Below are 60,948 nucleotides of genomic sequence, written 5' to 3' on the forward strand. Positions count from 1 at the left end.
GCTCGCTCTGACGTGACAGCCTTGGGTTAGAAAGCTTCCTGTGAACAAGCAGAACGTACTTGACTGGCCACAGCCTTGGGACTAAGCTCAGCCTTCCAGGGGTTAGTGCTTAACTTTCAAGGTATCAACTTTGCCATCTAACCGAGGGAGACAGAATTTAGGAATGTTGTCAATTCATCCATTTTCCTGACCAGAAGAAAACATTTGTGATTCATCGTGTATTTCGACATGAACCATTTTTTTTTAACTTTATGAACATAAATGACCCGAGCACTGGGGAAAAAGGCATGAAAATATAACCTACTTCATAGGAACATTACCAGTACATGTGCTAATGCCTATTTAACTTTGTCTTACAGAAATCAAGTTTAGATATCACTTTAAAAATGTTCTCTGAGCTCAAGTGCTGTATTTAGTGGTAGGGTTTGGTGGTATGTACTGATTCCATACTGCACCAGTGGGAATTACTGTCTGTCTTCAGCTTGCCAGGCAAGGAAGAGTGTTCCACCTTCTGCACTTCCCAGACACTCTGTCCACTCAAATTTCTTTTCCTTCCAACTAGGGAAGCTGCAGAGAGCCAATCCCTTCCCCTTAGATTTCATCTGTGGGTCAGCGAGCCAGGGTGGTGTGCAACCCTGTCATCTGAGACCCGTCAATGACTTACAACTTGCTAGTTAACCCAATGGTCCCTTCTTTGTGTGCTCCAGGTGCTCTGTGAGGATAAGAGAAGGGAATTCCCATCCTTCCCCCATACCTAAACATCCCTACAAAGCTTGAGATTAAGTTTCTCAGTGTCTGGTTGGTATCTCCAAGTCTCCTCTCTCAACTGATAACTGATAGTCCCCTAGTTGAGAATGTTCAGCCCCACCTTCAGGATGTGAGCAAACAATGGGAGCCCTGGGCAGGTGTCAAGGACAGGTGCTGGTCTCTGTCTCTCCTACCTCCCAGCCCAAGATAATCATCCCCTGAGGGAATGAAGCATCCCTGGGGGCATGGTTTCTGTTGAGGAAAAATTGGGTAGATGGGCTCTAACTCCAATTCCCTCTGCTTTCTTCTGATGATTCTAGGTCTGAGGAAGAAAGAACAGACCCCAAAGAGACTGAGACTCATTCTGGTGGGGAAAACAGGAAGTGGGAAAAGTGCAACAGGAAACAGCATCCTTGGCAAAAAAGTATTTGAGTCTAAACTCAGTACTAGATCAGTGACCAAGACCTTCCAGAGAGGCATCCGAGAGTGGGCCGGGAAGGAACTCGAGGTGATTGACACCCCTGACATCTTGTCCTCTCTGTTCCATCGGGATGTGGAAGCCTGGATCTGTCAAGCCATCACCTTCTCCTCGCCAGGGCCTCACGCTGTGCTCCTGGTGACACAGCTGGGCCGATTCACAGAGGAGGATAAGCAGGCAGTCAGGCGTCTCCAGGAGATCTTTGGAGTGGGGATCCTGGCACACACCATCCTAGTGTTCACCCGGAAGGAAGACCTCGCTGGCCGCTCCTTGGAAGAGTACCTGCACGAGACCGACAACCAGGACCTTGCCAAACTGGATGTGCTGTGCGAGCGGCGCCACTGTGGCTTCAGCAACAGAGGGGAGAGGGCTGAGCAGGAGGCCCAGCTGCAGGAGCTCATGGAGAAAGTGGAAGGAATCCTGTGGGAAACGGAAGGCCACCACTTTAGCAACAGGGCTTACCAATACTCCCAGCAGTGCCTTCTGCTCAAAGGAGAGCAGGAAACTGGAATGACCCAGGGGCAGGGCTCTGGGGAAGTGTTCGTCGAGGAGTCCTGCTTGGCAGGGCTGCCCCAAGTCCAAAAGGAGTCTGAGAAAACTCATAAATACCTCCTGGGGAGGGTGCCCTTTTGAACCCATGCTGGCTATGACGAAGGGCCTTCCCCAGCCCTGTATCCAGCCCCCATTTCGGGCTCTCTCCATCCCACACAGCACTGCTCAGTCCCCAGGTCAGAGTGTCTGGTATGGCCAGAGGGATGAGGACCTCTGTCTGGGTGCCCTGCTCATATCCCAGGCCCTAGGTTCCTGCTTCCAGAACACCTGGGCCCTTCCTCTGTACCCCAACAGCATGCTGTGCTCACGCAGGACCTTCCATCCTAATGGCATTACTTTTGTTGAGGGCTTGTCTGTACCTTGATAGAGCCAAAGCTTCTCGAGGTCAGACCCACGCCTCATCCTTCCACGTCACTCCCACAGCTGCCTGGCTAGAAGATGTGATCACTAAGTCAGTGTTATTGCAGCAACTGAGTGTGAGCTGTTGACCATATGACTGCACGTGTTCTGGGCTGTGGCCTCGCCTGGTAAGGCAGCAGGTGCAAGGGCTGTTAAGGTTCCTGACTTGTGATGGACAGAACACGGCAGAGGCTCTGAGATGTGAGCAGGGAGGGATACTTGAAACAGGGGAGAAGGTGGGAGGAGCAGCCCATTTTTCACTCTTGAATCTCAACAACCTGTTCTTTAGAAGCTGTCTACTGGGACCAGTGAGTGAAATCTGGAGTGAGATATCTAATAAGCCAGGCTCTGGTGAAGAAGGGAGATCCTAGCCCTGGCTACAGGACATGGAGTGTCCCTGAGGTGCACCCCTTCCCCAAAAGGAAGACTTAGATGAGAGCAGGTCTATATCTTGGATGCTCCCCCATTTTCCTTGGATGCCATGACCTTCTCATTAGATCTGCCTGAAGGTGTGGGAAAGCAAAGACTTTTCACCCTGTCTTGCCCTTTGCTGTAACGCCTGCCTTCATCCTTGATCATCTGGAGACTGTAGATGGGAAGAGTATCTGTGTGTGTAAATGGAATCCTCAGCAAGATGGTTGTGGAGGATTGAAGGGGGAGGGATTAGGGAGGAATGGGGACCTGCAAAGTGTCAGTTGTGTGACTTGAGCATCTTGTGGGGCAGCCTGCCTGGTTGAGTTGAGAACTCTGCACAGCGGGAGCGTCTTCTTGTAAGACCACTCCTACAGACAGGGTTTCTATGCAGTGACATGAGATAGGATGAGAAGGGGGCAGAAGGTTGGCCTGGCCTGGCCTCACGTGGGAAGCCATCTGACCATGTCAGCATGTCCCTCTGTTACACTTCCCCTTCTTTGGGGTTCAAGAATCTCCTGAGAAGTTTTGCTGGTGTATGGGAACAGACAGGGACTTCCAGAGAGAAGTCACAAGTGGAGATGGTGGTGACAGGGCTTGTGGACAGTCAGAAAACTGGAAGACACAGCTTGAGTTCTGCTGACCAGAGATTCTATATCATTAGACACCCCTACAATGTGTTTTTCATGCTGAAACTACGGCACCCACCTTCCCCAGACGTAGAAGGCTCCGAAGACAGCCTAAACATCTCTTCTGCTGAAAGATTCAGAAAATTGTCCTATACAAGAACAGTTTCCATCTATGGGCATTTTATATGTGTTGAAATATTAAAGTGCAGTCCTTAAACATAGACAATTATTGATAATTTACTTTTTTTTAAAAAAATGAAGGGAGACTTAAGTTGGTGTGTGCTTAACAGCCTTTGTGAAAGAACCATTTATTAAACTAATGATCCATTTCCCACAGTACTGAGAATGCAAGATTTATCACTTATTCAATTCTGATATTCCCTGCTGTTTATGTCAGAATTTTCATTTCTGCTCATGTCTTCTGTTTTTCTATTCTTATGTGAATAAAATATTGATTTGATTATAATGGTTTTCATTGTACCATGGTGAAACAAGTTCATGTTCAGTCTACATTTTTATGCTTTTCTTGTCATTTTCAGGCATTTAATCTACTATGTGAAAACTGAAATCACTTATCTAGTTCCCAAGAAAAAGCCTTTTTAATATTCTAGTTGGAATTGTCTTACATTTATGTACTGTTTGAGAGGGCTGTAAATGCTTCAAGTATAAATCAAATGCATGTTATTTCTAGATGAACACATTGGAAAATTCAGAAGTAAAGAGTAAAAATGAAATACATTTGTATTCTCATTAGGGTAAGAGATACATTTCTTTAATAGATGTCATTATTTTCATTCTGTTGATTTAATTGATTTCACAATAGAAAATAGAACGATTTGACTAAATGGCGTCCATTCAGTGACTAAATAACAAACCACCAAAAATTTATCATTTATTGAAAATTTGATGTTGATTACCTCAAATACAGTACTTCCTGTGTTTTATTACAGAACAGCAGGGAAGATGCCTCCCACAACATCGCAGGAAGTGAGGCAGGTTTGCCCTGATGCCATCCTCCCTCAGTCTCAGAAGAGAACTGGGAAGGTGTGTTTGTGTGTGTTCTGGAATCCCCACAGTCTTGGTGCCAGGAAGAGATGGGCTGTGGAGGGTGATGAGAAGGAGGCTGTCCTGACCAAGGCTGTGACAGCAGTGACCTTTAGAATTTGTTATTTTCTAAAAATGCATCTACAATGGAGTGAAGGATGAGAAACGAGTTTTGGAGAATATGAGGAGCCCAATCAGCACAGGGTTTCTTTAAAAATATTTTATTCTTGGCCCTAGTCTCAAATTGGCCAAATACAGGGTCCCTGGCCAGTGGACTGAAGGCTTTGTCTAGGATGACAAGGGTCAGCTCAGGGGATGGGGGGAGGGCGCTTTGATCTTCCCCGTTGTCATTTGAGGTTTTGATCTCCGGGTAAAGAGGCCGTTCATCTTTGTAAACACAAAACATTTTTTGCTTTCTCCAATTTTCTGTTAATGGTGAAAGAATGGAAGCGAATAAAGTTTTACTGATTTAAAAAAAATTTTATTCAAATATAGTATACATATCAAGAAAGGCACATAATGAGTTTCTTTCTCAACTGTTCACGCTAATAACCAACTCCCAAAGAGCCCTCACTATTCCCACACCTCCATTTCTTTTTTTAGTGTGAAATAGTATATTGTCATTTACAAGGTATGGCAGTGAAGCAATACTTATGACTACATACCAAATGATCTGACATCCACACAAGTTTTATCCTTTCTACTAACTACCATGAATAGGAGAATTTTTTCTTTTTTTTGTTCTGGCTTATTTTACTTAACATAATGATCTCCAGTTGTATCCATTTTGTTGCGAATGTCAGGATTTCATTTTTTATGGCTGAATAATATTCCACTGTATATATATATATATGTATAATATATATATACCACATTTAAAAAAAGATTTATTTATTTATTTGAAAGTCAGAGTTACACAGAGAGAGTAGAGGCAGAAAGAGGGCGAGAGAGAGGTCTTCCATCCGATGGTTCACTCCCAAATTGACTGCAAATTGAGCTGTGCCGATCTGAGCCAGCACCCAGGAGCTTCTTCTAGGCCTTCCACACGGGTGCAGGGGCCCAAGGACTTGAGCCATCCTCTACTGCTTTCCCAGGCCATAGCAGAGGGCTGGAAGGGAAGTGGAGCAGCCGGGTCTCGAACCGCCGTCCATATGGGATGCCAGCGCTTCAGGCCAGGGCATTAACCCACTGCGCCACAGCGCCAACCCCAACCACATTTTCTTTATCCAGTCATCAGTTAAAGTGCAGGTGTTTTTCTACCCTCTAAACAGCCATGAAAAGTCAGAAGGAAGGTTTCCAGTCTCCAAGTCCCCGTCAACAATGTTTATAAGCTACATGTAAACCATACACAACAATAACACTAAACGAAAGCTTTGTATGCATCAGGTGGTGACCAAATGTGAGCAGCTGCTCTCAGGGAACTTGACCCCAGATGGGAGTGTGGTGTGGTCCCAGGTCCACTCTGGTGTGGCTTGTCCTGAAGTTCTCCCGGTCTTGCTGATGCAGAGGAGACTCAAGCAGAAACTCACAGTCAGCTGAAGAGGGAGAGGATAGGGTGTGGGGCAACTGGAGCAGGTAGAAGTTGACGGAGACACTCCCAGGAGAAAAGAGACAGCAAGTGGGATCAGAGTGAGAGGGGAGGGCATTGTAAGTTCTGCCTTTGAGCTCTCTGCAAATCCTTCACTGGCTCTCACTGTACAAGCACAGGGCAATCTACAAAGGCCAGGGGAAATCTTACCTAAAAAAGCTGATCAGAGACATCAGCAGCTGTCCATAGCAGCAAAGGGAATTTCAAAATACAGCCCCCCAAGTTAGTGGGTCTTGATAAAGTTGGAGATTCACACTGAAATGCCCACAAGGGTATACTTCAGGAACAAGAACTGCATCTCAGGACGGAGTGACTTTTCCTAGAAGGAAGAGGAAAATTAAAGCAGACCCTTGCTAAAGGTCAAAGTGATGGGTCAGTAATTTCAGTGACTACTAGAGCAAACTTGATATTCTTCAGAAAAAGATAGCAACACCCTGGATCTCTACAATTTATTTTCTACAAAGCTCTGCATATGTTAAAATTTCTTCTTTTCTGACATAAGCATATAAAGGTATATAATTTCTTTCTGTGTGTTTTTATCTCTTTCTCACAATTAGTTGTATATCCTGTTTTCTTTATCATTCAGTTTAAAATATTTTCTCTGTGCTTTATGATATTGTCCCTCCCCCCTTTTTTATAGATTTATTTTATTTATTTGAAAGACAGAGCCACAGAAAGAAAGAGGTAGGGATGGAGGAAGGAAGGGAGAGAGAAATAGAGAGAGAGAGAGAGAGAGAGAGAGAGAGAAAGGTCTTCCATCCACTGGTTCACTCCTCAAATTGCCACAATGTCTGGATCTGAGCCAAATCCGGAGCCAGGACCTTGTTCTGGGTCTCCCTCTTGTGTCCCGGGGCCAATGACTTGGGCTATCCTCCACTGCTTTCCAAGGCACATTAACAGGGAGTGGTATTGGAAGTAGAGCAGTGGGGACTTGAACTGGTGCCCATATGGGATGCTGCTACTACAGACAAGGACTTTAACCATTATGCTACAGTGCCAGCCCCTGTAATTTTTTTTCACTCATGGATTATTTAGAAGTAAACACTGAAATTCCAAATGTTTAAATGATTTTTAGAAAGTACAGTTTTTTAATAGCCATTATTTATGTGAGGTTACTGAACATTTGATAACATACCTGGTATAGCCGAGAAACTGAATTTTTAATTTTGTTTAAATGGTATTCATTTAAATTTTAAAACTAAAGCAGTGTAAAATACTCCACTGTAACATCTGACCATATTGTTTGGGTGAAAAATATTTTCACTCTAATGGTTATATTTTCAAAGATGTTACTGAAGACACTCTTTTGGGGACTTGATCCCTTTTGTGAGGGGAATCACATGGTCCCATTCTAATGTGGCTCTGATATGGGTCGGTAGGTAGCCAGTGAAGATAAGGAGCCAAGGACTGTCAACACTGAAGCTGTGGATACTGCTCACACTCCATCACCATCAATGCTGATTCAACACGGCTGAAAGCTCTGCACACTCACTCCTCCTGATGTGGATAAACCACACTTTTCATCATGCACCAGACAATACCATGACACTTTCCTAGAGAATACCTGGTACACTACAGCCCACCCTAATCCTGCCTCCTTTGAACATTCAATCAGGTCCTACCCAGAGCACCACCCGTTATCCTGCGGAAAGGACAACTCCAGGCTGGGTGGAGGTTGACCTCCTCATGTCTGAATCTATACTATTCCTTTGCCATTCAACATATCCAGCTTTTTTGCTCACCTCTGTCTATGTCTTCTGGTTGTATCTTTATTCTGGGGAAGACAAGGGCCCGGACTAAGTCTATCTGGGGGGTCTCCCTGAGCCCAATGAATGTTCCTAATCGCTACAACAAAATTAGGGGTCCCAACCTCCACACAACAGCTTTTAATCTGAAAATACACTTCAAATGTATTGCCACGTGAATTATTTCCCGTACTCCATGCAAACACAGCATGGTACAAGCCAGTGTCGAAAGACTGATTCTTTTGGAGTACTCTTCACAAGTACTGGTGTAATATAATTTGAATAGTTTATATAGGCAGCCTGAGTTTCCCTTTTTTTTGTTTTCAATTTTTACCCTGTATGTTTTATTTTATAAAATACTTTATTATAGTTTACATATAATTTTATGTTCCACAGTCTCTCCTTTTGGTTTAAATAAAATTGCAATTTATTATCTCACATAGTAATAAACTTCTAGGCAAATGGCTCACTCTACAACTCCAGAGAGCACTCTCTTTCTCTCCTCTCTCACTCTGGTCTTCTAGTGGTTCCAGTCGTAGGAAGGTCTTTCCATGCGTAGGTAACCCTTAGATGTTCCAAGGTAGACACCCCCCCACCACAGGTAGAAAAACTTGCTTTTATTTCCTCATTGCAAATGGTCTTTCTAGATTTAATTACATTTAATAAAAGGTTGATAAATTTCAGTGAGTTTTTACTGGTGAAAGATTTGTGTGTGTGTGTGTGTGTGTGTGTGTTTTTCCCCAAAGAAATCTTATTTAAGGCATATAAACCTCACGCATTTCATAAGTACAACTTTAGGAATATAGTGATTCTTCCCACCATACCCACCTTCCCATTCCTCTTCCTCCTCCCTCTCCCATTCCCAGTCCCATTCTGCACTAAGATTTATTTTCAATTAACTTTATACACAGAAGACCAACTCTATACTAAAAAAAGATTTCAACAATTTGCACAAAAGAAACCAAAAAACCACACCCAAACAACAACAACAACAAAAAACCCATGTTCCTCAGCATTTAGAAAAGGGCTGTTCATATTTTCCACTTAATATACTAAAATGAAATAAATCTTTGAGAATAAGTTTTACCGTTAACTATCATAACACAACTTATTGAGGACAGAGGTCCTGCATGGGAAGTTAGTGCACAGTGACTCCTGTTGCTATGTTAACAATTAACACTCTTATGTATAATGTCAGTGATTACCTGAGGCTCTTGACATGAACTGCCTAGGCTATGGAAGTCTTGAATCCACACTTGTCAGCATTTAGACAAGGCCATAAGCAAAGTAAAAGTTCTCTACTGCCTTCAGAGAAAAGTCCATCCTTCTTTGATGTCCTCTTCTTTCCACTGGGGTCTCACCCACAGAGATCCTTCATGTAGGATGCTTTTTGCAACAGTATCTTGGCTTTCCATGCCTGAAATGTTCTTGTGGGCTTTTCATCCAGACCAGAATGCCTTATGGGTTGATTCTGAGGTCAGAGTGGCAAAATGAGTTTCAATTATACCTGTCTATTATTATGCTTGGTAACTAAAATTAAATACTGATTACTATTCTATATATGACAAATTAATATTAATTTGGGGGGTTCCAAAATGGCAGAATCATAACAGGATGACCTGACTTATGTGGGGGTGAAATTAATATTTAAAAAGAAAAATAAATACAGTCATAGGATAGAGCTCTGGGGGAACCCCAGCAGAAACCCAGTACAAGCCATAGAAATGCTATGGACCCCTACTGAGGAAGCAAATAAAGAGCAGAAAATAAGGGAAGCTTGGATCCTGGGAGAAAGAAGCCCTCCGAGGCAAACCAGGTGAGAGGGGAGTCTATGGGCCCATGACGCTGCTAATACTGCTTTTAAGTCCCACATGAACACCCTAAGAAAACAGCAGAAGCAAGAAAGAAGAAAAAAAGAGACTGCATGTGACCCCCACCACCACCACTCCCACTACAGCAGAGACCTGCAACCAGCAGGGGAAGGGCTCACAGGCTCACACCATTTTTAAAAGAGATTTATTTATTTATTTGAATGACAGAGCTACAGAGAGACAGAGACAGAGGCAGAAAGAGAAAGAGAGAGGTAGGGCTTCCTTGAGCTGTTCATTCCCCAAATGGCTGCAATGGCCAGAGCTGCACCAATCCAAAGCTAGGAGCCACGAGCTTCTTCCAGGTCTCCCATGTGGATACATGGATACAAGGGCCAAGGACTTAGACTATCTTCTAGTGCTTTCTCAGGCCATAGTAGGTAGCTGTATCAGAATTGGAGCATCTGGGACTCGAACTGGCACCCATATGGAATGCTGGTACTGCAGCCCAGGCCTTTAACCAGTGTGCCACAGAACCAGCGCATATAATTTTTTTTGGACACTGGCAGGTAGCTGCCACCCCACCTCCTGTGCATGCCTGACAATAAATAACAGGGGTTGCATCCCACCCAATCAATGAGGGCCACAGCAATTCAGAAGATTCCTTCCTCCTCTGTGCCAGTTGCACAGTGCCAGTTGCCTGGCAATGGTAAGGGAGAGGAAGTGCTAACTATAGGACTCTCCTACTGGCACAGCATCATTAAGAAGTGAGAGGGGCTTCAGTGGGCAGGCACTTTACAAGCCCACAAAGCACAGACCTAACCAGAGGAAACCCCACCCCCCTAGACACTGAAACTTGTTAGGAGGACGGCACACAGAAAATGGCTCTGGGAACAGCTGAGTTTCCTTATAGACAGGACTGACAAGTTGGCCAAAGTGGCCCAATTAACAGTCCATGACCCAGAGAGCCCTGGGAACTGAGTCTGAGAAAACAGTGACTGCAAACACTGGGGGTGGCTAGACTGCAAACACAGAGTGTGACTAGATCCTGGGCAACCACAGAGCACCTCTCTGCATTCTCTGAGCTCCTTGGTTACCTATAACAGCTCATAACAGAGGGAACCATGCTCACAGGAAAGACTCCACAGATCAAATGTGCAGTTCATTAAGCAGGGGAGATGAATGCTAAACACACTGGAGCTTAACACTGGGCATCCATTAACTCAGAGAAGAGCTACCACACCCAACTGGGGTCCTACCCTAAATACTTGCCCCACCCTGGAATGCTGAACAGAGTACCCTGGCCACATCCAGTAAACACTTCTTGGCATTCGCTGAAAGTGTAGACTTTCCGCTAAGCCACGGAGATGCAGAACAAAGACAAAAGCAATCAGAAGAAGTGCTGAAGAATAAAGGAAATTACCCAAGACATAAGAACAAGAAAGTCGCCATGAACCCCCCCAAAGAAAAACTACAACATTTTAATATTAGAAGCTGAAGATGAAGAGGTTGAGGAAATGCCAGAAATGGAATTCAAAAAATGAATCATCAGATTACTCAGAAACAATCAGAAGCAAATTCACAAACTAAAAAAGCTATACATGATATGAATGAATATGTTTTTTCATGAAATTCAGATTTTAAAGAGAAATCAAAATGAAATACTAGAAATGAAGAATTCAGTAGATCAAATAAAAAATACATGTAAAGCCTTAACAACAGAGTTTGTGAGGCAAAAGAGAGAATATCTGAGCTAGAAGACAAATCTTTGGAAATTTTACAGTCTGAAAATACAACAAGAATAAATCAGAAAACTAAAAAACACTGTTGGAGATCTACAGGATACCATCAACATACGGGTCCTAGCAATTCCTGAAGGCATGGAAAGACAGAAAAAATTAGAATGCTTTTTCAGTGAAATAATAACAGACAACTTCCCTAGTTTGGAGAAAGAAAGGGACATCCAAGTATAGGAAGCACATAGGACACCCAATAGACATGGCCAGAAAAGATCTTCACCAAGACACATTGTAGGAAAACTCTCCATAGTAAAACATAAAGTAAAGGTTCTAAAATGTGCAGGAGAGAAATAGCAAATTACTTTCAGAGAAACTCCAATTAGACTCACAGCAGACCTCTCATCAGAAACCCTATAGACTAGGAGAGAATGGTGAGATATAGTCAAAATATTAATTGAAAAAAACTGTCAACCCATAATATTATATCCTGCAGAACTCTCATTTGTAAATGAAGGTGAAATAAGGACCTTCCATAACAAACAGAAATTGAAAGAATTTACCACCCATCCAGTATTACAAAAGATGCTTAAAGATGCACTACACACAGAAATACAGAAACAGGAACATCATTATGAAAGAAAGTGAAGGTAGAGAAACTACCAGTAAAAGTACAAAGGAAATCCAAAGTAAAAAAATTGGAATACTAAAGGAAAAATGGTAGGGTCAAGTCATTACTTATCAATAATCATCTTGAATGTAAATGGCCACACACTCTCCAATTAAAAGACACAGACTGGCTAAATGGATTAAAAGGAAGAACTCATTTATTTGCTGCTTGCAAGAAACACATCTCAGCAACAATGATACAGTCTGAAAGTGAAAGGATAGATGAAGATAATCCATGCTAACAGAAACCACAAAAGAGCTGGTGTAGTGATCCTAATATCTGACAAAATAGACTTTAACAAAAAAAATTGTCAAAAGATAAAGAGAAGGGCACTATGTAACAATCAAGGGATCGATTCAACAAAAAGTGACCATTTTAAATATATAAGCACCTAATTACAGGGTGCTTAGAAGAAATGTTAATGGATTTAAAGGGAGATATAGACACAAATACAATAGTAATGAGGGATTTCAATACCCCACTTTCAGCAATGAATAGATCAACTAGTCAGAAAATCACTATGGAAACAGCAGGGTTAATCGAAATTATAGACCAAATGGACCTAACAAATATCTATATAGCTCTCCATCCCACAGCAGCAGAATACATATTCTTCTCGCCAGTGCTTGGAACCTTCTCTATAATTGACCACATGCTAGACCATAAAACAAGTCTCAGCAAATTAAAAAAAATCGAAATCATACCATGCACCTTTTCTGACCACAATGGAATGAAGTTGGTAATCAGCAATGCAGGAATCTCCAGAACATATGGAAACACATGGAGACTGAATGACATGCTCCTAAATGAACAGCAGGTCATTGAAGAAATCAAAAGAGAAATCAAAAAATTTCTGGAAGCAAATGAGGTTGATAATACAACATATCAAAACTTATGGGATTTGGCAAAGCAGTTTTAAAAGGAAAGTTTATAGGTATTGGTGCCTACAACAAGAAATTGGAATGACACAAAATAAATGAGCTATCAATGCATCTCAAGGACCTAGAAAACAAACAGCAAACCTAGTAGGAGGAAATAAATAATTAAAATAGGAGAAGAAATAAACAAAACTGAAACCAATAAAACAATACAAAAATCAGCAAAAGGAAGAGCTAGCATTCGAAAAAAATAAACAAATTGACACACCATTGGCCTAACTAACCAAAAAAAGGAGGGAGAAGACTCAAATGAACAAAATTAGAAAAAGGAAACATAACAACAGACACCACAGAAATATAAACAATAATCAGAAATTACTACAAAGAGCTGTACGTCAACAAAATAGGAAACCTAGAAAAATGGATAGATTCCTGGACACGTAGGAACTACCCAAATGAGCAATGAAGACAAAAAACCTAGGCAGACCAATAGCCAAGACAGAATCAAATCAGTAATAAAGACCCTCCCAACAAAGAAAAGCCCAGGATCAGATGGATCAACCATTGAATTATACCAGATATTTAAAGAAGAACTAACTCCAATTCTTCTCAAGCTATTCAACAAAATTGAAAGGGAGGGAATCCTTCCAAATTCTTTCTATAAATCCAGTATTACCTTAATTCCTAAACCTGAAAAATATGTAACAGAGAAAGAAAACCACAGACCAATTTCCTTGGTGAACACAGACACAAAAATCCTTAACAAAATACTCACCAATCGAATCCAACAACATATCAGAATGATTATTCACCTGGACTAAGTTAGATTTATCCCTGGTATGCAAGATGGTTCAACATTCGTAAATCAATCAGTATGATACATCACATAAACAAACTGAAGAACAAATCAATATAATTATCTCAATAGATGCAGCAAAAGGATTTACAAAATACAACACCCTTTCATGATGAAAAATCTAAGCAAATTGGGTATAAAAAGAACATTGCTCAACACAATTAAGACAATTGAAGACAAACCCACTTTCAGTGTCCTATTGAAGAGGGAAACATTGGAAGCATTCCCACTGAGATCTGGAACCAGACAGGATGCTCACTCTCACCATTGCCATTGAATAAAGTCTTGGAAGTTTTAGCTAAAGTCATTATGCACAAAAAATAAATCAAAGGAATACAAATTATACAAATTGGGAAGGTGGAAGTCAAACTATTTGCAGATGACATATCCCGAAGACTACTCCATTAAGAGATTATTGGAACTCATAGAAGAGTTTGGAAAAGTAGCAGGATATAGAATAGGAAGACAAAAGTCAACAGCCTTTGTATACACAGACATGGCTGAGAAAGAACTTCTAAGATCAATCCCATTCACAATAGCTACAAAAAATCAAATACCTGGGAATACATTTAACCAAGGATATTTGAGATCTATACAATGAGAATTACAAAACATTACATAAAGAAATAGAGGAAGATACAAAAAAATGGAAAACTCTTCCATGTTCATGGATTGGCAATATCATCAAAATGCATACTTCCAAAAGCAAATTAAAGATTCAGTGCAATACAAATTGAAATACCAAAGATCTTCTTCCCAGATATAGAAAAAGCAACAGTGAGATTCATATGGAAACACAGGAGATCCTGAATAGCTAAAACAATCTTATACAACAAAACCAAAGCTGGAGGCATCACAATAGCAAATTTTAAGACATACTACAAGGCAGTTATAATCAAAGCAGCATGATACTGGTACAAAACCAGATGGATAGACCAATGGAGCAGAATAGAAACAGAAGAAATCAATCCAAGCATCTACAATCAACTTATCTTTGACAAAGCAGGTAAAATCAATCCTTGGAACAAGGCTCTCTTCAACAAATGTTGAAGGACATGCAGAAGCATGAAACAAGACTGCTACTTTACACCTTTCACTAAAACCCACTCAAAATGGACTAAAGACCTAAATCTATGACCTGAATCATCAAATTATTGGGGAAACCCTACACAACATCGCCATAGACAAAACATTTTTGGAAAAGACCCCAGAGGCACAGGCAGTCAAAGCCAAAAATCAACAAATGAGATTACATCAAATTGAGAAGCATTGCAAAAAAAAAAAAAAATCAACAAAGTGAAGAGACAACTGACAGAATGGGAGAAAATATTTGCAAACTATACAACTGATAAAGGATTAATAACCTGAATATACAAAGAGATAAAGAAACTAGACAACAACAAAACAAACAACCCAGTTAAGAAATGAACAAATCAGCATATGAAAGAGCTATCTCTACCTCCGTGTTTATTGAAGCTCAATTCACAATAACAAAGACATGAGGCCGGTGCTGCGGCTCACTAGGCTAATCCTCTGCCTTGTGGCGCCGGCACACCGAGTTCTAGTCCTGGTCGGGGCGTTGGATTGTGTCCCGGTTGCCCCTCTTCCAGGCCAGCTCTCTGCTGTGGCCAGGGAGTGCAGTGGAGGATGGCCCAAGTGCTTGGGCCCTGCACCCCATGGGAGACCAGGATAAGTACCTGGCTCCTGCCATCGGATCAGCGTGGTGCGCTGGCCGTGGTGCGCCGGCTGCAGCCCGCTGGCTGCGGCAGCCATTGGAGGGTGAACCGACGGCACAGGAAGACCTTTCTCTCTGTTTCTCTCTCTCTCACTGTCCACTCTGCCTGTCAAAAAAAAAAAAAAAAAAAAAACAAACAACAACAAAAAAAAAACAAAGACATGAAATCAACCCAAATGTTTGTCAACTGAAGACTGGACAAAGAAATTATGGGATATGTACACCATGGAGCGCTATACAGCAGTAAACAAAACCCAAAATATGATCATTTGCAACACAATGGATGAAGCTGATAACATCATACTTAGTGAAACAAGCCAGTCCCAAGGGGACAAATACTATATGTTCTCCCTGACGTGTGATAAATAATAGAGCACTTAAAAGGCAACACGTAGAAGTAGAATTGACATTTTGAGAAGTAATAACATTGAACACCCATATATGTGTAAAGTTAATTAAAATAGATCTTAGTTAAAAATAAGTTCGAGAATAAGAGAGGGAAGAGGAAGGTGGGTGGGAATGTGGGCAGGAGAGTGGGCATGGAGGGAAGAATCACTATGACCCTAAAGTTGTAATTATGAAGTGTATGAAGTTTGTTAACATAAAGCTGTATAGTTTCACATACATTCCTATGGCCTTACTTCTCAGGGTTCAACTTAAAAGTTTGTCATGGGAGCCCCAAACCCCCTTACGCTGGGTGGTAAACATAACATTCTAAGTGTTATAGAGATCCTATGGGTAGGATTAAGCGTTAAAGTGATCATATAGATAGGATCAAGTGTTAAAATGATCATATAAGTAGGATTAAGTATCTGGTAATAATAATAGAATTAAAAAAAAAGTGAATGCTCCAACATGGGAAACAGTCCACACAGCAGACTCAGAATGACAATTGATTTAAACAGCACTCTGACCTCAGATTCAGCCCTTAAGGCATTCTGGTCTGGATGAAAAGCCCACAAGAACATTTCAGGTATGGAAAATCAAGACACTGTCACAAAAAATGTCTTACATGAAGGACCTCAGTGTGTGAGACCCCAGCTGAAAGAAGTGGTCATTGAAGAAGGATGTACTTTTCTCTGAAGGCAGTAGAGAACTTTTACTTTGCTTATGGCCTTGTCTAAATACTGACACAATCTATGGATTCAAAAGACTTCCATAGCCTAGGCAGTTCATGTCAAGAGCCTCAAGTGGTCACTGACATTATACATAAGAGTGTTAATTGTTAACATAACAACAGGAGTCACTGTGCACTAACTTCCCACTCAAGACCTCTGTCCTCAAAGAGTTGTATTATGTGGCTTAATAGTAGAACTTGTTCTCAAAAAATTTACTTCATTTTAGTGTATTAAGTGGAAGATATTATGTCACACAAGTTATATTCATGTCTAAATTCATGCAAAAGATGTATGATTCTTGGGTTACTCTTTAAAGATAATTAAGTTTCCAAAAAATGCAGTGATTTGATGTTTTTTGGTTTTAGGATATTTTTTGGTTTCTTTATGTTTTGATTTTTTTCTTTCTCTTTTTCTCTTTCTCTCTCATACAATGTTTTGAACTCTTGACCAAGAATAGAGTTAGTCTTCAGTGTATAAAGTTAAATGAAAATATATCTTAGTAAAAAACAAGGTTGGGAACAGGAGAGGGAAGAGGAGGAGGGGTAGGAGTGCGGATGAGAGGGTGGGTACTGTGGGAAGAATTACTATCATCCTAAAGTTGTATTTATGAAATGTAGGCAAATAAAAAAAACAAAAAAATTAATTTAAAAATAATTGAGGCAAAATTTTAATCTTTTTAAAAAACATTTATGTATTTATTTGAAAGTTAGAATTACAGAGAGAAAGGGAGAGACACAGAGAATTTTCCATACATTGACTCACTCCCCAGATGTTCACAGTGGCCAAGGCTGGACCAGGCTGGATCCAGGTTCCAGGATCCTGAAGCTTATTCTAGGTTCTCCACATGGGTGGGCAGGGCCCAAGCACTTGAGCATGCTTTTACTGTTTTTCCCATGGCATTAGCAGAGATCTGGATAGAAAATGGAACAGCCACCCTCGAACTAATGCTCATATTGGATGCTAGCATAATAGCTGGAGGCTTTACCCCTTATGCCACAATGCCAGTGCCCCCAAATTTTATTCTTAAAACAAAAGCATAATGTTAACGAAGAATTTAATGGAGGTGACTAAGCTTGGACTTTTTTTAGTTGAAGAGAAGATAAAATTATTATATCAATTATATAAAGTTTTTTTGGAAAATGTAGAGAAAAGAATAAAAAAAGTTTGATGCTATGAAACATGACATCTGACAAATTGCCCCTAGAGGCAAAAAGTTTTTAATAATGTCAAGAATTAATTGATTTTCAACTTGTAAAATTTGTATGTATTTTTGTTTAGTGCTAGATGAGAAGTGCAATTCAAGAGAATACTGAAGCAAATATGTTGGGCATATTTTATCTTGAAGTATTTCCAAGTTTATGAGTGATGCTATGAATTCAAGGCAAACTACAAATTACTGGTACAGAGGTTTTTAAATATATCAAACTTGTCCAGTAGGAGTTTTAGCTTAACATGCATACATACATACTTTACATACATCTCTTGTGATATAAGCATTCTCACACTCATGTTCCATGACCCAGGGTGATGGGAACAGCTCTACTCCACCTCTGAATCTTGCTGTTATTTTGCCTCCCTTGTTTCTAAAGAGCATTTCATCTGATTAAGGATGCTGCAGCCTACATAGGTGTTAAAAGTAGGATGTACTTTCAAGGCTGGCCTGCCTCTCAGATGGTTGGGAATGCAGAGGTCTGGGGAGCTCACTGGCATCCTGGACACGGTGGATTACAGGGGGTCCCCTGCTGTGATGGACTGCTGGGGATGGTGAGGTCTGTGCATTGTCTCTGCCAGAGAATGGTCATCCTTCTAGTCCTGTCCAAACCTCTTCTGAGTGCCTTTGTTTGACTAACTCCCATCTGGCCCCTGGAGTCTGGAGTTATGGAAAGTTCATTCTAGGCTTCTTCTCTGTGACTCAGAGAATTTAGGAGAACCAGAGACATCATGCTTAAAATAGTTGATTTGATACTGCTGAAGAATTCAATGTCAGCATTTGCTTTGTTAGAGCAAAATTAAGTGGGTATGAGGTCTAAATAATCTCAGGGCAAACAAAACCAAAGAAGCCTTAAAAATAGCCTTAACCCTGCTTAAACTGAAAGCATAACAGAAAGTTAACTTGACTTATTTCTGTTATTTCTTGTAAATGCTTATGTTATAAAGAAACTAACATACGACTATGTTACTTGGTACTTCCTGAGAAGCTAACCTCAAAAGGGAACTGTTGTAACTGAAACTAACCAGTTTCCTTATCTCGCTTCCATGTGGATACTGTAAACACCTGTCCCTGAGATTTTGACACTGGATTGCTTACCATCCTTCAGTTTGGTGTTTCCCAGTTCGTGAATTGTTTCTTATTTAAATATACTTTTAACAAGAATTTATTGTGCATTGATTTCCCACACTTGACAACCTTCTATCTGACTTTCTGAAACATTTCCTATTCTATCCAAGACAGTTACAGTCTTTGATGCTGAGTATAGCCAGGAGAAAGTAGTATTTTTCTTGTATTTTATGTCTTCTTGTCTCTACCTCAGTGGCAGCTGGCAGCCAACTCTTCACTGCTCATCAAGGGTTCCAAGTTCCCAGATCACAGGGACCACTCTCCAAATGCTGTTCACCCTTTGGGCAGCTGCACATCACCTTGAACCTTGTAGATGCAGTGATCCATGGCTCAAGCTGCATTGCCATAGCATATGAGTGTCCAAAACCCCTCTTGCTTTTGTGGAGATTTTTGGGGACTTATGCTTCTATGTACATCCTCCATCATATACCACTGTCCTCTGTGTATTTTACCCCCTTTCATGTACTTGAAGTTCAGTTCCCTAAGCTTGCTTCCACCACCATGATGTATGCTGGACATTTTCTGAGCTTAGCAAATTTACTGGAGATTTTCAGTAACAAATAATGTTCCTGGAAATTTCCATACTGAAGCACACTCTCTTCTCCCTGGCTTGCAAAGAGTAATTAGTGAATAAGCCAGTCCCAATGGAAAAATACCATATGTTCCCCTGATCTGTGAGAACTAATAGAACACCTAAAATAAAATCTGCAGAAGTGAAATTGACACTTTGAGAAGGGATGACTTGAGCTCCCCTTGTCTTAACTGTCAAGGAACAGTTTCCTTTTCTTTGTTTTATCATTGTTTTCCTTCATATTGAGAGCATTTCAGGCATGGAAAGCCAATACATTGTGGCAAAAATGTACTACATGAAGAATCTCTGTGAGTGAGACCCTAGTATAAAGAAGGGGCCATCAAAGAAGGATGTACTTTTCTCTAAAGGGAGAACTCCCACTTTGCTTATGGCCTTGTCTAAATACTGATGAAGTTTGTGGACTCAAAAGGCTCATAAGCAGCTCATTTTAAGAGCCCAGGGTGATCACTGACATCATACATAAGAGTGTTAATTGTTAAGTTAACAACAAAAGTCACTTTGCTAGTGCAGGTAGTACTCCCTATGCAGGACCTCTGTCCTCAATGAGTTGTATTGAGAGTTAACTGTTAAACCAGTTCTCAAACAGTTTTTTTTTGTGGGTGTGCAAATTTTGAAATATTTACTTACTGTAGAGTAGTGTAGAGTTGGTCTTCTGTGTAAAAAGTTAATTGAAAATAAATCTTAATGGAGAATGGAACTGGCAAGGGGAGAGGGAGGAGAAGGGTTGGGAGGGCTGTTATACTGAGAATAATAACTATATTCTGAAAGTTGTACTTAAGAAATTGTATTCCTCAAAAAAATTAAAAGATTAAAAAATAAAAATAAAAAATATCTAAAAAGAACCTTGAGTGTAGATTCAAACATATAGAGACTGAACAAGATTCTCCTGAATGATCAGTGGGTCATAGAAGACATCAGAAGAGAAATCAAAAATTTTCTGGAAATGAATGAAGATGACAACACATCATATCAAAACTTATGGGATACAAGAAAAGCAGTATTAATATAAAAATTCATAGCAATTGGTGCCTACATCAAGGAATTGGAAAGGTACCAAATAAATGAGTTTTTCAGTGTTTCTCAACAACTTAAAAAAAGATCAATAAACCAATTCTGAAATTAGTAGGAGGAAAGAAATAATTAAAATTAGAGAAGAAATAAAAATGTTAAAAGAAAGAACAGCACAAAATAGCAGTGAAATGAAGAGCTGATTTTTTGAAAAAAAAAATTGATACAAAAGTGGCATAACTAATAAGAAAGAAAGGGAAAAACCCAAATCCATAAAATCAGAGATGAGAAAGGATTTGTAACAGATACCACAGAAATAAAAAGAATCATCAAGAATTACTACAAAAGTTGCATGCCAACAAATTGGGGAACCAGGAAGAAATGGACAGATTCCTAGACATACAATCTACAAAAATTGATTCATGAAGACATAGAAAACCTGAGCAGACCAATAAACAAGGTGGAGAATGAATCAGTAATAAAAACCCTCCCAACAAAGAAAAGTGCAATTGTGGACTGCTTCGCTCCTGGATCCTACCAGTCATTTAAAGAAGAACTAATTAAAATTCTTCTCAAGCTATTCAAAGTAATTCAAAGAGAGCAAATCCTCCCAAACTCATTCTATGAAGCCTGCATTACCTTAATCCCTAAACCAGAAAAAGATACAACAGAGAAAGTCCAATATCCCTGATGAACATAGATGCAAAAATCCTTAACAAATACTAGCTAATGGACTCCAACATCACATCAGAAAGATCACTTACCTAGACCAAGTGGGATTTATACCTGGTATGTAGGGATGGTTCCACATTCACAAATCAATAAATGGGATACATCACATTAACAAACTGAACAAAAGCCATATGATTATCTCAACAGATGCAGAGACAGAATTTGATAAAATACAAAATACTTTCATGATGAAAACTTTAAGCAAATTGGATGTAGAAGAACACCCCTAAACACAATCAACACAGTTTATGACAAACCCATGGCCAGCATCATACTGAATGGAGAAAAGTTGGAAGCATTTCCACTCAGCTCTGGAACCAGACCACTGGCTGCCCACTCTAAGTTGCTATTCAAGATAGTTCTGGTAGTTATAGCCAGAGCTATTAGGCACATATCAAATATTTTCCCTGATCTCTGGTAAGTAATAGAGCACCTAAAAAGAAATCTACAGGAGAGAAATTAACACTTTGAGATTCAATGAGTTTTAACAGCCCTTGTCTTGACTGGTGAGGAACTGTTTTTTTTTCTTCATACTATTTCTTGAACTTTTTACTCAGTTTAAGATTAATTGTATGAGTATAAAATTGACTGAATTTTGTAAAATATAATAATGGAATAGGAGATGAAGGTATCATAGGCAGGAGGGAGGATGGGGAGGGAAGTATCACTATGTTCCTGAATCTGTATGTAGAAATACATGAAATTTGTATACTTTAAATAAAATTTAAAAAAGATTAAAAAAGAAATATTTTCATTTTCAACCACAATCAAGGAGGTAAAAACTACTCCAGTGATTCCATAACTAAATATGAGATACAATCCTTTACAAAATGTCTAAAATCATGTTTTAACATTTTAAGTGAATAAATATGAAACAACTACAAAAATGGTTAATAGATATAAACAGATATTTTTCAAAGCAAAACATCTAAATGGCTAACAGGCACATAAAAAAAGTGCAGCACCCCTAATCATGAGATAAATACAAATAAAAAAATCACAAATGAGAAATCACCTCCACTAAGATTGGTTATCATTAAGAAGACAAAAGATATCAACTGTTGGCAAGGATGTGCAGAAAATTGCACACTATTGGTGATATAAAGTCATGTAGCCACTGTGGAAAACAATACAAAGCTTTCTCAAAAAAAAAAAAAAACAACTAAAAATAGAACTACTGGTTATATGCCTAAGGGAAACAAAATTCATCTGTTGAGGAGACATATCCACTCCCATGCTTACTGTGGAACTATTCACAATAGTAAAGAAATGAAGATAAGTTAAGTGCACATCTACTGATGAATGAATAGAGAAAATGTGGTATGTACACACAACAGCAATAAAATGTGAACTTTTATTCAGCAATAAAATCTGAACTTTTGTCATTTGTGACATGGATGGGACTGGAAAAGTTTGTGTTAAAAGATACATTTGTGGAGCATAGGGGAAGATGGTGGAATAGGGAAGGAGCACACTGATGGTCCGGGAAGGAAAAGTTCACGGAGAGGGTGAGAATTTGTAGTTTTGGGGAAAGGGAAATTCTTCTGAGACTGGGGAGGCGGGGTGGACCTTCGAGGAGGATGTGGATGCCTGAAGCGCAGGACATCAGCAGGAGTGTGTATGCACCAGCACTGGAAGCCGAGGTGAGGCAGGGCACTCGCCGGGCACCACTGCACCAGCCACCACTGCCTCTCCCCAACAACCCACCCTGGGACGGACAGTGAAAGACTGAGTGGGGGAGGAAATCAAAAATGGAACAGAGTAGCGCCTTCGGAAAGAGTGCGCGATTCATGGGGACGAATTGAGGGACTAAACACGCCAGGTTCCCTTGTTACCTCCACCCTCCCCCAAATCGGAGCTGCAGCAGGCAGGAAGCAGCCATCTTGTTTGTTTACATTCGGGCTTAAAGGTGAGCTGCCTCTGTGTCAGCACTAACCTCCGGAGGTGGAGTCCAAAGGTGGAGTGGAGCGATATGACACTCCTTACGCTAGGGGTGGGCGCAGCAAGGTAGGGCAGCTCACAAGCCTACTCAAGTTACCAGAAGAAAAAAAAAATCGAATAGCGCCTGTGGGAAGAGGGGATGAACTGAGGGATCAAAAACGCCAGGATCCTCCCCACAATCAGAGCTGCAGCGGGCAGAGAACAGCCATACTGCTTGTTTACATTCGGGCTTAATGGAGCCTGGCCTCAGCTCCAAAGGAGGAAGCAACAGGGGCAGAGTCCAAAGGTGGTCGCACTGAAGGAACTGTGAGGGAGAGTGGCTGACAAATGAAAACCAGGCACAGCCATGTAAGGGGGAACATAGGAACAGGGAAACCGGCCCCCAAGGGGTGGAGATTGGCACCTAAAAGCCCTGATACCAGCCCACTCAAGTTACAAAAAAAATAATAAATAAATAAGTAAAAAATAAATAAACAAACTCTAGGAGGTAGAGTAGTCTGCTTACACTGGATATTGGTACAGACCCACAGCAGCCTATACCAGAGGGAAATCAACCTGAAAAACAAACCAAACAGAATGCCGAAAAACAAAACAAAAACCCACAATAAGAGTATAGAAGAACATATAAACTTGCCAATGGAGCAGGCTAAACCAACCATAACAGAGGCTGAAGAAGAAGAATTTGAAAACATGCCAGAAAAAGAATTCAGAAAACTAATAACCAGATTACTTAGAAATAATGAGAAATAGATTTGAGAGCTGAACGAAAAACAAGCCCAAGGATTAGATATCCTAAAGAGAAGCCAGAATGAAATAATGGAAATGAAAAACTCAATTGGCCATATAAAAAACACTGTGGAATGCCTTGGAAATCGAACAGATGAAATAGAAGAGCGAATATCAGAATTCGAAGACAAACTTCCAGAAATAATAGTCAGTTCAAACACAGGAAGAAGAAATTAAAAAATTAAAAAATACGGTCGGAGACCTGCAAGATTCAATCAAATGGTGTCATGTTTGGATAATAGGAGTCCCCAAGGGGGTGGAAAGAGAGAGTGGATTGGAAGGTGTTTTCAATGAAATAATATCAGAAAACTTCAAACAAAGGCAGCTGGATAACAGACAAATTTAGCAGATAGCCAGGACTCTGAACAGGATAGACCAGAAGAGAAATTCACTGTGACACATTGTGGCAACACTCATCTCAGTGACACACAAAGAACAAATCCTAAAATGTGCCAGAGAGAAACGACAAATCACATTCAGGGGTAAGTTAATCAGACTTACCCCAGACTTCTCATCGCAAACACTACAGGCAAGGAGACAATGGCGTGATATATTTCAAGTTTTAAAAGACAAACAATGCCAACCTAGAATAATATACCCTGCAAAGCTATCATTTATGAATGAAGGGGAAATAAAGATCTTCCAAGACAAATGGAAGCTGAAAGAATTTGTATCCACGCGTCCAACCCTACAACACTTGCTCAAAGACGTGCTTGCACACAGAAATACAAAAACAAGAACATCACTACAAAAAAGTGCAAATGTACAGTAAGCTACAAACAAAGTTCAAAATGCATAAACAGCTCGTTTCAGGAAACATGACTGGGAAAAGAAAGTACCTAACAATAATCACACTTATGTGAATCATCTTAATTCTACTACCAAGAGACACAGACTAGCTGATTGGATCAAGAAAGAGAACCCATCTATATGCTGCCTTCAGGAAACACACCTTATAAGCAAAGATGCATGCAGACTGAAAGTGAAAGGAAATCAAAAAAGAGCGGTGTGGCCATCCTAATATCAGACAAAATAGACTTTAACATAAAAACTATTCAAGGAGACAGAGAAGGGCACTATATGATGATTAAAGGATCTATCCAACAGGAAGACATCACTATTATAAATGTATATGCACCTAATTACAGGGCGCCTGGCTACTTGAAAGAATTACTAAAGGATTTAAAGGGAGATATAGATTCAAATACAATAGTAACAGGGGACTTCAACACCCCACTCTCACCAATGGACAGATCAACCAGACAGAAATTCAACAAGGAAACAACAGAGCTAATTGATGCTATCAACCAAACAGACCTAATAGATATCTTCAGAACTTTCCACCCCACAGCCACAGAGTTCATGTATTTCTCCCCAGTACATGGAACGTTCTCTAGGATTGACCATATACTAGGCCATAAAGGGAGCCTCAACAATTTCAAAAAAATTGAAACTATACCATGCAGCTTCTCAGACCATAGCGCAGTGAAACTCAAAATCAACAACCCAAGAATCTCTACCCCATATGCAAACATATGGAGAATGGACAACATGATCCTGAATGAACAGTGGGCCATCGAAGAAATTAAAAGAGAAATCAAAAGATTTCTAGAAACAAATGAAAATGGTAACACAACCTATTAAAACCTGTGGGACACAGCAAAAGCAGTGCTAAGAGGAAAGTTTATAGCAATTGGTGCCTACATCAAGAAGCTGGAAAGGAACCAAACAAATGAACTCTCCATGCACCTCAAGGATTTAGAAAAACAGCAGCAAATTAAGTCCAAACCCAGCAGGAGGAAAGAAATACTAAAGAGAAGAAATAAACAGAATTGAAACCAAAAAAAAAAAAAAAACAATACAAAAGATCAACAAAACCAGGAGCTGGTTCTTTGAAAAAAATAAACAAAATCGACACACCATTGGCCCAACTAACCAAAAAAAGGAGAGAGAAGACCCAAATCTGTAAAATCAAAGATAGTAATGGTAATGTAGCAACAGACACAACAGAAATAAAAAGAATCATCAGAAACCACTACAAACAGATGTATGCTAACAAACTGGGGAACCTGGAAGAAATGGATAGATTCCTGGACACATACAACCTTCCTAAACTGAGCCCTGAAGATATAGAAAATCTAAACAGACCCATAACCATGGAAGAAATTGAATCAGTTACAAGCACACTACCGAAAAAGAAGAGCCCAGGACCAGATGGCTTCACCGCTGAATTTTACCAGACATTTAAAGAACAACTAACCCCAGTTCTTCTCAAATTATTCAAAACAATTGAAAGGGAGGGAATCCTCCCAAATTCTTTCTATGAAGTCAATATCACCTTAATTCCTAAGCCCAGAAGAGACACAACAGAAAAAGAAAACTACAGACCTATCTCCCTGATGAACATAGATGCAAAAACACTCCACAAAATTCTGGCAAACCAAATCCAACTGCACATCAGAAAGATCATTCACCCGGACCAAGTGGGATTTTTCCCTGGTATGCAGGGATGGTTCAATATTCGAAAGTCAATCAATGTAATGCATCACATTAACAAATTGAGAAACAAAAATCATATGATTATCTCAATAGATACAGAGAAAGCATTTGACAAAATACAACACCCTTTCATGATGAAAACCCTAAGCAAATTGGGTTTAGAAGGAACATTCCTCAACACAATTAAGGCAATTTATGACAAACCAATGGCCACCATCATATTGAATGGGGAAAAGTTGGAGGCATTTCCATTGAAAACTGGCACCAGACAGGGATGCCCACTCTCACCATTGCTATTCAATATAGTCCTAGAAGTGTTAGCCAGGGCCATCAGGCAAGAAAAAGAAATTAAAGGGATACAAATGGGAAAGGAGGAAGTTAAACTATCCCTATTTGCAGATGACATGATACTATATATATAGGCAACCCAATAAATTCCTATAAGAGACTATTGGAACTCATAGAAGAGTTTGGTAAAGTAGCGGGATACAAAGTCAACACTCAGAAATCAACAGCCTTTGTATACACAGATCATGCCGTGGCTGAGGAAGAACTTCTAAGATCAATCCCATTCACAATAGCCACAAAAACAATAAAGTACCTTGGAATAAATTTAACCAAGGATGCCAAAGACCTCTATGATGAAAATTACAAAACAATAAAGAAAGAAATAGAAGACGACACACACACACAAAAAAATGGAAAAACCTGCCATGCTCATGGATTGGAAGAATCAATATCATCAAAATGTCCATTCTCCCAAAAGCAATTTACAGGTTTAATGCAATACCAATCAAAATACCAAAGTCATTCTTCAAAGACCTAGAAAAAACGATGCTGAAATTCATATAGAGAAACAGGAGACTGAGAATAGCTAAAGCAATCCTTTATAATAAAAACAAGCTGGAGGCATCACAATTCCAGACTTCAAGACATACTACAGGGCAGTTATAATCAAAACAGCCTGGTACTGGTACAAAAACAGATGGATAGACCAATGGAACAGAATAGAAACACTGGAGATCAATCCAAACATCTATAACCAACTCATATTCGACAAAGGACCTAAAACCAACCCTTGGATCAAGGACAGCCTCTTCAACAAATGGTGCTGGGAAAACTGGATGTCCACATGTAGAAATATGAAGCAAGACCCCTACCTTACACCTTATACAAAAAATCCACTCAACATGGATCAAAGAACTAGAGATGCACCACAACACCATGAAACTAATTGAGAGCATAGGGGAAACCCTCCAAGATATTGGAATAGGCGAAGAATTCCTGGAGAAGACCCCACAGGCACGGGTAATCAAAGATAAAATAAACAAATGGGATTACCTCAAATTGAAAAGTTTCTTTACAGCAAAGGAAACAGTCAGGAAAGTGAAGAGGCAACCAACTGAATGGGAGACATTATTTGCAAACCACACAACAGATAAAAGATTAACAACTAGAATCTATAAAATGATCAAGAAACACCACAAAATCAAAACAAACAATCCAATAAAAAGATGGGCCAAGGACCTCAACTGACATTTTTAAAAAGAGGAAATCCAAATGGCCAACAAACACGTGAAAAAATGCTCAGGATCCTTAGCCATCAGGGAAATGCAGATCAAAACCACAATGAGGTTTCACCTCACCCGAGTTAGAATGGCTCACATATAGATATCAACCAACAACAGATGCTGGCAAGGATGTGGGGAAAAAGGGACACTAATCCACTGTTGGTGGGAATGCAAACTGGTAAAGCCACTATGGAAGACAGTTTGGAGAGTCCTCAGAAACCTGAATGTAGCACTACCACAGGACCAAGCCATCCTACCTCTTGGAATTTACCCAAATGGAATTAAAGGGGAGAAAAAAAGAGCCATTTGTACCTCAATATTTGTTGCAGCTCAATTCACAATAGCTAAGACATGGAAGCAACCTAAATATCCATCAACGGGTGACTGGATAAAGAAATTATGGGATATGTACTCTATGGAACACTATACAGCAGTAAAAAAACAATGAAATCCGGGCACTTACAACAAAATGGAGGAAGCTGGAAAATATCATGTTGAGTGAAATAAGCCAGTCCAAAAGGGACAAATATCATATGTTCTCCCCGATCGATGGCAACTAAACAAGCATCTAAAATGATACCCACTGAAGTGAAATGGACACTATCAGAGACAATGACATGATCAGCCCTTGTCTAGACTGTTGAGGAACAACTTACTATTTTATTCATTTTAGTATTTTGTTGTCATTTTTGTTGTTGTTGCTCAGTTTATTCTACTTAATACCACTGGTTGAACTCTGTAATCAATATACAATCATTCTTAGGCATTTAAAAATTAACAGAAAAGTGATCTCTGTTAAACATAGGAGTAGGAATAAGAGAGGGAGGAGATATATAGCTCGGCACAGGCTCACTCAGACTTACCTCCAATGGTGGAACTAGAAATGTGCCAGGGGATTTCAACTCAGTCTTATCAAGGAAACATGTACCAATGTCAGCGCACTTAGTAAAGTGATAAGTATAAATACACAACAGATCAAAAGAGATAGGGTAAATGTCGAAGAGATTTTACAAACAAGACCAGTGTAAGCAAATAATGAAAGATATAATTAAAAGGGAGAGAATGATCCTGCGGGGGAGGCAGGACATACAGTAGACTCATAGAATGGCAAACGCCCAAAACAGCACTCTGGCCTCAGAATCAACCTTTGGGGCATTTGGATCTGGCTAAAAGGCCCATGAGAGTCTCACAGGCATGGAAAGCCATGACACGGTGGCAAAAACAATCTAAATGAAAGATCCTGGTGAACAAGACCCCAGCGGAAGGAACAGGCCATCAAGGAGGGAGGCGCCTTTCTCTGAAGGGAGGAAGGAACCTCCACTGTGATATGGCCTTGACTAAACAAGTTCAGAGTTGGTGAACTCAAGGGGCTTCCATAGCCTAGACAGCTCATGGCAAGAGCCTCGGGTGATTGCTGACGTCACAAATAAGAGTGCCAATTGTCAAATCAACAACGGGAGTCACTGGGTACATGCTCCCCATGTAGGATCTCTGTCCTTAATGTGTTTTACTATGAAACTTAAAGACAACACTACTGGTCGAACAATGCCCTATACCTTGTGTGGTTGTATGAGGGCAGCCTGTTGAAATCCTTGCTTAGTGTATACTAAGTTGATCTTCTGTATATGAAGGTAATTGAAAATGAAACTCGATGAAGGGCGATATGGGAGAGGGAGTGGGAGAGGGGAGGGCCGTGGGAGGGAGGGAGGTTGGGGGGGGAAGCCACTACAATTCAAAAGTTGCACTTTGTAAATTCACATTTATTAAATAATAAAAAGAAAAAAAAAGATACATTTGTTGTTGGCACCATGCAGCAATAGGTTAATCCTCTGCCTGCAGCGCTGGTATCCCATATGGGCACTGGTTCTAGTCCTGGCTGCTCCTCTTCCAATCCAGCTCCCTGCTGTGGCCTGGGAAAGCAGTAGAAGATGGCTCAAATCCTTGGTCCCCTGCACCCACGTGGGAGACCAGGAAGAAGCATCTGGCTCCTGGCTTCGGATCGGTGCAGCTTTGGCTGTTGCAGCCATTGAGAGAGTGAATCAATGGACTTAAGACCTTTCTCTCTGTCTCTCCCTCTGTTTGAAAATCTACCTCTCAAATAAATAAATAAGTAAAATCTTTAAAAAAAGATGCATTTATTCTGTTGCAAAAAATTTTGAAAAGTATCCATAGTTTTCTTCATAATAAGTATTTTCATAAACTTTTTGGAGGTCCCTTGTGTGTGTAGCTTTTGTTGAAGTATTTGTTTACAGAAGATTGTAATATAACAGGATGTTGAATTCCTGATTCAGAATATTGGCTACAACTCCCATGATGAAAATAATAGACACAAAGGATACCCACAGATGAGATTGGGCACATTCAGTGTGGTGTGGCTGTATAAAGATGTATGTGGCTGTATATATATATATATATATATATATATATATATACACACAGATATATCTGTCATACAGATATCAAAAGCACTAAATGCTTGCAAGGATGTGGGAAAAAAGGAACCCTAATCCACTGATGGTGGGAATGCAAACTAGTATAGCCATTGTGGAAGACAGGAGATACCTCAGAAGGCTGAAAATAGATGTACTCTATGACACAGCCATCCTACTCTTGGGAATTTATCCAAGTGAAATGAAATAGGCATATGAAAGAGTGATATGTACCCCATATTTATTGCAGCTCAATTCACAATAGCTAAAATATGGAATCAGCCCAGATGCCCATTCATGACTGGAAAAGAAAATGTGGTATGTATACACTATGAAATGTTATTCATCTGTAGAAAGAATGAAATCTTGTCTTTCACAACAAAATGGATGCCATTGGAATCCTTTACACCTAGTGAAATAAGCCAGTCCCCCAAAGGCAAATACTTTGTTTTCCCTGGTCTGCGGTAACTTATAGAGTACAAAAAATGTAATGTATAATTATTTCCATTTCAATCTGCATACAATTATTCCTTTGCATAAAAATGGGATACTCGCAGAAGATATCTCACTCTCAGTGACAATTTTTTGAAGGAGTTATGTGTTTTGTGTGGTGCTTCTTTTATCATTGAGCTTTTGCTAAATTTTATAATTGAACAGTCTAAAGTCATGAGTGCCTTGGTGAAGTAAAGGACAGGTATGTACTGTTTTGGGCAAGATGAGTTAGAATATTATGAAACCCATTTCAAGAGAGCTTAGCAAGGAGAATTTACCTAAGTCAATGTGACCACCAGGACATGTTGGTAGAACACAGAGACATTTTGGAGATTTCTAGAAATTATTAGTTTAACAGAACTCAATAGAAAAAAAGTAGACAAAGAATGAGACTTCAATGCTTGTTATCTCTATCATATGGGAATTTTTGCACCAGGAAGACTGCATATAGTTCAACAAACTTATATCTAACTTGCATCAACACATAGTGAAGAGCCAAGAAGTTTGTGATCTGTGTGGTTGGAACTGCTGAGAATGTGTCTCAAAACTTCCAGGAAAAGGAAAAAGGGAGATATCTTGAAGGGAGACCAAGAATAGCTCCACAATACTGTTCAAATTTTACAAAAAAAGTAAAATTCAGCCCTGTAGTAGAAGTAGCTTTGGTAACTTCGAATACAAAACAGATTCCAATGATGCACAATTATGAGAGAACTAAAGCTAGTTTATTATAGTAATAAGCAAGCAATTCAACTGGATGAGGATCTGGTAAACAGGAACTAAAGGTATGGAGTGATAGAGATGGGGTTGCAACAGTCAGTTTAGGTCTCAAGAAAAGGAGGGAATTGATTGTTCATTAGTTGGCTATATTGAGGTTGGTCAGACAGTTTGTACAGATGCATCTGAAAAATCCAAAAGTTCTCATCTGTTGAACTGCCATCTTTCACTCTTTCTGACATTTGACGATTATTGTATAGCTGAATTCTGAAAGATCTATTTTCCAGACAACTCTTTGTTCTTCAGTGAGAAGATGATAATTGTTAATTGTGAAAATGTAATTAAACATATTGAAATTCATTCAGAAACAATTGTGCAAGCATCTTCATATGTAAGGTTACCTAATGTAAAGAATTGATTTTTAAAAATGTCATACATCCTGAGAGCCTGAGACAGAAACTGGAGTCCTATGGGCCAGGTCAACAAAGGACATGTAGAAACTAGGGTCAGATTTTTCATTAGACTTAATCATCCATAAAGAGACGTGTGATGATAAAGGAAGCAAGCCTCAGTGCTTCGAGGATTAAATCAAGGACACCATTCTGGCTCTCCACTTCCATTCTAGCATTTTGCTGCATAGAATTATAGAAAGCCTCCCTTTCTGCCAACTCCCTATTCATTTGCCCCTTTCGTATTTCCTGCTCCAGCTCTCTGATTTTCTCTTCATATGCCTTTCTTATCTGTCTTTTTTCCCTCTCTAGCTCTGCTCTGTAATGTTCTTGCATCACTTGGATTTGCTTCTGAATCTCCTTCTCAGCCCTCTGGTACATTTTGTTAGTATAGTACTCTCCTTTATTCTCGCTGACCACACGCTCCACCAGGGACAAGAGTTCTGCTCTCTGTACCTGCTGTTCAGCCTTTGTTGCTCTATTGTTGAATGCGCAGTAGCGATCACCAAACTTGTCCACCAATTCTTGAAGGGCTCTGGGGGCTCTCCTTAAGTAATCATGGATATCAGTGCCTTCCAAGTCATCTTTCCTGGTGAATAAGAGGATCATGAATTTTCTAGCCCTGCCGTCAAACATTTTCAGAATCTTCTCTGTGGCCTCACGATCTTCCTCAGAGAAACAGCACAGTGGGACCACCAGGACCACAGCATGAGGCCCTGGGGAGGTCAGGAGAATGCAGCGAGAGATTTCCCTGCATGTGACAGCATCTTGTATCTCAGTGTCGAAAATGCCTGGAGTATCAACGACGACAATTTCTCTTCCATTCCACACGCTGCTCCTTTTCTCACAACTCTTCGTGATGGATTTTGCTTCAATGCCAGAAGGAAATACTTTCTCTCCAAGGATGTTATTCCCTGTTGCACTTTTTCCTGCTCCAGTTTTACCCACTAAGACAATTCTCAGCTGGGAATTTCTGTAGTCTTGGCTTCCAGGCCCTGAGACATCAAGAAAACAAATGTCACAGTGTTAGAATCCACCTCAAAGAGTTTCTCCCAGGGAGTCCTGCCCTTCTCTGTTGCTGGCTGTGGGACTTTTCTCTTCATGACATCTGCACTCACGGGAAGTCTCTGAAAGCACCCCCCACCCCACCATGTCCCTCTTCTAGTACTTGGGAAACTGGCTCATCCCATGATCTCCTGCTTGCAATCTCTCTTTTCATGAGTCCCTTGAATTCCTTATTCTGATCTTTTGTATCTTTGAAACTCACAGAGGAGAAAATATATTTCAGAAGAGAAGCGTGAGCTGCTGCTGAAGACTGTTTCTCATAAGATAAGGCAAGAAGTAACACAAAACCTGACTCTGGGGCAGTGGAAGTAGAAGCGAAATTTTTTCAATGTATAATAAAAATGGAACTTTTCTTCCTCACCTTAAGAAACCAGGTAGTAAAAAAGAATGAAATGCTGCCTTTGCAACACAATGGATACAACTAGAAACCCTTATACTTAGTGTAATAAGCCAGTTTCAAAAGGACAAATGTCATATGGTTTCCCTGATCTGTGGTGACTAAGAAAGTACCAAAATGTAAGGCATATAAGTGAAATTGACATTTAAGATTTGATTATTGTTTATAGCCCTTGTATCTACAGTTGAGGAACAATGTTTTTTTCTTCTATTTGTTGAATTCTTTACTTGGTGTAGGGTTAATATTCCATGCATAAAATAGACTGAGAGTACATTATTGAAAAATTAAAGGAAAGAATGGGAAAGGAAAAAGGAAAGGTGAGAGCATGGGCATGAGGGAGGGTAGGGTAGGAAGTATTAATATATTCCTATGTCTGTATATATGAGATACATGTGATTTGTTCACCTAAAAATTTAAAAATAAAGAAAAATGAAAAAAAAGAAACCAAGTAGATGAGTTTTATAAGTCATTATTAATCTTAATGTTTCCCCCATTTGATAACCAGAATCTTGGTATGAAAGAAGTACATTTCCAAAAGTTATAGGACTGAAAATAGCAGATGCAGGAAGGATAAGATTATGTAAGAAAAAATGTGGTTGGGAGTTTACATTACTATTTTGCTAGTGACACAATGGGAGGGAGTAAGGATATTCAAGGGGCTCTGGCTGATCACAGGGAAAGGGGGTCAAGAAATCATAGCAGGTGAGTTGAAAAGGCAATATAACACAGCTCCAGCACTTCGGCAACTGACCAGTGCTGGCAGTATAAAGATGACAACTCATGCTGTAGACATCAAGGGTAGACACAAGCTATTTCCATCCCTGCATGTGTGCCTATTTGGAATGAGATTTGTAGTTCCTCACACCAAGACATTGTCTATATCACTGTTTCTTCAATCTGGGTACCCTGTGTGACTTGTTTTGGACAAAAACATTTTAGAAAGCATGATGCAAGCAAAGAATTCAAAAGAGCTTCCCTATTGCGGAATGCCTCTTTTTTCTTCTCTTCCTGCAACTGCCACACAGAGAAGCCTGGGAAAGCTTACCCAAGGACAACAAGGTCTACATAATCCCTGTTACCCTGATCTGGCCAAGGGCCTGCTAACTCCCAGATATATACTTGAGATCATCCAAGAACATTCAGTTATTTATCCTGAAGTGCACTAACTTGCAATAGATATATGTATGAGTTCCTGGAATCAGCCAGTTTCAAGAAAATGGCCGCTGTTTAAGCCATGAAATTGGGATAGTTTGCTAAGCCTGCAAAGCTCAATTGACATTGTCAATTTCTGTAGGGAGGGGAAACAAAAGTTTATGTCACATAGTAAGTGAATCAGCCTGTTGAAGTTGTTGGATATAGTGAGGAGAAGGGAAATTAGGGACCTGAATGAATTTCTCCTTCTCGGTACTCCTCCAGGCTGAAGAAATGGAGGAAGAAAACCTGATAAGCTACAACCAACTTTTCTGGTATGTCCTCATTGTGGGATGCAGGAAGTGAGGAACCATGCTGAGCCCTGCCCTCAATCAGAGGACAATCTCTCTGCCACTCAGCTGTGAGGACCACTTCATGAGGAGAAAGTGAGGTCAGTAGAAATGAATGAGCAGGGTAAATTAAGACAAAATGAAGAAGGGGTTGAAAATATTTTCTTGGAGATTCCAAGATAGTGGATTAGGGAGCGACATGCTGCACTAGACTAGAGAGAAACAGTGAAAGAAAGGGGTGTAGCAAGTGTGCTGTCAAGGGAGAATTGGATAGAAAAATCACACTGGAAATCCCACAAGAGGAGAAGGAACACCATGGATGTGTGTGGAGGGTGCAGATGGGCAGCAGGAATGCAGGCCCAGCATACAACTGCAGCAGGCAAGAGCTGGAGCAGATGGCAGGTTGGAGACAGAGGTGAGACTAGACTACAACAACCCATGGTGATATAGTTGGAGGAAGAGCATGGTGTGACCTGGACTGGTGCCCTGGGAGACAGTGGTTACTAATGGTTTTCTGCAGACCAGTGGAAGTAGAGGGGGCAGGTTTATCATGCCCCAACTTACCACAACAATATCTGCTTCCTGGCTGAGAAAGGGTGAGTGCAATTTTGGGTTTGGGCAGGAGCTGTGGAAGTCTTTCTGTGCACACACACAGCAACTGGCTGAGCCAGGATGTCATCTTCACAGCAGTACTGGTAGCAGTAATTGGGAGAGAGTAACATTCGACCAGTGGCTCTTGTATACCCACTTGTTCCAGTGATTCTAATGGAGGGAAGAATTCACTGTTCTGATTGACTTTGATCCTGGTTGGGAGGTGGCTGGGCAACCATGTAGGATGGTGAGGTGCCTGCAGTCTTCCAGGATCAGGATGCCTCGGTGGAGCTGTTTCAGGGAACATCTGTGTCTCTGCTGACTGGGCAGGCTGACAGGACAGAAAGAAACCTCTGCACCCAGTGACTGTGGGAGCCTTGTGTGTTGAGAATGTGGGGAATCGATTGTTACATGAGAAGGTGCAGGACGTAGCTGGGTCTCTGGGCAATCATGGAAGTGGCTCCACACACTGACTGCTCACAGTGAGGACAGAACAGATTGTTTTTGTGGTTCATACAGTGGCATGGTACATAATGGGGGCTAACACCTGGGCATTGAGGTCTACCATGCCCAACTTGGGTGTTACCCTGGATACATGTTCTACACTGGAGCACTGACCAGAGCTCCCTAGCTACACCCACCACACACCTCTTGATATTCCCTGAAAGTGCAGTCCTTCCACTAAGCCACAGAGGAATAGCTCGAAGATAAATGTCTCCAGAGGAAAAAAAGTCAATTCCACAAATGCCTAAAGACAAACACAGAAATTGAAGAAACAAGAATAAGGAAGGCACCACCAACCTCCCAAAGGAATAGAGCAGCAGCATTTCAATATTAGAATGTGAAGATGAAGAGAATGAGGATATGCCAGAAACTGAATTCAAACAATTAATCATAGGCTACTCAAAAGCAATCAGCAGCAAATTCACAAACTAACAAAAATCATGTATGATATAAATGAAAGTTTTTCCCATGAAATAGAGTTTAAAGAGAAATCAAAATGAAATATTAGAATTGAAGAATTCAATAGTTCTAATAAAAATGTGGTGGAAAACCTTAATAGCAGACTTGGTTAGCCAGAAGAAAGAATATTAGAACTAGAAGACAAATCTTTGGAAATTTCACAAACAAACAAACAAAATCAAGAAGAGAATAGAAAAAATGTAAAAACTGTGGAAGATTTATGGGACACTATCAAATGACCCAACATAAGAATCTTTGGAGTTCCTGAAGATATGGAAAGAGAGATTGTACTAGAAGGCCTATTTAGTGAACTGATCACAGAAATCTCCCCCAATTTGGTGAAAGAAAGGGACGTTCAAGTAGAGAAAACACAAAGAAATCATAAGAGACATGACCAGAAAGGATCTTCACCACAACATATTATAGTCAAAATCTCCACAGTAAAACATAAAGAAAATATTATAAAATATGCAAGAAAAAATGCCAATTACTTTCAGAAGATCCCCAATTAGACTCACAGCTGACTTCTCATCAGAAACCCTATAGGTGAGAAGGGAATGGCAAGATATAGTTCAAGTCTTGAGAAAAAGCTCTCAACCCAGAATACTGTACCCTGCAAAGCTCTCATTTATGAATGAAGGTGAAATAAAGACCTTCTACAACAAACAAATTCAAAGAATTTGTTGCCAGTCATCCAGCCTTACAAAAGATGCCTAAGGATGTGCTACACACAGAAACACAGAAAATAGCCATCATTATGAAATAATGAGAAGGCATAACCCTCCTCCCCACCCCAAAAAAGTACAAAAGAAATCCAAAATAAAAAAAGGAATGTTTTTGATAAAATGGCAGGGCCAAGTTGTTACTTATCAATAGTCACTTTTAAAGCAAATGGCCTCGACTATCCAGTTAAAAGATGCAGACTGGCTGAATGGATTAAAAACAACACACATCTATTTGCTGACTATAAGACACATGTCTCACCAACTAAGAAACACACATACTGAAGGTGAAAGGATGGAAAATGATATTCCATGCTAATGGAAAGCAAAAAAGGGCAGGGGTTGCCATCTTAATATAAATCAAAATAGACTTTAACATAAAAACTTTTAAAAGAAACAAAGAAAGAAACTATGTAATAATTAAGGGGTCAATGAAACATAAACATATATGTGCCCAATTACAGGGCATATGGCTATTTAAAAGAATGTTAATGGATCTAAAGGGAAACATAGACTCCAATACAATAGCAATGGGGCACTTCAACACCCAACTTTCATCAATGTACAGGTAAACTAGACAGAAATTAAAAAAAGAAACAACATAGCCTGTCCATACTAAAGATAAAATGGACTTAATGGATATCTACAGAACATTTCACCCAACAGGTGAAGAATACATATTCTTCTCATGAGTGCATGGAACTTTCTCTAGGATAGACCATATGCTAGGCCATAGCAAGTCTCAGAAAATTCAAAAAAATCAAAATCATATTATGTATCTTTGACCACAAAAGAATGAAACTGGAAATCACCAACTCGAGGATCTCTAGATCATGTGCAAACACTTGGAGACTGAACCACATGCTTCTGAATTAACAGTGGGTCATAGAAGAAATCAAAAGAGAAATAAAAATATCAAAATTTATGGGAGGGCTGGTGCTGTGGCGTAATGGGTTAAGTCGCCACCTGCAGTACTGACATCTCATATGGGTGCTGATTCAAGTCCTGGCTGCTGCTCTTCTGATCCAGCTCTCTACTATGGCCTGGGAAAGCAGTAGAAGATGGCCCAAGTCCTTGGGCCCCTGCACCCATGTGAGAGACCCAGAAAAGGCTCTTGCTTTGAATTGGCGCAGCTCTGGCTATTGTGGACCACTGGGGAGTGAACCAGCGTATGGAAGACCACCCTCCCCCCTGCCTCTTCTTCTTTCTCTGTGTAATTCTATCTTTCAAGGAAATAAATAAATAAATATTTTAAAAATTTATGGGGTAGGGAAAAAGCAATGTTAACAGGGAAGTTTATAACAATTGGCACCTTCATGAAGAAATTGGAAAGATACCAAATAACTGAGCTATCAATGCATCTCAAGGGCCTAGAAGAACAACAAAACAAAACCAAAGTATGTGGTCAATCGTAGAGAAGGTTCCATGTACTGGTGAGAAGAACGTAAAATCTTTAGCTGTAGGATTGAAAGTTCTGTATATATCTGTTAGATCCATTTGGGCTATAGTGTCATTTAAATCTACTAGGCCATAAAGCAAGTCTCAGCAAATTCAAAAGAATTAGAATCATACCATGCAGCTTCTCAGACCATAAAGGAATGAAGTTGGAAATTAGCAACTCAGGAATCCCTAGAGCATACACAAACACATGGAGACTGAACAACATGCTCCAAAATGAACAATGGGTCATAGAAGAAATTAAAAGAGAAATCAAAATTTTTCTGGAAGTAAATGAGGATAACAGCACAACATACCTAAACTTATGGGATACAGCAAAAGCAGTGTTAAGAGGAAAGTTTATGGGCCGGCGCCACGGCTCACTAGGCTAATCCTCCGCCTAGCGGCGCCGGCACACCGGGTTCTAGTCCCGGTTGGGGCGCCGGATTCTGTCCCGGTTGCCCCTCTTCCAGGCCAGCTCTCTGCTGTGGCCAGGGAGTGCAGTGGAGGATGGCCCAGGTGCTTGGGCCCTGCACCCCATGGGAGAAACATGAAAAGCACCTGGCTCCTGGCTCCTGCCATCGGATCAGCACGGTGCGCCAGCCACAATGCGCCGCCTGCGGTGGCCATTGGAGGGTGAACCAATGGCAAAGGAAGACCTTTCTCTCTGTCTCTCTCTCTCACTGTCTACTCTGCCTGTCAAAAAAAAAAAAAAAAAAAAAAGAGGAAAGTTTATATCAATAGGTGCCTACATCAAGAAATTGGAAAGGCACCAAATTCACCTCAAGGATATAGAAAACCTACAGCAAACCAGACCCAAATCTAGTAGAAGAGAAATAATTAAAATCAGAGAAGAAATCAACAGGATTGAATCCAAAAAAACATTACAAAAAATCAGCCAAATGAGGAGCTGGTTTTTTGAAAAAATAAACAAAATTGACACCCCATTGGCCCAACTAACTAAAAAAAGAAGAGAAAAGACCCAAATCAATAAAATCAGAGATGAAAAAGGAAACGTAACAACAGACACCACAGAAATAAAAAGAATCATCAGAAATTCCTACAAGGACCTGTATGCCAGCAAACAGGAAAATCTATCTGAAATGGATAGATTCCTGGACACATGTAATCTACCAAAATTGAACCATGAAGACATCGAAAACCTAAATAGACCCATAACTGAAACAGAAATTGAAACAGTAATAAAGGCCCTCCCAACAAAGAAAAGCCCAGGACCAGATGGATTCACTGCTGAATTCTACCAGACATTTAAAGAAGAACTAATCCCATTTCTTCTCAAACTATTCAGAAGAATCGAAAAAGGTGGAATCCTCCCAAATTCTTTCTATGAAGCCAGCATCACCTTAATCCCTAAGCCAGAGAAAGATGCAGCACTGAAAGAAAATTACAGACCAATATCCCTCATGAACATAGACGCAAAAATCCTCAATAAAATTCTGGCCAATAGAATACAACAACACATCAGAAAAATCATTCACCCAGACCAAGTGGGATTTATCCCTGGTATGCAGGGATGGTTCAACATTCGCAAATCAATCAATGTGATTGACCACATTAACAGACTGCAAAAGAAAAACCATATGATTATCTGAATAATGCAGAGAAAGCATTCAATAAAATTCAACACCCTTTCATGATGAAAACTCTAAGCAAATTGGGTATAGAAGGAACATTTCTCAATATAATCAAAGCAATTTATGAAAAACCCACAGCCAGCATCCTATTGAATGGGGAAAAGTTGGAAGCATTTCCACTGAAATCTGGCACCAGACAGGGATGCCCACTCTCACCACTGCTATTTAACATAGTTCTGGAAGTTTTAGCCAGAGCCGCCAGACAAGAAAAAGAAATTAAAGGAATACAAATTGAGAAGGAAGAAGCCAAATTATCCCTCTTTGCAGACGATATGATTCTTTACTTAGGGGATCCAAAGAACTCTACTAAGAGACTATTGGAACTCATAGAGGAGTTTGGCAAAGTGGCAGGATATAAAATCAATGCACAAAAATCAACAGCCTTTGTATACACAAGCAATGCCATGACTGAGAAAGAACTGCTAAGATCAATCCCATTCATAATAGCTACAAAAACAATCAAATACCTTGGAATAAACTTAATCAAGGACGTTAAAGATCTCTATGATGAGAATTACAAAATCTTAAAGAAAGAAATAGAAGAGGTTACCAAAAAATGGAAAAATCTTCCATGCTCATGGATTGGAAGAATCAACATCATCAAAATGTCCATTCCCCCAAACGCAATTTATAGATTCAATGCGATACCAATCAAGATACCAAAGACATTCTTCTCAGATCTAGAAAAAATGATGCTGAAATTCATATGGAGGCACAAGAGACCTCGAATAGCTAAAGCAATCTTGTACAACAAAAACAAAGCCGGAGGCATCACAATACCAGATTTCAGGACATACTACAGGGCCGTTGTAATCAAAACAGCATGGTGCTGGTACAGAAACAGATGGATAGACCAATGGAACAGAATTGAAACACCAGAAATCAACCCAAACATCTACAGCCAACTTATATTTGATCAAGGATCTAAAACGAATTCCTGGAGCAAGGACAGTCTATTCAATAAATGGTGCTGGGAAAACTGGATTTCCACGTGCAGAATCATGAAGCAAGACCCCTACCTTACACCTTACACAAAAATCCACTCAACGTGGATTAAAGACCTAAATCTACGACCTGACACCATCAAGTTATTAGAGAACATTGGAGAAACCCTTCAAGATATTGGCACAGGCAAAGAGTTTCTGGAAAAGACCCGGGAGGCACAGGCAGTCAAAGCCAAAATGAACTATTGGGATTGCATCAAATTGAGAAGTTTCTGTACTGCAAAAGAAACAGTCAGGAGAGTGAAGAGACAACCGACAGAATGGGAAAAAATATTTGCAAACTATGCAACAGATAAAGGGTTAATAACCAGAATCTACAGAGAAACTCAAGAAACTCCACAAAAACAAAACCAACAACCCACTTAAGAGATGGGCCAAGGACCTCAATAGACATTTTTCAAAAGAGGAAATCCAAATGGCCAACAGGCACATGAAAAAATGTTCAAGGTCACTAGCAATCAGGGAAATGCAAATCAAAACCACAATGAGGTTTCACCTCACCCCGGTTAGAATGGCTCACATTCAGAAATCTACCAACAACAGATGCTGGCGAGGATGTGGGGAAAAAGGGACACTAACCCACTGTTGGTGGGAATGCAAACTGGTCAAGCCACTATGGAAGTCAGTCTGGAGATTCCTCAGAAACCTGAAGATAACCCTACCGTTTGACCCAGCCATCCCACTCCTTGGAATTTACCCAAAGGAATTTAAATTGGCAAACAAAAAAGCGGTCTGCACCCTAATGTTTATTGCAGCACAATTCACAATAACCAAGACCTGGAATCAACCTAAATGCCCATCAACGGTAGACTGGATAAAGAAATTATGGGATATATACTCTTTAGAATACTATACCGCAGTAAGAAACAACGAAATCCAGTCATTTGCAACAAAATGGAGGAATCTGGAACACATCATGCTGAGTGAAATAAGCCAGTCCCAAAGGGACAAATACCATATGTTCTCCCTGATCGGTGACAACTGACTGAACACCAAAAAGGAAACCTGTTGAAGTGAAATGGACACTATGAGAAACGGTGACCTGATCAGCATAGCCCTGACTGTTAATGAACAACTTAATACATTATCCCTCTTAGTAGTTTTTTTTGTCTGTTCTACTTAATATGACTGGGTTAATTCTGTAATTAATACACAGTTATTCTTAAGTGTTGAAATTTCACTGAAATGTGATCCCTGTTAAACATAAGAGTGGGAATAAGAGAGGGAAGAGATGTACAATCTGGGACATGCTCAAGCTGACTTGCCCCAAATGGTAGAGTTAGAAACATACCAGGGGACTCCAATTCAATCCCATCAAGGTGGCATGTACTAATGCCATCTCACTAGTCCATGTGATCAATTTCAGTTCACAATTGATCATAATGAAAGGACTAAGAGTCAAATGGAGCACATAAACAAGTCTAGTACCTGCTAATACTAACCGATAGAATAAATAAAGGGGAGAGTGATCCAACATGGGAAGCGAGATACTTAGCAGACTCATAGAATGGCAGATGTCCTAAACAGCACTCTGGCCTCAAAATCAGCCCTAAAGGCATTCCGATCTGGCTGAAATGCCCATGAGAGTATTTCAGGCATGGAAAGTCAAGACACTCTGGTAAAAAAAACAAAAAAACAAAAAACAAAAACAAAAACAAAACAAAACAAAAAAACAAAAAAACAAAAAAACAAAACCTAAATGAAAGATCTCTGTGAGTGAGATCCCAGTGGAAAGAACAGGTCTTCAAAGAAGGAGGTACCTTCCTCTGAAGGGAGGAGAGAACCTCCACTTTGACTATGACCTTGTCTAAACATTATAAGAGTCGGAGAACTCAAAAGACTTCCATAGCCTTGGAAACTCGTGACTGGAGCATAGGGAGATTACTGATGCCATAAATAGGAGTGTCAGTTTGTAAAGTCAACAACAGGAGTCACTGTGCACTTACTCTTCATGTAGGATCTCTGTCCTTAATGTGCTGTACATTGAGATTTAATGCTATAATGAGTACTCAAACAGTATATTTCACTTTGTGTTTCTATGGGGGTGCAAACTGTTGAAATCTTTACTTAATTTATACTAAACTGATCTTCTGTAAAAAAAAAAAAAGAAAAAGAAATTATCAATTCCCAACTTGACTCTCACTGGGATTAAACATGACAACAGGTCTGATCTGGTTTCATCATCATTTAAAAAGTCATCTATTATTTTTCACTATATGTTTCTGTGTGGGAGCAAACTGTTGAAATCTTTACTTAATGTATGCTAAACTGATCTTCTGTATATAAAGAGAATTGAAAATGAATCTTGATGTGAATGGAAGGGGAGAGGGAGTGGGAAAGGGGAGGGTTGTGGGTGGGAGGGACGTTATGGGTGGGAAGCCATTGTAATCCATAAGCTGTACTTTGGAAATTTATATTCATTAAATAAAAGTTAAAAAAAAGGGAAAAAAAAAAAACAAAGCTGGGAGCATTACACTACCTGATTTCAAGACATACTATGGGGCAGTTATATTCAAAACAGCCTAGTGCTCTCGCAACAACAGACTTATAGATCAATGGAACTGAATAGAAACACCAGAAATCAATCCATAAATCTACAACTAACTTATCTTTGACCAAGGAGCTAAAAGCAGTCCCTGAAGCAAAGACAGTCTCTTTAACAAATGGTGCTGGGATACTGGGTCTCCAGGTGCAGAGGTATGAAGCTAGACCACTACCTTTCACTTCACACAAAAACTCACTCAAAATGGATCAACGATCTAAATCTATGACCCGATACTATCGAATTACTAGAGTACATTGGGGAAACTTTGCAAGACATTGGCAAAGGCAAAAACTTTTTGGAAAAGACCCCAGAAGCCTAGTCAATCAAAGCCAAAATGGCAAATGGGATTATATCAAGCTGAGAAGCTTTTGTGCTGCAAAAATGACTCAGCAAAGTGAAGTCACACCCAACAGAATGGGAGAAAAGTTTTGCAAACTACACAATGGATAAAGGGTTAACACCCAGGAACTATAAATTACCCATGACACTCAACAACAACTGAAGAAGCAAATCAATTTAAGTAATAGGCAAAGGATTTGAACAAGCATTTTTTTTTTGACAGATAGAGTTAGACAGTGAGAGAGAGACAGAGAGAAAGGTCTTTCTTCCATTGGTTCACTCCCCAAATGGCCGCCATGGCTGGCACTGTGCTGATCCAAAGCCAGGAGCCAGGTGCTTCCTCCTGGTCTCCCATGCGGGTGCAGGGCCCAAGCACTTAAGCTATCCTCCACTGCCCTCCTGGGCCATAGCAGAGAACTGGACTGGAAGAGGAGCAACCGGGACAGAATCTGGTGCTCATATGGGATGCTGGCACTGCAGGTGGAGGATTAACCAAGTGAGCTGCGGTGCCGGCCCCTGAACAAGCATTTTTCAAGAGAGAAAATCAAATAGCCAACAGATACCTGAGAAAATGCTCAGGATCACTAGCCATCAGAGAAATTCAAATCAAATCCACAATGCAGTTAGAATGGCTTGCATAAAGAGATCAATGAATGACAATGCTGTTAAAGATGTGGGGAAAAAGGTACCCTTGTACACTATTGGTGGAAATGTAAACTTGTGCTACCACTGTAGAAAACAGTATGGAGATACCTCAGAAATCTGAATACAGACCTACCGTATGATCCAGCCATCCACTCCTGGGAATTTACTGAAACCAAAAGAAATCAGCATATGAAAGATTTATCTGTACCTCCATGTTCACTGCAGCACAATTCACATTAGTTAAGAGATGGAATCAACCCAGATGTCCATAACTGTTGACTGGATAAAGAAATTGTGGTACATATACACTATGGAGTACTACTCAGCTGTAAAAAATATGAAATCTTTCTTTTGCAACAAAATAGACACAACTGGAAATGATTATGCTTAATCAAATAAGCCAGTCCTCAAAATATAGATACTATGTTTTACCTGATCCAAGGTAACGAATAGAGTACCTGCAATATATATATATATATATATATATATATATATATATATAATGTATTCGAGTGAAATAGGCATTTTGAGATTCAATAATTGTTTACAGCCCTTGTCTCTTCTATTGAGGAACAATTTTTTTTCTTTTTTTTCTTCATATTGTGTGTTGAATTCATTTACTTATTGTAAGGCTAACTATATGATCATCAAGTAAATTGAAAATAGATCTTTGTAAAGATTAAGAGTGGGAATGTGAGAGGGAGGAGGAGGAAGGGTTGCATTGTGGGATAGAGGGAGGGTGAGGGGGAGTGTCACTATGTTCCTAAATCTGTGTATGTGAAATACACGAAATGTATATAACTTAAATAAAATTAAAAAGAGAAAAAAGAAAATATTTTCTTGCTTAGAGGGGAACTGACTGCCAAGGCAAGACGGAGCTTCTTCCACAGCCCTGTCTGCCCTCCTCTCCACAGCCTGGACTGGGGACCATGAGCACCCTCTCCGTGGCTGGCAGTCCAATTGAAACTCACCATGGTATTGGGATGCCATTGCAGATTGAATCCCTGTAGATGAAAACAGATACATAACCATGTTGTCTTAGGGAAATGACAGTAACTAGAATCCCAGCCTCCCATGACCCATACTCTTTTTTTGTCATAAACTTGCTATTTTGATTTTTCATGTCATATTTCCCAAAACTTTATCACAACTCAATTTTTAGTCTTATATTCAGATTGTTCCTTTTTCTTCAACAAGATTAAAGGCTCCCGGTGCTGCCTCAGCACTTACCTTGCCTTATACCCCTTCCTCGCTGGTGAATCATTGCCTCGATGCCTTTCTACATAGTCTGTCCCTCAGACTGTCCTCAGAGATCCAAACACCAATTTCCTGCTCCTTTTCTCCATTTGGCTGCTTCATGGGCATCTCAGAGTATGGCCAAAATTGGACCCTTGGCCTCCCCTCAGCTGTTATTCCCTGTCTCAACAAATGACCTCATCCTTCAGCCAGCGGCTCCTGAAGATCATTGGGGTCATCTACTAGAACTCTTCATTCCTCACTCTCATCGGCCCAACACCAGATATCATTGATTTTGCTTCCAACAAACCTCAAAATTATCCACCTCTCTCCACCTTCTTGCTAATCATTTCATTGTCACTTATTTGTACCCTAACAAACTCCTAACTTTTTTTTTAACTTTTATTTAATGAATATAAATTTCCAAAGTAGAGCTTATGGATTACAATGGACAAACTCCTAACTTATCATCTCACTCTGAATCCTTTTTCTACTCTAAAATTGCTGCTGTTTTAAAATGAAAATCTGATTTATTTTTCTTGTTTATATTTCCTAATGACTTCCTATTGGCTTTAGGAAATAGTTTAATTCCTTAGATTGTTCCAAATGCCCTTGCATGATCCACACTGGCCTCCTCAATGTTCCACACATCTTCTGTGTTCCTTCCAATTTCTAGGCCCTGGCAGATCTGTTCTGCTTCCATGGAGCACCAACACTCCAACCCACGGCCCAGCTCTTTCTGCTCAGCCCCTAGAACTCTTCAGGGAAGTCTTCAATATCTTCCAAACACCGTAGCCAACCAACAGCAGCTCTGGTGCATTCTGCATTACCTGCTCTAATTGCACGCCAGAAGTGCATATCACAGCAGAGTTACTTGTCTAATGTTTTATTGTCTCTCCTCAGACTATGATCTTTGTGAAGGGAGAACCATGTATGTCTTGTGTTTTTAATGTATAAATAATTACCCTGCCTCTTGCCTCTCTCTGATCTATCATTATGTCCAGTTTTGTCTGGTTTGTGGAAACAGCAGTCTTTTTCTTACTCACCATTATTAGTGTCACGGTCATATGGCATCACATTTTTAAAAGCTCTCTTTTGTTTCTATCAATAAAACATGTCCCAATTGAGCAGACTCTGACCACTACCAGTTGAAAGTGCTGATAGTTAAGGCTACCAGAGAGCAAGCCATCAATTACAAATCTGAAACATCATTAGAAAACCAGAGTCTCTTTGGAAAGAAAAGTTATTTCTTCATCCTTTAAGAATAAGGATTAGGTAATTGCCAGAAAGAGAAATCACACAATTAAAAAAAATCTTTGACTACAAAGTTTATGTTGGTAATTGGTATTAGGAGAGAGCATAGGGGACCAGAAACAAAGAACACAACTGGTCTCTGGGTGTTTGTTAAATTCCTCCTTCCACCTTGGCAGCCCTTAGCAAGAGCCTTGGATGTTCACTGATGTCATAAAAAAAGAGTGTTAATTGTTAAAGGAACAAAAGTAGTCACTGTGCACTTGGTCCCCATGTAGGAACTCTGTCCCTATTGAATTGTAATGTGAGAATTGACTGCAAATTCTCCCCCAAAACTGTGCTCTATATGTTGTGTGTGGGCGTCAGGACAAATAGTTGAAGTCTATGATTAGCATAGAGTTACTCCTCTATATATAAAGTCATAATAAAAATGAACCACAATGAAGAAGGAGATGGGGGAGGGAATGGGAGGTGGGATGAGAGTATGGGGGAAAGAACTACTATATTCCTAAAGCTGTATCTATGTCAAAATGCATTCGTTAAATAAAAATTTAAAAAATTCCTCGTTTCAGCACGTGGGATTTTATAATGCTGCTCTGTAGAGCTTAACTGAGACACAAAAGCAGGAGCCTGCACTGCAGATGCTGATCTCAAGTGGCTGAATTCTTTTCCTTCTGTCTCTAGAACAAGCAGCTCCTGGTCCCAGAACTCTCCTGTATTGCAGCGTCTTCCTTGACCCACCCTCAAGGGGCTATATACCCTGAGACCAGGAAGGGATACCCCTGAGAAGGCAGTTCCCCTAGGAGTGCATAATTAACCAGAAACAAGAACTCAGACCACAGCGCCTCCCTTCCTCACCAGGATTTGATGGGGAAGAAGAGGGCTGCCTGTTTCTCTCTGCTCTTTACTCATCTCAGTGCTCATCTTCCCACCAGTTCCCCTGAGCTTATACTCACCCAACTACAGAGAGGGTAAGTTATGAAGCAGTGAAGAAGATTCATTTCTTTAAAAAGCAAATATTCCCTGAGCAGAATCCCATGAAAGAGACATTAACATGTAGAGCTCAGCATTCAAAATAGATAACAACCTAAAGTCAGCAAAGACAGGAAACAGGAACCAATAAGAAATATATTCTGCCAGAAAGTTCCCTGGGAGGTTTAATACAGATTCTGTGGAGAGAACCCTTTCCCGCCAAACTGAACACCTGCCACAACACACAAACACCCCTCTCCCCTTACCTGGAAAATCTGTGTCCTGAGCCCTTCTCTGATTTTACAGGCACTGCTAAACCAGGATGCTGAGAAGGAGGAGGAGAAAGGAAGTGAAGGGAGGAACTGTTCAAATTTGCTCATGCTAGGGACCCGCCCACCTCACTATGCAGCAGCACTAACAGAAATTCCTGCAGAGGTGGGGTTGTTCTGTGCTGGCCAGTATGGTAGCCATCAGTGACATGTAGCTGTTGAGCACTTTAAATGTGACAGTGTGACTGCAGAGAAGAAATTTTAATTTTATTTTGTTTTAACAAATTTAAAGTTAAATAGCTCAGCGTGGCTAATAGCTACCCATTGGACTACAGCAAGACCCTCTATGGGGCCAGCTGTTCAATTCTGGAAGAAACTGCAGGGTCCACAGCAGAAAGTTGCCAGCTTTTCTCAAAGACCTCTGGGTCCCTGGACGCACTGCTCCACACAGCAGGCTTCCCAGCTGACATTTGTTCCTAGTGCCTCCTGCTCGAATGAGGCACTAATCTTATCTTTCCCCTCAACGATGTGAGAGAGGGACAGAGCTGCTGTTTCTAAGGTGTGCCCTCTGAAACATGTGCTGGAAGCAAAACTGGCCTTCATTTGACTGAACAAGACGCAACCAAAGTCACCCTGGGTGGTGATGCTAGGTCCATTTGAAATAGTGTAACACTGACATCTAACCACATATGCCATTAAAATAGAAACTGTGAGACTATTGTAATGGTAGCCCCAGTTCTCTACTATTCCCGTTATTTTCCCATTATAAAGCAACTCTCAATTTACCATTACATCTCACATCTGAGACTTCAGAGAGAGTTGCATACTCACCCTTGTATTGCTTTATAATCATAAATGGCTCACAATTTTAGACAGATTAGAAATAAATTTATCTTGAAATAAATTTCTCTAATTTGCCTTTTGGTTTCTTCTTTGACCCACAGTTTATTGAGAAGCGTGTGCATTAATTTCCAAATATTTGAGGTATTTTTCAGATGTTTCTGCTCTTGACTTCTAACTTAATTTCATTGTTGTCAGAGTACATTTTATATTGTTTGAATTATTTTACATTTACAGAGATTTTTGTTGTCTAACATATAGTCTACATAAATATTCTATGTGCCTCTGAAAATAAAGGGTAGTGTTCTGTTGTTGGGTAGAATAGTTTACAAGGGTCAATTAGATTCATTTGGTCAATAGTGTGATCAAGTCTCCCACATTCTAATATCTTGCTATTTATTTTCTACCTGTCCAATCTTTTCTTTATTTTCTTTTAACTATTTCTCTTATTTTCTATTGAATTTTTATGATTTAATTTTTATCTGTTTTTTGTTATATGGGGTATAACCATTTTGTTCTCTTCCTAGTGTGGTATTAGGTATAACCGTTTTGGTTGCTTATTAGTATACCTCTTCAACTTCCTGCAGTCTAACTTCAAGACTGTTAAACCAGTTCACACATAGTAGAAGAACCTCATAATCATACACATCTGTTAACTCCTAGAACTTTGTTATTGTCACACATTTGCTATTTACATGTTTTATAAACCTCAAGTGATCAGTCCTGGGGATCAAGGGACCAGCACATAACATTTGGTCTTAGGACCCCCTGATCCAGTACAAGTCTGTTAATTGTTTTTTTTTTTTTTTTATTATTTTTTTTTTATTTTTTTTATTTTTTTTTATTTTTTTGACAGGCAGAGTGGACAGTGAGAGAGAGAGACAGAGAGAAAGGTCTTCCTTTGCCGTTGGTTCACCCTCCAATGGCCGCCGCGGCCGGCGCGCTGCGGCCGGCGCACCGCGCTGATCCGATGGCAGGAGCCAGGAGCCAGGTGCTTTTCCTGGTCTCCCATGGGGTGCAGGGCCCAAGCACCTGGGCCATCCTCCACTGCACTCCCTGGCCACAGCAGAGGGCTGGCCTGGAAGAGGGGCAACCGGGACAGAATCCGGCGCCCCGACCGGGACTAGAACCCGGTGTGCCGGCGCCGCTAGGCGGAGGATTAGCCTAGTGAGCCGCGGCGCCGGCGATTGTTTTTTTTTTTTTTTAATTCTCCAGATTCATGAGCAAAATGCTGAAATGGAGAGCGTTAAGAGTGTATTTGGCATCCTTGTCCAAGAGGACAAATGAAATGAATAATTGAGGAACTAGACAACACTGTGAGACACAGGCATGGCTAGTCCTGACACACCACGCAGCCCATTCCTTATGGTCCCACATCTTTACACATGCCAGAAGACACATTAAAATATCCCTCAGAGAAGGTCTTTTGGGCTGTTTGGAGTCCTTTGAACTTTTCTATATCTGGATGTCCATACCAGTTTCAAGGCTTAGGAAGTTTTCAGCTATTACTTCAATTAACAGATCCTCAATGCCCCTTTCCTTCAGTCCTTGAGGTGTGCCCATAATGCCAATGTTGTTCACTTAATAGTGTCTTGTATGTCTCCTAGGCTTTGTCACCTGAAAAAGGTAGGGAAAATTGAATGAATTTGGATAAGGGGATACCATATTAGAGTCAGATCGAAGGAATAAAATCCATGTGTTACACAGCATAGTGGGTTAATGATCATCCACAATTACCTATTACATATTTTATGAGCCAACAGGAGAAAGGCAATCTAAGGCTTCAATCAAAAATAATGCCAAAGAAGGAGGAATGTTGATTACACTGATTTGATCAGTACGTAGTATATACACGTATTAATTATTGCACTGTCACACATACATATGCACACTCATTCTTAATAAGAACTTAGAAAAATAAGACAGGGCAGGTTTTGTCAGACAATGGGCTAGACCAGTTCTTGAAATGACTACATTCCATATCAGAGTGTGGTTCAAGTTCCAGCTATTGGACAATTCCTGTGCAGCTTCCCTCTGATGCCCAACAGAGGCAGCAGATGAGGGCGCTCATGATTGGGTCCTCCCAACCACACGGGAGAACCAGATGGAGCTCCTGGCTCCCGGCTTCAGCCTAGCCTGGCCCAGATGTTGTGGTCATTTGGGAAGTAAACCAGTGGGAGGGGATCTCTCTTGCTCTCTTTGTGTCTGTCTCTCCTACTAATTCTGTTACTCTCTCTTTCGAAGAAGTAAATCAAGAAAGAAAGAAGGAAGGAAAGAGAGAAAAAAAAGAAAGAAAGACACTTCAAGGACTAATAGAGTACCAAAAATATAATGTACAGATATGAAAATGACACTTTGAGGTTGTTTTTTTTTTTTTTTTTTTTTTTTTTTTTTTTTTTTTGCAGCCCTTGTCTCTACTGTTGAGGAACACTGTTTTTTCTTCTATTTGCTGAACTCTTTAGTTATTGTACGATTAATCTTAAAATCTTAAAGTAAACTGAAAATAGATCATTGTAAAAATTAAAAGAGAAGGACCAGGGCTGTAGTGTAACAGGTAAAGCTGCCGCCTGCAGTTCTGGCATCCCATATGAGTGCCAGTTCAAGACTGGCTGCTCCACTTCTGATCCAGCTCTCTGCTATGGTCTGAGAAAGCAGTAAAGATGGCCCAAGTGTTTGGTCCCCTGCAACCACGTGGGAGACCTTGGATGAAGCTCCTGGCTACTTGGCTTCTGCCTGGCACAGTCCCAGTTATTGCAGCCATTTGGGAAATGAACCAGCAAATGAACCATCTCTCTGTCGCTGTCTCTGCCTCTGCCTCTCTGTAACTCTGCCTTTCAAATAAATAAGTAAATCTTTAAATAAATTAGGAGAGCTAATATGAGAGGAAGGAGGAGGAAGGGTTCGAGCATGGGCAGGAGAGAGGGTAAGGTGGGAAGTATCACTATCTTCCTAAATCTATATGATATACATGAAATTTATATACATAAAGTTAAAAAAAAGACCATAAAAAGAGCCCTGTGAATTTGTAGCCATTTGATCCTTGGAACCAGGGGAGAATCCTCCAAGTTCTGCCAGAACTTGGGCAGGTGACACAAAGATACCTGTTCAATAAAACCGGCCAGCCCTCAGTGGTGCTGCAGTTAATTTTTCAATAATTTCTTTCCTTCTCTCCATGTCCCTTTTATGGTCACAATCTGATATCTTTTTTTAAACCCATGGTCTCCCCTCTCATACCTATAAAAATATTGATGACACTTTATTAGAAGTTATGTGATAAAGATACCAGAGGATGATTTTCACAGCTCTTCCCCAGAAAGTCTGTGGTGTAAAGTGAAAGCCAGTTCATTTCCCAGAACTCTCCGTTATTAAAATAAGATTGCTGATTGCAAAAGCAGCTATGCACAGTGCCACTTCCTCCCTGCCCTAGCCACAGCCATTTCCTGTCTCAGCCTTCACCTTTTGTCTTACTCATCACAACTAGCTGTGGTCCTTTCACAGCAAAGAAATGTTAGAACAGAGGAGTCATGTCCCCTACCTTGTGCATAGGATGCTGCTCCAGAAGCACTGTAGGGAGAAGCCTGGGAAAAAAAGAAATACCCCAAGAAGGTCTCTGGACTCTGAACTGTGCCAAGGTTCCTCCTTGGGCTTCTCTTCAGATTAGTGTTGGTCCAAGAGGAAAGCAGAGGGGAATTTTTCTGGGTTCACAATCTGGACAGTATAAATAGTTAACGATAATCACAGTTCTGTCTTGAATTAAGTAAAATGATCATTGTAAATCATTATAAAAATGAGTAAAACGATCAGTGCATACATCAAGAACGTTTATAGCTATCAATGCTATATCATAAAGACAGAAAGGTCTCAAATAAACAATATAATGTTGTAACTCAATGAAGTAGAAAACTAAGAGCAAACCAAATACAATATTAGTAGAAGGAAGGAAACAATGGAGACAAGAGTTCAAATAAAAGAAATAGAAAGTAAAATCACAATACAAAAGATCAAAAAAACAAAGAGAAGATATTTATTAACATAATAAAGAAGGTAGTGCTGGTAAAGAAGAGCAGGAGTTGGAGAAGATAAGTTAAAGGTTTTAATATTGTTGCTAAGGCATAACTGCAAGACCTGAACATGAGGATAAAAAATGATTTTACATTTATAAGTGCAACAAAAAGACATCATATTTGTAGGGGGGTAAATGAGTTACAAGAGAAAATAGATCTACATAAATCTAGTTACGAAGACAGGTTTTAACACGTATTTCTCAATCATTACTAGAATAGGCAGATAAAATAAGGAAGTACATAGAATGCTTAAATGACACATAGACCTACATAAATCTACAGTTATGATGACAAGCATTAACACATATCCCTCAGTGATTACTAGAATAGGCAGATAACAAAATAAAGAAGTGCATAGAATACTTAAATGCCTAGCCATATGTCCTTTCCCTCCCCATTTCCCTCCCTCAATCCCCTTCCTTCCTCTTTTGGTTTTTAATTTTACAAAAACATAAATTCAATTCACTCTATAATAACAGGCTTACTGTACCACTAACCATAATATTCAACAACTAAAGAGTAGAAAAACCAGTTTCACAGGAGTATAAGCAAGAGCTAAAAAGAACAATCAAATTACAAGATGTCCATTTCATTCCTATACATTTTTTTGGTATTCTATATTAACTACCACAAATCAGAGAAAACATATATTTGTCTTTTGGGGACTAGCTTATTTCACTAAGCATAATGGTTTCCAGTTGCGACTTATTTACATAGCAGAATTTTATTCTTTTGTATGGTGAGTAGTATTCCATAGTGTATAAATATCACGTCTTCTTTATCCAGTCATCAGTTGATGGACATCTGGGTTGATTTCATACGTTAACTATTGTGAATTGAGCTGCACTAAACATGGGAGTGCAAATAACTTTTTCATATGCTTATTTCATTTCATTTGCATAAATTCCCAGGAATGTTGGTTGGGTCATATGGCAGATCTATTTTCAGCTTTCTAAGAATCTCCATACTGCTTTCCATAGGGGTTTACTAGTTTACATCCTCACCAACAATATGTTAGGGTACCTTTATCCCCACATCCTCATCAGAATTATTTTTTTTCATTTTCGAGTGATAGCCATCCTAGCTGGGGTAAGGTGAAACCTCCTTGTGTTTCCCTCATGGGTAGTGATCCTGAGCATTTTCTCATGTGTCTATTGGCCATCTGTAGTTCATCTTTCAAAAAATGCCTGTCTATCCTCTTTGCTCATTTCTTAACTGGATTGTTTGAATTGTTTGTTTTGTTGTTGTTGGGTTTCCTGAGCACTCTATAGAACTTGGATATTACTCCTTTATCAGTTGCATATTTGCAAATGATTTTCCCCATTCTATCATTTCCCTTTTCATTTTGCCTAGTGTTTCCTTTGCTGTGCAAAAGTTTCTTAGCTTGATGTAATCCCATTTGTCTATTTTTTTATTTGATTGCCGGTGCCTCTGGTATCCTCTCCAAGAAATCTTTGCTTATGTCTTGCAGAGTTTCCCCAATGTTTTCCTCTAGTAATTTGATGGTATAAGTTCATAGGTATAGATCTTTGATCCACTGTGAATTGATTTTTGTATAAGGTGTAAGATAGGGGTCTTGTTTCATATGTATGCAGAGATCCAATTTTCCTAGCACCATTTGTCAAAGACACTGTCTTTTTCCCAGGGATTGATTTTAGCTTCTTTGTCAAAGATTAGTTGTTTGTATTTGAATATATTAATCTCTGGAGTTTCTGTTCCATTTGTCTACATGCCTATTTTTGTGCCAATACCACATTGTTCTGATTATAGCCGCCCTGTATTATGTCTTGAAGATTGTTATTATGATGCCTCTTGTTTTGTTTTTGCTGTTTTGTGATTGCTTTAGCTATTCGGGGGTCTCATGTTTTTATATGAATTTTAACATATTTTTTCTAGATCTGAGAGGAATACTATTGGTATTCCAATTGGGTTAGCATTAAACCTTTAAATTGCTTTGGATATTGTGGACATTTTGGTGATATTAATTCTTTCAATCTGTGAACATGGAAGATCTTCCCATTTTTGCATCTTTTTCGATTTCTTTCTTTAATATTTCACAATTTTTGTAGAAATCTTTCAAATACTTGGTTAAATTTATTGCAAGTTATTCATTGTTTTGTAGCTTTTGTAAATGTTACTGCTCTTGTAAGTTCTTTCTCAGCCTAGCATTGTTTGTGTATATAAAGGCTATTGACTTTGGTGTTTCTTTCATAATCCTACAACTTCACCAAATTCTCCTATGAGTTCCAATAGTCTTAGTGGAGTCCTTTGGTTTCCCTATATATAGAATCATGTCATTTCCAAATAGGGCTAATTTGAGTTCTTCCTTTCCAATTTATATCCCTTTGCTTTCTTTTTCTTGCCTAATAGCTCTGGCTAAAACTTCCAGAACTATATTGAATAGCAATCCTAAAAGTGGAAATCCTTCTCTGGTTCCAGATCTTAGTAGAAATGCTTCCAACTTTTTCCCATTCAATATGATGCTGGCTGTGGTGTTGTCATATAATGTCTTGATTGTGCTGAGCAATATTCCTTCTATACCCAATTTGCTTAAGGTTTTATTTTTTATCATTAAAAGATGTTGTATTTTGTCAGACGCTTTCTTTTGAATCTATTGATAGAGTCATATGGTTTTATTCTTAAATTTGTTAATATGATGTATCATATTTATTGCCATACGGATGTTGAAAATCCCTGCCTACCAGAGATAAATCACACTTGGGAAGGTCTTTATTACCGATTCAATATCTGTCTTGGTCATTGGTCTATTTAAGTTTTCTATATCTTTATGACTTAATTTTGGTAGATTGTATGTTTCCAAAATAGATCCATTTCTTCTGGATTTTCCAATTTGGTGGCATATATCCATTTGTAGTAATTCCTCATGATTCTTTTTATCTCTGAGGTATTCATTGGAACATCTCCATTTTTATCTTTCGTTTCACTAATTTAGGTCTTTTCCTCTTTTTTAGTTAGTTAGGCCAATGGTGTATCTATTTTTTTCCATAAATCCACTTTTTAATTTCAATGATCTTCTGTATCTTTTTTTATTTCAATTTAATTTATCTTTTCTAATTTCATTATTTTTTCCTTTATTAATTTTGCATTTGGTTTTTGCTTGGTTTCCTAGGTGGTGAACAAGCATTTCTGACACAATAAACTGCACACAATTAAAGGGCACACTTGGGTCAGTTGTGATATGCATATATCAGTGAAACATCACCACAGTCAGGTACGGGACATGCCCATCAGCCCCACATGTCCTCCTGTCCCAGCCACCTACCCCTACCCCAGGCACCAGTGATATGCTCTGTGCTTATGTTCTCAGTAAACATCCCTTTCAGTAAACACTCGAGTGACTAATAGCCAGATCCAACCCTGTGATGTCAGACTCTTTCTGAGGAGGAGGATTTGACTCACACTACCATCATTACCACCTTCTATAATGTGGCAATTCAGTGATTCCAAATGAAGAAAACACAGTCTCATTTAAGACAGAATTTGAGATTGACAAGATGCTTTTTTTTTTTTTTAAATCAGAAGAAGGGATGTAATGTTTTGGGTTAAGGACACTGTTGAATCTCTCAGAATTTGGGAGTGAAGTGAAGAGAACTCTGTCCTCTTAGTCTAAGCACAGGATCAGACCTTAATAGAATCTTCTAGGATGTGAAGTTGTCATGTCAGTTTTTCTGCTGTACTGTTGTTATCAGTGACATCAGTTTCTCACCCTCACGTGGCATCTCATTTGATCTCAGGTTCTCCACAGACTTTCATTGGGTACCTACTATATGTTTATCAGAGAGGTTCCCAGTCTAGAGAACCATCCTTTTAGAAGGACGAACTTTACAGATATAAGAGGGATAAAAGATAATGTAGGGGCTGGCACTGTGGTGTAGTGGGTAAGGTTTCCACCTGCAATGCCGGCATCTCATACGGGCGCTGGTTTGAGTCCCGGCGGCTCCATTTCCAATCCAGCTCTCTGCTGTGGCCTGGGAAAGCAGTAGAAAATGGCCCAAGTTCTTGGACCCCTGCACCTGCATGGGAGACCTGGAAGAAACTCCTGGCTCCTGACTTCAGATAGGCACAAATCCAGCCATTGCTGTTAATTGGGGATGAACCAGTGGATGTAAGACTCTCTCTCTCTGCTTCTCCATCTCTCTCTGTAACTCTGACTTTCAAATAAATAAATAAATCTTTAAAAAAAAAAAGGATAATGTTGCCAGGATATAATTAAAGGCTTGTTCATTGTAGAATGTATGTCAGTGTCGCTGGCCTCTATTTGCTAGATATCAGTAGCACCCTTCCCAGTTCTGTTAACAAAATGTGTCTTCAAATATTGCTACATGTCCTGTGGGGCCCCAAACCACTCCTACTTGAGAATCCCTACCTTAGATATTCAAATTTTAATATTTTTATAACCTTAAGCCTATATATCAGTAAGGTTGTTTTTAAAAGCATGCCAAGGATTTTATAATTATGCATCTATATTCAACAAATGACTATGGAGAAGAATTTTTGGTTGTTATTGATGGAATATGTGCACAGCATATTGGCAAGTGACTTCTGACTCTCAAAAATGTCTCCGTCAACTTCAGAGCTCAATATCACGGTATCTCTGTGTCTGCTCTGATAGAATCATATTCAGAGTTAATTGCCACAAAGGAAAACAAGTTTCTAAACTTTAGTTTTGTTTTTGTCTTGGTCATATGTATGCTTTCAAATTTGATCATAGGTTATTCAGTAGATTGAGATTCTGTCAAAAATGAAATTTATTATTTTTAATCAATTCATTAGTGATGTCTACGATAGGTCAAAAGTTTTGCCGCAGACACATCACAAGTCTGCTGTGAAAGCCTCGGCACAGGTGGAAATATGGTGCCCTTCCTCTACAGAGCTCATTCCTGCCTGTCCACTTTTCCCATCTAGGAGGACTTGGGAGACTCCTCAGCACAGATTTTATAGTTAGTCAAGATCCATCCCTGACTGGCCTTGAGTGGACGGGGCCTGGGCACATTAGAGACACTTCTCCCTCTTGAGATGTTGCAGGCGCTATCCTGTGAGTAGAGGAAGTGTTGCTCTAAAACTGTGACTTTTCCTTGGACTCTAACTACCTCCACTTACTTGGAACACACAGTGTCTCTATTATAGGAACATGGCCTTCAGGACTGGCAAGACCTTGGGACTCTTCTCTACAGTGATCTCCACACAAGCGAGTCTCTCTACCCTCTGTAGGCACTAATCTGATCAATACACGGGGCTTCCTGAGGCCAAGGACAGAGGGAAATTTGTCCTTTTTCCTTACTGCCTCTTCAAACATGCCCCAGTAGGACGAGTTCTTTCTCTCCTCATAAAAGAAATCTTGGATAGGTTCTTCTCTAAGGGAAACACTCTCCCAATCCAAGCACTGTTATTCTCCCATTTATAATTAGGTTCTTCAGCAGAATAGCCAACCTGATCTTCATTTAAGGCTAAAGCTTCTCCTTATCCACTCGTGCCTGCTTCTGACCAAAGGACCTGCACTGTGGGTGGGCCTGGTTTTCTTTTTCCCCCACCCTTCCCTATGCCTCCTTCTCCTCCAGTCACCAGCCTGGTTTTGTCCTCATGGTTTGGAGGAGAAGATGAAACATTGAGGATGGGTTGGATATCATCTGGCCCTTGGGAGGAATGGAGGGACACTTAGTGGCTCTTTTTCTCATGGGGCACCACTGATGACTCCTCAGTCTTCCCTGTAAATCTGTGAATCAAATTCCAGTTGATGGCCAGCATTGTCTCTCCAGTTGGTGAATTCAACTCTCAGCACTTGGGCATCCAGAGGTCAGATCCGCACATGTTGTTGGAATCCCATCCCTGGGAAGGTGACACACTGGACAAACCATGAAAGCTCTGTCCACTCCCATATCTTGCCCTGTGTGTCTCTTATTTCTGATGGTCTCAGAGTTATATACTTTATAATAAACCAGTAAACAGTATTCCTGGGTTCTATGAACTCTAATATCAAATTATAAAACTTGAGGAAGAAGTCATAGGAGCTCTCAATTTATAACCAGTAAGTCAGAAGTACAAAAGTTCTATTTTGAAAATGACGTCTGAATTGGGGGTAGTCTTGTGGGACAGCTGGATACCGAGAATTGGATTGAAGGACTCTTAGGCAGTGTTAGAGAACAGGTGGGTGCAAGGAGGAAACTAGACATCCAGTGTGTGAATGTGTACAGCCATGGTATTTTTGAAGCTCTTCTTCATACTGCCTTCTCCATGGGAAACTTGAACTTCCTCACAACACACAGGCCAAGGGCAAGCATCTCAAGAGAGCAAGGAGGATGTGTATGGCATTTTCCTAACCTGTCTGAGAATTATTTTTTTTAAAGATTTCTTTGTTTATTTGAGAGGCAGAGTTACAGACACAAAGAGGGAGACACAGAGAGAAAGGTCTTCCTTCTGTTGGTTCACTCTCCAAACGGCCGCAATGTCCTGAGCTGGGCCAATCCAAAGCCAGAAGTGAGGAGCTACTGTTAGTGCAGGGGCCCAATTACTTAGGCCATCTTCCACTACCCTTCCAGGAGCATCAACAAGGAACTATATCAGAAGTGGGGCAGCCAGGACATGAATAGCACCCATATGGGATGCTGGCACCGCAGGCAGAGGCTTAACCTACTGTGTCACAGTGCTGGCCCCTATCCTGAGAATTCTTTGGTGTGTTTCAATCATCTTCTTTTTGTCAACATAGTCACAAGGGTCCAATCATTTCAAAGGAGGGACACAAACTATGATTCAATGGAAGAGGGACAAGGTCAGACTGTAAGAATAAGAAGTAGGATATAAAATATTGCTTAGCTAAAGATTTGTATCTATTCAGAAAAGTTTTATTTTAACTGTTTTTTCCTAGTATGTGCTTCTGTTTTCAAAATTTTAAAATTTTAAAATTTGAGGGAGAGAGAAATTGAATCTTCCACTCACTAGTTCACTTTCCAAATGGCCACAACAGCCAGGGCAGAGTCAGGCTAAAGTCAAGAGCCTGGGTCTCCACTAGGATCTCTCATGTGGATTCAGAGGCCCAAAGGGCCCAAATTGGGCCATCTTCTGTTGCTTTCCCAGGCACATTAGCGCAGAGTTGGATTGGAAGTGGAATAGCTGGGACGAGAACTGGTACCCATATGATGCTGGCAGTGTAGGTAATAGCTTAACTCGCTGTGCCACAATGCCAGTCTCCCTCTTCTCTGTTTCTGCTCTGAATTTCATACTTTTTTTCTTTGCTAACTTTGGGTTTTGATTGTTCTTTATATAGTTTATTGAGGTGTAAACTTTAGTTGTTTATCTGAGATCCTTCTTTTCTTCCCACTAAAATATTTTATTAACAATAATTATATATATATATATTTATGGGGTAGAATGTGACATTTCTTTATGTTCCTAGAAGCATTTTTAAATTTAAAATTTAACAACTTTTAATATTTTTCCACATTCTCTTCAAATGTAATATTATGTACACACGCATATATTCTATTTTTCTTGAAAACATGGATATTTATA

The 60,948-nt window shown here is 39.9% G+C and overlaps 2 protein-coding genes across 5 annotated transcripts in view; one reads left to right on the forward strand and one right to left on the reverse strand.

Moving 5' to 3' along the window:
- The window catches only part of LOC100341994 (GTPase IMAP family member 6), a 6,018-nt gene extending 2,336 nt beyond the window's left edge, over positions 1-3,682 (forward strand). The window contains exon 3 of the mRNA XM_008250103.5: positions 1,068-3,682. Coding sequence (XP_008248325.4) covers positions 1,068-1,858 — 791 coding nt within the window. The 3' untranslated portion in view covers positions 1,859-3,682. The remainder of the gene's footprint in view (positions 1-1,067) is intronic.
- A 27,800-nt stretch (positions 3,683-31,482) lies between these two features.
- GIMAP4 (GTPase, IMAP family member 4) lies at positions 31,483-48,567 on the reverse strand. 4 transcript variants are annotated; one of them, XM_051836996.3, is made up of 4 exons: positions 48,515-48,567; positions 45,761-45,793; positions 44,923-44,955; positions 31,483-32,940 (listed from the first exon to the last, which is right to left on the reverse strand). In XM_051836996.3, the coding sequence occupies exons 2-4, from the start codon at positions 45,777-45,779 to the stop codon at positions 32,021-32,023; spliced, it is 972 nt and encodes a 323-aa protein (XP_051692956.1). In that variant the 5' UTR covers positions 45,780-45,793; positions 48,515-48,567; the 3' UTR covers positions 31,483-32,020. The 4 variants fall into 4 exon arrangements, with proteins under 4 accessions (XP_051692956.1, XP_089193026.1, XP_017193939.2 ...); XM_089336900.1 differs by lacking the exon at positions 48,515-48,567 and adding an exon at positions 48,233-48,358; XM_017338450.4 differs by lacking the exon at positions 44,923-44,955.
- Positions 48,568-60,948: the final 12,381 nt, after the last annotated feature.

Source organism: Oryctolagus cuniculus, chromosome 7, assembly GCF_051225735.1.
Source record: "Oryctolagus cuniculus isolate XC-2025 breed Fujian yellow rabbit chromosome 7, ASM5122573v1, whole genome shotgun sequence".
Taxonomy (NCBI): domain Eukaryota; kingdom Metazoa; phylum Chordata; class Mammalia; order Lagomorpha; family Leporidae; genus Oryctolagus; species Oryctolagus cuniculus.

Coding starts and splice junctions, on each gene's coding strand:
- GIMAP4 (XM_051836996.3), bottom strand. Junction 32,941..44,922: donor GTGGATGGCTGGATCATACG/GTAGGTCTGTAT, acceptor TTGATGTCTCAG/GGCCTGGAAGCCAAGACTAC.